A 72089-nucleotide genomic window follows, 5' to 3' on the forward strand; every position below is an offset into this window, starting at 1 on the left:
TTCTTAATATGCTGTCTAGGTTGGTCATAACTTTTCTTCCAAAGAGCAAGCGTCTTTTAATTTCATGGCTGCAGTCATCATCTGCAGTGATTCTGGAGACCAAGAAAATAAAGTCTGCCACTGTTTCCATTGTTTCCCCATCTATTTGCCATGAAGTGATGGGACTGGATGCCATGATCTTAATTTTCTGAATGCTGAGTTTTAAGACAACTTTTTCACTCTCCTCTTTCACTTTCATCAAGAGGCTCTTTAGTTCCTCTTCGCTTTCTGCCATAACGGTGGTGTCATCTGCATATCTGAGGTTATTGATATTTCTCCTGGCAATCTTGATTCCAGCTTGTGCTTCATCCATCCCGGCATTTCATATGATGTACTCTGCATATATATTAAATAAGCAGATGAACAATATACATCCTTGACCTACTCCTTTCCCTATTTGGAATCAGTCTGTTGTGCCATGTCTAGTTCTGACTGTTGCTCCTTGACCTGCATACAGATTTCTCAGGAGGCAGGTCAGGTGGTCTGGTATTCCCATCTCTTTTAGAATTTTCAAGTTTGTTGTGATCCACATAGTCAAAGGCTTTGGCATAGTCAATAAAGCAAAAGTAGATGTTTTCCTGGAATTCCCTTATTTTTTTTAGTAATCCAACAGATGTTGCCAATTTAATCTCTGGTTCCTCTTCCTTTTCTAAATCCAGCTTGAACATCTGGAAGTTCACTGTTCATGTACTGTTGATGCCTGGCTTGGAGAATTTTGAGCATTATTTTGCTAGTGTGTGAGATGAGTGCAATTGTGTGGTAGTTTGAACATTCTTTGGCATTGCCTTTCTTTGGGATTGGAATGAAATTTGACCTTTTCCAGTCCTGTGGCCACTGCTGGGTTTTCCAGATTTGCTGGCATATTGAGTGCAGCACTTTCACAGCATCATCTTTCAGGATTTGAAATAGCTCAACTGGAATTCCATCACCTCTACTAGCTTTGCGGTGATGCTTCCTAAGGTCCACTTGACTTCACATTCCAGGATGTCTTCTCTAGGTGAGTGATCACACCATCATGGTTATCTGGGTCATGAAGATCTTTTTTCTATAGTTCTTATGTGTATTCTTGCCACCTCTTCTTAATATCTTCTGCTTCCGTTAGGTGCATACCATTTCTGTCCTTTATTGTGCTCCTCTTTGCATGAAATGTTCCCTTGGTATCTAATTTTCTTGAAGAGATCTCTAGTCTTTCCCATTCTATTGTTTTCCTCTAATTCTTTGCATTGGTCACTGAGGAAGGCTTTCTTAACTCGCCTTGCTATTTGGAAGTCTGCATTCAAATGGATATCTTTCCTTTTCTCCTTTGCCTTTAGTGTCTCTTCTTTTTCTAAGCTATGTAAGGCCTCCTCAGACAACCATTTTGCCTTTTTGCATTTCTTTTTCTTGGGGATGATCTTAATCGCTGCCTTCTGTAAAATGTCATGAACCTCCACTCATAGTTCTTCAGGCACTCTGTCTAGCAGATCTAATCCCTTGAATCTATTTGTCACTTCCACTGTATAATAGTAAGGGGTTTGATTTAGGTGGTACTTGAATGGTTTAGCAGGTCAGGAAGCAACAGTTAGAACTGGACATGGAACAACAGACTGGTTCCAAATAGGAAAAGGAGTACGTCAAAGGTGTATTTTGTCACCCTGCTTATTTAACTTCTATGCAGAGTACATCATGAGAAATGCTGGGCTGGAAGAAGCACAAGCTGGAATCAAGATTGCCGGGAGAAATATCAATCACCTCAGATATGCAGATGACACCACCCTTATGGCAAAAAGTGAAGAGGAACTAAAAAGCCTCTTGATGAAAGTGAAAGTGGAGAGTGAAAAAGTTGGCTTAAAGCTCAACATTCAGAAAATGAAGATCATGGCATCTGGTTCCATCACTTCATGGGAAATAGATGGGGAAACAGTGGAAACAGTGTCAGACTTTATTTTTCTCAGCTCCAAAGTCACTGCAGATGGTGACTGCAGCCATGAAATTAAAAGACGCTTACTCCTTGGAAGAAAATTATGACCAACCTAGATAGCATATTGAAAAGCAGAGACATTACTTTGCCAACAAAGGTTCATCTAGTCAAGGCTATGGTTTTTCCTGTGGTCATGTATGGATGTGAGAGTTGGACTATGAAGAAGGCTGAGCACCGAAGAATTGATGCTTTTGAACTGTGGTGTTGGAGAAGACTCTTGAGAGTCCCTGGGACTGCAAGGAGATCCAACCAGTCCATTCTAAAGAATATCAGTCCTGGGTGTTCTTTGGAAGGAATGATGCTAAAGCTGAAACTCCAGTACTTTGGCTACCTCATGCGAAGAGCTGACTCATTGGAAAAGACTCTGATGCTGGGAGGGATTGGGGGCAGGAGGAGAAGGGGACGACAGAGGATGAGATGGCTGGATGGCATCAGTGACCCGATGGACATGAGTCTGAGTGAACTCCGGGAGTTTGTGATGGACAGGGAGGCCTGGCGTGCTGCGAATCATGGGGTCACACAGAGTCAGACACGACTGAGCGACTGAACTGGAACTGAACTGAACTGAATGGTTTAGTGGTTTTCTCTACTTTCCTCAATTTAAGTCTGAATTTGGCAATAAGGAGTTCATGGTTTGTGCCGTCATCAGCTCCTGGTTTTGTTTTTGCTGACTGTGTAGAGTTTCTCCATCTTTGGCTGCGAAGAATATAATCAATCTGATTTTGGTATTGACCATCTGGTGATGTCCATGTGTAGAGTCTTCTCTTGTGTTGTTGGAAGAGGGTGTTTGCTATGACCAGTGTGTTCTCTTGGCAAAACTCTGTTAGCCTTTGACCTTCTTCATTTTGTACTCCAAGGCCAAATTTTCCTGTTATTCCAGGTAGCTCTTAACTTTCTACTTTTGCATTCCAGTCCCCTATAATGAAAAGGACATCTTTTTCGGGTATTATTTCTAGAAGATCTTGTAGGTCTTCATAGAATGGTTCACCTTCAGCTTCTTCAGCATTACTGGTTGGGGTATAGACTTGGATTACTGTGATATTGAATTGTAGCTCCTAGGTAAATTATTAACTCAAACTTTTTAATGAATTAAGTTATTTTCAAGAAAATCTTGAGTTATTGCTGAGTTGGAATGAAAAGTATGATTTTTGCAACAGACACATTTTTAATGCTCAAGAAATTTCGTAATCTCCATATTTGATCATACCTCAAATACAGTTTAATGGTAAAATGAGATTCTCTTTCATCCATATATCCTCATACCGTGCTCCCCATAATCTACAGAGACTTGAGAATCTATGAGGTGTCTTTTGAATTAAATCTCAGGGTTCACTGACTGTGATTGTAATAACCTATGCAGGGAGTTAATTGTTCTATTTTATTTTAATTATACTATATAACATTTATCAGTGCATACCGAAGCATATCCTTCCTATCATTTGCTTACATTCTTTTTGTTTTGATGAGAATGTTTTATGACCTACTCAGCAACTTTCAGATATGCAATACTTTGTTGTTAACTATAGTCAATATGCTGTACACACCAATGCTAGAACTTGCTAATCTTATAGCTGGTAGTTTGTAGCTTTTGACCCCCTTCATCCATGTCTTCTCTTCCCAGTTCCCACCTCTGGCAGCTTCTGATCTGTTCTCTGTTTCTGAGTTCAGGTTTTCAGGTTTTATCCGTAAGTGAGATCATGTGTTACTTGTCTTTCTGTCTGACATTTCCTTTAGCATAATGCCCTCGAGGTCCTCTACCATCCCAGGTGCGGGATTTCCTTCTTTCTTAACATTGAATAACATTTCTTTGTTATACAGGGCACCATTTCTTTCTTTGTGTTTTTAATTATTTTTGGTAAGATTTTTTTGATGCAGACCATTTTTTTGGTCTTTATTGAATTGGTGTTTTGGCTACAAGGCATGTGAGACCATAGCTCCCTAAGGAAGGATCGAGCCTGCACTTCTTGCCTTTGGAAGGTGAAGTGTTAACCACCTGAAAACCAGGGACATCCCTATGCCACATTTTCTTTAACCATTCTTCCAGCAGTGGACACTTCGTTTATTTCCATGTCTTGGCTATTGTAAGGAATACTCTAATGAACACAGGGATGCAGCCATCTTTTTGAGATAGTAATTTCATGTTATTTTTTTTTTATATATGCCAAAATTAGAATTTGCTAGATCAAATGGTAGTTCTATTTTTAATTTCTTAAGGAACCTCCATACTGTTTTCCATAGTGACTATGCCAATTCATATTCCCATTAACAGTGCATAAGGTTTCCTTTGCACCACACCCTTGGCAACACTTGTCATCTCTTGCTTTTTGATGACAGTCAGCCTACAGACATTAGGTGATGTCTCATTGCGATTCTGATGTGTATTTCCCTGATGATTCATGATTGGAGCGCATTTCATGTACCTGTTGTCAATTTGTTTGCCTTCTTTGGAAAGATGTCTATGTAGAGCCTCTGCCCATTTTAAATTGGATCCTTTAGATTTTTTTTTTTTTTTTGCCACTGAGTTGTAAGAGTTGTTCAAATATTTTGGATAGTAACATCTTAACGGATAGATGGTTTGCAAATGCTTTCTCACATTCAGTAGGTTGCTATTTCATTTTGTTGACTGTTTCCTTTGCTGTGCAGAAGCTATTTCATTTGGTGTAGACCCACTTGTTGATTTTTTTTTTCTTTTGCTGCCTTTGCTTTTGTAAAATTAAAAAAAAAAAAAAAACCACAATGTCAAGACAATTACTCTCTATGTTCCTGATCTTAGAGGAAAAGCTTTCAGTTTCTTTACATTGAATATGATGCTGCTGCTGCTGCTAAGTTGCTTCAGTCATGTCTGACTCTCAGCGACCGCATAGACGGCAGCCCACCAGCCTCCCCGATCCCTGGGATTCTCCAGGCAAGAACACTGGAGTGAGTTGCCATTTCCTTTTCCAATGCATGAAAGTGAAAACTGAAAGTGAAGTCGCTCAGTCGTGTCTGACTCCTAGCGACCCCATGGACTGCAGCCTACCAGGCTCCTCCATCCATGGGATTTTCCAGGCAAGAGTACTGGAGTAGGGTGCCATTGCCTTCTCCGAAATATGATGCTACCTGTTGAATAAGAAATAATTCTGTAATTTACTAAAAAAGTTTTGGCTGTTTTGTGTTAAAAAAGTTAAAAATGTATACTGCTTTCCTGTATCAGTAGGCATCATGATTCTCAAAGAGAAACAAATATTCTTCCAGAGAATTTCTAAGATTAATAATTTTGTAAGAAATTTTGGAGAATGTAGTTCTTTGTGACTTTGCTAAGTGAAAAGAATCTTTTTTACCTTCTAAAGAGCACAATTTTTGTATAACTATTGTCTGATTTTTTGCCACTTATAATTTTGATACTTATCCTATCTGCTGTCATTTTTTATATCTAGTGATGCAAAAATTTGGGTTCTCTCCAGAAATGGCAGATATTCCATATCCACAATCCTAATATTGACATAGATGATAGAGCAAAGTGATTTTTAACATTAACTCCAGGCAAATTTGTTTTCACTGTAAATTCAATTGTGTACAACCATAATAATGTATTGACTTTTTATTGAATTAAAGATGCTATTAGAGCATGGTTAAGTGAAAAGAAAGGAAATAAGGCTCTTAGCCTTCAGTAGATCAGAGAAGGAATAAACAATTGTGTCGCAGTAAACATTTTACCCTCATCTATAAACACAAGAATAAAGAATTCTGGCATCAGTGTATAATCAGATGTTCACCTCTATAAATTAAAGACCTAAATAATTGTCATATATTTAGTCAAAGAGATAGAAGTATGAATTAGATCATTAGACTACAGGGAAAATTATATATATATCTTCTCAGTGGATATGATTATGCAGATATAATGCATTCAGAAACAGCATATCATTATTACCTTTTAAGTGCCAGGCTCTATACCACATACTTTAAGATGCATTATCTCATTCTATCTGTAATGTTGATAGAAACTAGAGCAAAAACAAAAGCATTTATGTTATTTACCATTAGAACTAAGTCCAGGACTAGTCTGCTGGGGAGTGTTAAACTTAATACAGTTTTCCAAAGTTTTAATAACTTCTAATATGAGTCTTTTTTCTAGTGCTATTTTATATCTTGAAATTGAATCCAACTAGTTTTATGAAGTCCGACTGTCAGTTCACTCATTTATTCACAAAAGTAAACTGAATTTTTAAACTGAATTTTCAAAAGGAGCCAAAGATTATTGACACCTCCCTGTCAATAGAAGTTTTGTTCCATTTGGCTGCAATCTGACCATTTACATCAGCAAAACCTCACTTTGAAAACCTAATCTACTAATCGCTGTGAAGTCTGTAAAGATTTTATTTATTTTCTTATTTGGTATCATAGGCTTTAATTTCAGTGGCTGGAAGATCCTTTTAAAACCACCAGACTAAGGGATTGTTGATTTAATTTTTAAAATTGTGACCATGGTCTGGGAAACACTAAGTGTTTGAATATTTTCCCTCATTCTACAGCATATCTTGTAAAATTATGCACAGAGAGTGACAAAGTAGACTGTTCTGATTTATTGCCTGTTTTTTTTTTTTTTTTTCAAAAGAAGGATTAGGATATATAGATGTAAAACTTGTTTAGTTCAAAATATCAGGAAAGGAGCAGCCTTTTCAATTACTCTTGCCAGTCTTCAATAGTAACTTTGTTTTGATTCCATCAGAAACTGCCTTCCTTGTCTTGATATTCTTTGTAGCTGCTTAAATAGATTTATTCACAGAGTAATCCTTATTTTCATCACTGTCAAATGTGTTCTCCACTTTGGTGGATGCATTTAGATGGCAGAAGAATGTTTCCTTGATTACAGTTTTCACAAAAGGCATCTCTGATGTGTGTCCTCTTACTTGATTATATTCCAGCTTCTCAATCGTCTTCTCCTTCATTTTCTACCCAATATTTTTCAAAACTCAATTTGGATAAGAAATCTCACTCAAAAAATTGTTGGTGCTTTTCAGTTTGTACACATGACTATTACCTAAGAAACAGAAAGTGCCCACATGGTTTTTGTCAGTAATGAGCACTGACACAAATAGCCTGGCTTTAGAAGCAGTCATAAAACCTTTGATTTCTTTCTTCAGTCAATCATGAGACTTTTGGATTTTCCTGCTTTCTTAAAAGTAAAATATGTATTTGCCATTTCACTGTTTGACAGAAAATCCAAACCTCCCATAGTAGAAGTTTTAGCAAACGAAATGGTCTGAGTTCAAATGATAATGATAATTATTAAAACCAATATTGTAAAGTAATTAGCCTCTAATTAAAAGAAATACATTTAAATAAAACAAACAAACAAACAAACACACATATAGCACTTTCTCTGCCAGACATTCTTCAAAGAGTGTCCTTAAATCACACATGAATCATTACTGCTCTCCCAAATCGTACAATGTATGAGCTTTATCTCTGTCCATTTTACAGATGAGGAAAGACAGCGAGGCTCAGATCTGTAAATACAATGGTGATTAAGGAATTTTTTCAAAGTCACATATCTACTAAGTATTGAAGATAAATTTAAACCTTGGCAGTCTGAGTCCAGAGCCTATATAGTCTTACTGACTACATTGTAATAAAGTGTCCAACACAATGTCTAGGATATACAGCTCAGAATCAAATACAAGTGTTTGTTCTCTTATTTTCTTCCACCTTTAAGACTGTATGTGATCTGTTCTTATAAAGGTGCTTTTAGTTATCACCCCTAATTATCATATCCTTTAAAAGTTATGCTGCAGATGACCACATTCTCCAAGTCTGAACAAAATCTGCCCTGTACCACCCATAATTTTGCTTCAAAAAAATGGAAAACCAGCAAACCAGAACTTCTATTTGCAAATTCTCCAGGCTCTCTGATACCTCAAAATCTTGAACAGGTAGCCTATGGGAAAAATTGGGCAGGATTCTCCTGTGAGGGCAAAGAAAATGGTTACTGAAAGAAAACAGTTTGAATCTTTGGTGAGATAGGAGAAATGTGCAAAGCTTGGACACCTTTTCTCAAATGCATCTTTTGTGATAAGGAGCTGCTGCTGCTGTCACTTCAGTCGTGTCCGACTCTGTGTGACCCCATAGACGGCAGCCCACCAGGCTCCCCCATCCCTGGGATTCTCCAGGCAAGAACACCCAATTAACATTTCAATCTGGTATAGTCTTTCGCAGGAAAGGATTATGAGGATATGGGATTGGGGAGAACTTGAATTTAGCTGTATAAAATTTAACACATATTTAACTGCCTCTCATATTCATTATTTCCATTCGTCCATTAAGCAAGTGATTCTTCAGTGCTACCAGGCATTGGAGTAGGTATTGAGATAGAATAACAACTAATGTAGGACTACTGATTAGGGTATAGGATATTGGGGAAGACATACAAATAAATGTAAATAGATAATATGATTATAATGAGATAAAGACCATAGCAGGTGCTGTGCTTGTGAGAGAATGGGCATCCCACTTGTTACCTTTATGATAAAGGGAAGGCAGCAAGCAGAGGTGAGAAGTAAATGTTTCAAGGAGAAAGAACACCTTAGGCAAAGGCCCTGAGTCTAGAAATTTTCTAAAATGTATGACTTGTCAAACCTTTAACTTCTGACTGATGCGCTTCAATTTCTTTTTCCAATGGTTTAAACAAAATGTCTCCAAGAAAACTTCTGTATTTAGAAAATGACTGTCAAATTACTCTCTCTGTTCAAGCTCACACTCTTACTTATGGCTGTCTTTCCATATCAAGACGCTATCCTCAGGATGGCTGTACTTGTTAGCACTCAGTATTTCAACACGTGCTACCATATTTCCCCTTCCCGTCTATAATTTGGCATGAGGTTTAAAGCCATTATTTATCATGTTAGTGTTATAATTAGCTGAAAATTATTGAAGCACATTTTTAAATGTCCTTAAAAAATAGACTGAAGCTTGCCAGGGTCACAATTGACTAAATATGTGGTGATAAAAGAGGCAGTTGGATTGTACTTGGCAAATACACTGTCTTTCATTTTCTAAGAAATGGTATGAGATGATACTCTGTTATTTCTGTAAAACTCAAATGCCATGTGTAATTTTTGCTAGTGATTAGAAATGTAGACAGTCTCTTTCCTGTCTTTTAAACCTGGTCATAGACTACCTTGGATTTAATATCAGAGTATGTATTGAGTCAGATGGAATTTTACTGCCTAGCATTTGGCCTCCAATACTTGAATCTGTGAACACTTGAATGTGAGCTTTCTTAATGGTAAAAAAAATATTTCTGAACTCTTTAAAATGTTCATAACTTATCTACCTAATACAGTTTTGTTATAATTGCCTATTAAACCATCAATTGATTTTTTTTAAAGAAAGTGTACTTTTCTATCCACATATCATTCTCTTATTCCTGAAGTTAACTGTTCCTAAAAGAGGTCTGAACTTTCTGAAAAGTAAATAGAATTAGAGAAATTAAGAAAGATCCCAGGCCATGCAGCTTATTATTTCTAGAGCTGGAATTCAAATTTTGACGTTGTCCATTCAAAATACTTGCTCTTCAGAGTTTAGTAAATAACCAGACAAATTAACAATATAGCACTTTCATCACATATATGACGAACAGACCAGACTTAATTCAACAGAGCTCCACAAATTAGAAAGGATAGGAAATTCTACTTTTTATTTCTCAACGAAGTGGCAGCTTCTACATCTCATCAGGCCCACTTATAAATCATAGCGTCCCCATATGAGCTGTAATAAAATTAGATGAAGAAGAATCTTGTTGAAGTGGAATAACAAGAACACCAGATGTGAAGCAACTGGAGAGATGAATGAATGAACACCTTATTAGTCACACAACTCTAGATTTGTCAAGAAAGTATTTTTTTTTAAATCAAGCAGATTCTCCAACATCTTGGTCTTGTACTTAAACAAAAGTGCTGATACTTGCAAAACCCCAAAACCAGGTCCTGTTTTTGTTAGTGTTTGGTGGGGAAAAAGGCAAGGCAGTAAGATATGCTGAAGTATAGCTAAAAATATCAGCATTTATTAAACTTTCCCATGAGTGAGGACACATTCAAAAATTGATACAGACACAGTTCCATGTTAATGGTCATCACATTAGTTCTGTTGCTGTTTCCTTCCATTTTTTTTTGAAAGTGGTTTGTATTTAATTTGCCTTTGATGCTGCAAAAGTAGAAGGGTATTTAATGTCTTCACATTGTTGGACTCTGAGATCTTAATAGTGTTCCCTGTAAGAGAGTTATTAATAAAACCTAACAGACAAGGTCTTGGAAGAAGTCACCTCTGGATTTTAACCCCAGCTCTAGAAGTAGTAGAGATACAAGGACCAACAGGTAAAATAAGAATTAACTCTAGGAGTAAGTTAAAGGTCCAAGTTGCTTTGTTAAGTTCACAGTAGGCTTCAAACCCCACAAAATCCAGTAATGCCAGATGCAGCCCACAAAGCTTTGGATTTAAAAAAAAAGACGGAGGCGAGAGCCTTCTTGTGATAGACTTATCTCCGAGTGCCTGAGAAGTGGTAACACAAAGAGACCATATTTTAAAATGATTCATGGTTCTAACAGAGAAGGGAGACTAGCTGTCAAACAAGACAACCACCCTGACCTATCCCCTTCTTTGCAGAAATACCTTCATAATAGCTTAGGGAAACCTACCTTATTTAAACAAAGGGAAAAAGAATCGTCATTGAACTCTAAACTAAGTCATTGGACTAAAAAGATGAAAATAAAATGAACAATATCTCAATAGCTAAATAAAACACTCCAGAAAAAAGTTGTTTCTGAGGAAGGTGATAAATTTAACCTAATATTTTAAAATTATCTGTATGAATTTCAGAAGTCATAAATATGAAAGCTCAGAAATAATTTGGGTAGATGTAGAAGAATACAAATCAAGAAATAGGGGACTTAAGGGAAAAATAATTAATGAAATAGAACAAACTTTAAAAACTAACACTAAATGGTAACATAAAGCAAATATTCATCAAATAAATCATAGGGGAGGAGATAAAATACAGTTAAGGATGGTTTTGGGAAAAAAGTAACACATATAAAAAATATGCAAAGAGACACAATGTATGCCTAGTGGAGTTTCTGAAAAGGTAATACAAAGCAATAAAATGTAATAAATAGTTAAAACTATAATTCCAGAAACTCTCTTAAAAGAAGAAAATTTGAATTGCATGTTACTGAGGTACACTCTCTACCTTGGAAATTTTATTCAGAGTATTCAAAACTGAGACCATTCCTTAAATAACTATTGCACTTTAAATATTAGAAAAAGTAATTATTTAGGAACTTGGAAGAAGCATCACTTAAAAGGGAAAATAAAAACAGCATCGGACTTAATTATAATCCTTTATTACCCTAAAATGTGAACTTAAGACCATAGGAAAATATTTTTAAATTATACAAGGAAAGAAAATTATGAGTCAAGTATTTTATACACTGACAAACTGTTTTTCAAGAATGAAGAAAATATTTATGAAATTTTAAAAACTGGAGACGTGTTGTTCAAATGATTCTCTCCTGAGAAATCTAGTAGAGAACAAATTTCTGGTAACCTTAATAAAATTTGAGATAAGCATTGGGTATATTTATGCTGTGTGCTGTGCCATAATAAATCGCTTCAATCATGTCCAACTCTTTGCGACCCTATGGACCAAGCCTGCCAGCCTCTGTCCATAGGGTTCCAGACAAGAATACTGGAGTGGGTTGCCAGGTCTTCTTCCAGGGGATCTTCCCGACCCAGGGATCAAGCCCTCATCTCTTACATCTCCTGCATTGGAAGGCAGGTTCTTTTTACCACTAGGATGGTGGGCTGCCGTCTATGGGGTCGCACAGAGTCGGACACAACGGAAGCAAATTAGTAGCAGCAGCAGCAGCAGCTACCTGAGAAGCCCGTATTTATGAACTAAAACTAAACTATAAGAATGATAAATAGAAAGTAGAATGTGTTATCTTTTCTTTAAAAATAGACTAAAATAACTGAGATATTTCTGGTGAATAAAATTGGAGAGTGGAAGAGAAGAGGGAGGTAGGGGGTAGGGAGAAGAAATGCTACTTACAGTAAGATTGTAATATATACCATCTAAAGAAGGGTTGATGGACTTCCCTGGTGGCACAGTGGATAAGAATCCAGCTGCCAGTGCAGGGGACATGGGTTCAATCCCCGGTCCAGGAGGATTCCACATGCCATGGAGCAGCTAAGCCTGTGTGCCACAACTACTGAGCTCACGCGCTGCAACTACTGAAGCCCGTGTGCCTGGAGCCTGTGCTCCACAAGAGAGGCCAGCACGGTGAGAAGCCCGGGCACCGTAACCAGAGAGTGGCCCCAGCTCTCCACAACCAGAGAAAGCTCACATGCAGCATCGAAGACGCTGTGCAACCAAGAAGCTTAACTATTTAACTATTAACTCTTTTTTTAAAAAAGAAGAGTTGATTGAGGAGTTTGTATGAGGCTATTAGTATCAAAATACAACTTGGAAAAATGCAAACTACTCATCAGATCAGATCAGATCAGTCGCTCAGTCGTGTCCGACTCTTTGCGACCCCATGAATCGCAGCACGCCAGGCCTCCCTGTCCATCACCAACTCCCGGAGTTCACTCAGACTCACGTCCATAGAGTCAGTGATGCCATCCAGCCATCTCATCCTCTGTCGTCCCCTTCTCCTCCTGCCCCCAATTCCTCCCAGCATCAGAGTCTTTTCCAATGAGTCAGCTCTTCGCATGAGGTGGCCAAAGTACTGGAGTTTCAGCTTTAGCATCATTCCTTCCAAAGAAATTTCAGGACTAATCTCCTTTAGAATGGACTGGCTGGATCTCCTTGCAGTCCCAGGGACTCTCAAGAGTCTTCTCCAACACCACAGTTCAAAAGCATCAATTCTTCGGTGCTCAGCCTTCACAGTCCAACTCTCACATCCATACATGACCACAGGAAAAACCATAGCCTTGACTAGACGAACCTTTGTTGGCAACGTAATGTCTCTGCTTTTCAATATGCTATCTAGGTTGGTCATATTTTCTTGAAAAAAACAAAACAAAATTAAAAAGTAAAGAAAAAAAAATCAACTACATTTGACCCTTGAAGAGCTCAGGTTAGAACTGCTTGGGTTCACTTATACGTTAATTTTTTTCATTAAACATATCAGCACTATTTGCAGTTGGTTGAATCTGTGAATGCAGAACTGTGGATATGAAGGATTGACTGTGAAATTATACTGAGATTGTCCACTGCAAGGGGTGGGCCTCCCTAAACTCTGCTTTGTTTAAGGGTCAGTAGTAACTTGAAAGTAGGTTAGGTACTAGATAATTTGAAGGCACATTTTAAATTTTGTTGTGTGATAAAGATATTGGGTTATTTAAGAAAAATCTATGTTTTTGAGATGCATTACAGAATTATTTATGGCTGAGTTGACATGGTACAGACATTTTGCTTTGAAATACTCCAGTAAAAGAATTTTGAAAATATTTAAAAAATATGAATGGAGGATAAAATATGGGAAAATACACCTTTCATCTAGCTTAAAAAACTATCATTTTGCCAAACATGCTTTAGTTTCTACCCACTCCTACTTTTATAAAATGATACTATGAAAGATTTACAACATACCAAAAAAGTTACAACTAAGACTCAAATCTAATGCTTTATTGTATATTTAGATATTTTCCTAATACTATTAAATGCTTTATTGGAATTTAAAAATAATCTAGATAATCAGAGTCATTTTGAAGTGTTTATTTATAGATTATTTGTTAAATATACCAGCAGGGCAGTTTTAGGAACATTTTCTTTCAGGAATGCTTACTAGGCTGAGGAAACCAAGGAAGGTCCCTTTATCATCTTTCCCTGAATCATTTAAAATGAGACCATCTGTATTGGTGTTTTTCTTTCTGGCTTACTTCATTTGAAATAAAATGTGAAGAAATCACCATGGGCAAAGTGGTGTATTCTGAAAAGGGTATTATCTAGCACTAAACTTCCATGATTTTATTATGCTTGTTGAAGCTTAGAAAATTGTCCTTTGTTCTCACATCACTACATTGAAATGCCAGAAGGTTTGCTTCTCAGCATGCAGACTCATGGAAACAGTCTACAACTTCTGAAAACGAACACCTTGCTGAGGCACCAAATGATCAGAGTGGTTCATTAACCACGTTTGAGTTTTGTGACTTAGAAAACACTCTCTTTCCTTTATTTTCCTTATCAAATCTGTATTTTGGGGGATTGTTAATGCCTTAAGTATGTACAATTTCATAATTTAAGTTTAAAGGCAATGAAATGATGTTATTGATTGCCTTGGGGCATTTTTAGTTTGTAATATGATTGTTTAACATTTTGACATCATTTGGGCTTCCCTGGTGGCTCAGAAGGTAATGAATCTGCCTGTAATGTGGTAGACGTGGGTTTGGTCCCTGGGTTGGGAATATCCCCTGGAGAAGGACATGGCAACCCGCTCCAGTATTCTTGCCTGGAGAATCCAATGGACAGAGGAACCTGGCGGGCTACAGTCCACAGGGTCTCAGAGAGTTGGACATGACTGAGCGACTTTCACTTCAGGCGACATATCTGGAGGGCTATTTTGTTCATATATTCATTACACCATCAGGCTGTTTCCACTTTTGAATCATATGGTGATATTCTGGATTGTTTTAAGAAAAACTCACTGATGCCTTACTGTACTTTTCATCCTTTACAAGAATAATACTTTTGGGAGATGAGTTTTAGTAGTGGTAGAATGTAATAGCTGACATATATTTAGGTTTTATTATTAGTCCCACCCTGTAGTAAGAAATTTACATACGAGATCTCATGTAATAGTCACAGAAGTCCTATAAACTAAGTACTATTATTACTCTTTCCACTTCATGTAGCATCTCGAATATTATTGTTAGTTTGTGAATAAATGAATGAATACATTGATGTGTGGGGGGAACTCACATTTAGAAAGTTTCTGGAAAATAGTTTATCTTTTCTAAATAGCTTCTTTTATCAATTGACTACATTAAAAGCTTACATTCCTAGGATGAGAATACAATAATACATGTCCTTGTTGGGCTTCCCAGGTGGGGCTAGTGATAAAGAACCTGCCTGCCAAAGCAGGAGACCAGGAGATGTGAGAGAGAGATGTAAATTCGATCCCTGGGTTAGGAAGATCCTGTGAAGGGGGACCAGTCAACCCACTCCAGTATTCTTGTCTGGAGATTCCCCATGGACAGAGGAACCTGGCAGGCTACAGTCCAGGAGTCGCAAAGAGTCAGACAAGACTGAAGCGACTTAGCACACACGCATGCCCATGTCCCTGGTGTTCATTTTATGCTTTTAAATATAAAATCACAACTGAGTTGAGTAACAGATGACCTTCCCTAGTTTGATAACTTGTGAAAAGTTGTATGGTAAAATAAACAACTGTGGCTTTGTTTTTATAACTTTATTCTTAATATTGTGATATTCTGATTGCGTAGGGTGATGATAGGATGACCTGTTCTCCTTTATTTGTTTACATATTCTCTTTTCCTTTCTTTGTGGAGTTTTGGATTCAAATCCCTAATTATTCTGCAGTTGATAAGCAGAAATCTTTGGGTAGAAGCATTATAACTCTGATCTGAAATTGAATCTCCCTTGGAATTTTGTGATAAAATTGATCCAGCCTACTTAAGTTAGGTGGATAACGCCTCTCTGCCTTGGAGGCCTCTTACTCGGGTTTATCATTTCTGTCAATGTTATTCCAGTTTGTGGAACTGATTCACTGTGTGGCAGATAATAGGTTTAAATTCCTTTCCAAGTACTACTGAACAATATTAGTGTTTATGTCATATTACTTTCTTTTTCTAGTTACAGAAGTATCTACTTACTTTGAAAAATTAGAGTTACAAAATGTCACATTACTAAAATTAAAACCACTAGTACATCTATGCACGTGCTTCCTGTCTTCTTTCTTTGTGTGGGCATGCGTGTGTTTATGTATGTGTGAGATTGCATTTATATGTACACTGTCTGTGTTTTTAAGTTTTTCCTTTTAACATCATGAACATTTTCTGTTGTCTTTAGTATTATTCTCCAGCATGATATTTAATGCTTGTGCTGTATTATGGGATTAAACTGCTTAGAATGTATAATCCGGTCTTACATTGTTGAATACTTACAGTTTTTTCACCATTTTACTAATTTAACACTCTGATGAACATCCTTACATATAAATTTCCATGCCTAATGTATTTCTTTATTAGAAATAATTTTCTGGGTCAAAATATGAGAATGGCATTTAAGCTTTTGTAAAACCGTCTTTAAATGTACAACTTTTCCAATGGAGAATAATTAATATTATACTTCTTTACAAACATTTTATATGCATTTCAGACGTTTGGACTCATGTTCATATTGGTTCTTTGAATTTCACCTTTTCTAAGAGAAATGGTTTGTCCTTTGTTTTGCACTTTTAACTCCATTATTTATAGAGTAATTCTCTCTGGAGATAACTACCTCCATTTCCCAGGTTATCTTGTAACTTGATGAAAATTGCCATTCTTCCATCTCTGCTGTCTTACTCCATTTATCTACCAGAACTTTTCTGTTGCTAGACAGGATGTCTAACACTATTCCAAGCAAATAACTCTTATTCAGCTATTTTTTGTATTAAACTGAAAACAAGACCTGCAGTTACTAATATAAGCATCTCATTGTATTATGTATTTCTTGCTTTGTAGTCAAAGTTATTTTTTTTTGTTTTACACTTTTTAAGGAAAAAACATTATGACATAACTAGAATCTCTGTTTCTATAATCTTCATATTGAATAATACTTTCAACAAAGCTGTTGCAGTATGACTCCCCAGGCTAGGACTTTATACACACAATCACAGCAGCCTGTTTACTTGCTAAATCTTATGCTTTGAATGCCACTGATGTATATTAACTAATTTATATACACTAACTTGCTTGGTATAATTAACTTTTTGATCAACGTGCTCTAGGCTAAGTTACCCCAGCAACAAATTTCACAAGTTGATACACTATGATTAAACAGATTTCGCCAGTGTTTTGCAGAGGTCTTATTATGGTTTGGGTACTAAATCAATAAATAATAACATTCTGTAAGAGAAAGCCCCAGGTCAGATGGGTTCACTGGTAAATTCTACTATAATCTCTTTCAGAAGATAGAAGCAAAGGGAATACTTCCTGATGCATTCATAAGGCCAGTTCAGTTCAGTTCAGTTGCTCAGTCATGTCCTATTCTTTGCGACCCCATGAATCGCAGCACGCCAGGCCTCCCTGTCCATCACCAACTCCCAGAGTTCACTCAGACTCACGTCCATCGAGTCAGTGATGCCATCCAGCCATCTCATCCTCTGTCGTCCCCTTCTCCTCCTGCCCTCAATCCCTCCCAGCATCAGAGTCTTTTCCAATGAGTCAACTCTTCGCATGAGGTGGCCAAAGTACTGGAGTTTCAGCTTTAGCATCATTCCTTCCAAAGAACACCCAGGACTGATATTCTTTAGAATGGACTGGTTGGATCTCCTTGCAGCCCAAGGGGCTCTCAAGAGTCTTCTCCAACACCACAGTTCAAAAGCATCAATTCTTCGGTGCTCAGCCTTCTTCACAGTCCAACTCTTACATCCATACATGACTACTGGAAAAACCATAGCCTTGACTAGATGGACCTTTGTTGGCAAAGTAATGTCTCTGCTTTTGAATATGCTATCTAGGTTGGTCATAACTTTCCTTCCAAGGAGTAAGCATCTTTTAATTTTATGGCTGAAGTCACCATCTGCAGTGACTTCGGAGCCGAGAAAAATAAAGTCTGACACTGTTTCCACTGTTTCCCCATCTATTTCCCATGAAGTGATGGGACCAGATGCCAAGATCTTCGTTTTCTGAATGTTGAGCTTTAAGACAACTTTTTCACTCTCCTCTTTCACTTTCATCAAGAGGCTTTTTAGTTCCTCTTCACTTTCTGCCATAAGGGTGGTGTCATCTGCATATCTGAGGTGATTGATAATTCTCCCAGCAATCTTGATTCCAGCTTGTGCTTCCCACAGCCCAGTGTTTCTCATGATGTTCTCTGCATATAAGTTAAATAAGCAGGGTGACAATATACAGCCTTGATGTACTCCTTTTCCTATTTGGAACCAGTCTGTTGTTCCATATCCAGTTCTAACTGTTGCTTTCTGACCTGCATATAGGTTTCTCAAGAGGCAGGTCAGGTAGTCTGATATTCCCATCTCTTTCAGAATTTTCCACAGTTTATTGTGATCCACACAGTCAAAGGCTTTGGCATAGTCAATAAAGCAGAACTATATGTTTTTCTGGAACTCTCTTGCTTTTTCCATGATCCAGCAGATGTTGGCAATTTGATCTCTGGTTCCTCTGCCTTTTCTAAAACCAGCTTGAACCTTAATACTGAAACCAGACAAAGACATTATAGGAAATGAAAACTTCAGACATATCTCTCATGAATATATTCAATAACCCTCAAAAATATAAGCAAATGGAATCTAAATATTTAGATATAATTATATACAATGGAAAGTAGGATTTATCCCAGATATTCAAGAATTGTTCAATAATTAAAAATTAATTGATCATAATCCATTGCATCAACAAGCCAAGAAAGAAAAACCACATAATCAGAGCAGTAGATACAGAAAAGGATTTGACAAAATACAACAACCATCCATGATAAAAACTCTCAGCAAACTAAGAATAGATGGGAACTTCCTCAACTTGATAACAAACATCTACAAAAAGCCTACATTGATGTTATACTTAATTAATGTATGTTAACTATTAATAGAAGCTTTCCCACTAAGATCAGGATTAAAGGAAGGATATCTCTCTTATAGATTTTCACACAGCATTCTGGAAGTCCTAGCTAATGCAAAAAGACATCATAAGACATTATTATAAAGTCTCCCACATCAAGACAGTGTCAGTTCAGTCACTCAGTCATGTCCAACTCTTTGAGACCCAATGGACTGCAGCACACCAGGCTTCCCTGTCCATCACCAACTCCCGGAGCTTGCTCAAACTCACGTCCATTGAGTCGATGATGCCATCCAACCATCTCATCCTCTGTCGCCCCCTTCTCCTCCCGTCTTCAATCTTTCCCAGAATCAGGGTATATTCCATTGAGTCAGTTCTTTTCCAATGAGTCAAGACAGTGTAGTAATGGCAAAGAATAGACAGATCAGTAAAATAGAATAAAAAGTCCAGAAACAGACCAATATAAATATAGGGAACTGATTTTGACATTGGAGCAAAGGCAACACAATGGATAAAAAATGGCCTTTTCAACAATGATGCTAGAACAGTACTGGACATTCGTGTGTACACATGCACACCCACACACAAATGAATCTGGGTACAAGACATTGGTGCTCTTCACTAATGTTAGCTCAAGTAGTTCATAGTGGTAAATGGAAAGCACACAACTCTAAAACCACTAGAAGATGATTTAGGAGAAAATCTAGATGCCATTGGACACAGTAATGGCTTTTATTTCTTTTTCAACTCTTCTTAATAGTTTTCTTTTCCACTATAGTTCATACCACCATTGGTCTTGGAGAAACTATAAACAACAGTGTTGTCATGAAACTGGCCCTCATCTTGAGAAAATAGATTTGCATACACTGTCAGAAAAAAAACTGAAAGTGAAAATACTCTTTTGTGTACTTTGGCACTGATCCATTGATCTTGTTTCAAGTTTGAACTAAAGGAATTCTGGATTGGAAAATATCTAAAACTATATCTATATCTTCATGTATTACACATAACTATATAATTAACAGTGAAATGTGCTATATGGTAAAGATCCCTATTACTCTGAGACCCATAAGAGAGAAACATAACATATGCTATAGACTGAAGAAGTAAATCAAAGTCTTTCCTGAAGAAGTTCTGGTTGATAGGGGCTGATAGGAATTAACTGAGAAAATGTTAATGTGGTCTGCTCCCCATGCCAACTTAATCAGGCCACTTTGTTCCTCCACTTTACCAAGAAATGGGGTACATTTTCTCTAATACCAAAGTAGAGAGAATGAGCTATTACACTAAATACATGCATAATGGGGCTTTCCTGGTGGCTCACTGGTAAAGAATCCACCTGCAATAAAGAAGCCACAGGAGATACAGGTTCAATCCCTGGATTGGGAAGATCCCCTAGAGGAGAGCATGGCCACCCACTCCAGTATTTTTGCCTGGAGAATCCCATGGACAGAAGAGCCTGACAGGCCACAGTCTATAGGGTTACACAGAGTTGGACAGACTGTAGCATCTTAGAATGCAGGCACAGGCATAGTAAGCCTACACAATTGGAAACCTCCAGATCCATCCTCTGGGTGTCTACCACAATGCTTACAGCCAGATTTCTATGTCCCAATAGGAAAAATGGAAGATTTCCACCTGGAGAAACATTTTAGCTTCTAGATACCAGTATTTACTGGGTACCTGAATGAGATAATCTGGTGCTCACTTCATGTCCTATGATGAAGCCCAGCATGTATGAAAATGAGGAAGTTGTTTAACCTTTACAAATGATTGGCTATTACAATGAGGCTTCCCAGGTGGCAGGGGATTGGTTAAAAGTGATTATCTTATACCACTTTTATGAAGACGATTCAAAGTTTCCTTTATGATTATCATAAGCTATCATGAGAAAAGAGTTCAGTTTTCCTTATGTTTATGAAATAAGCTTATGGGGCTTAAATGGTTTTATCTGCTCAGAGAATTTTTAAGTATTTAATTTTAACAGCGCTTTAGTATTAAATATGAATGGACACCAAGGACCATCAGACATTTGAGGAAATCCTCTAATATAAAATGGGGATTTAACCTCCTTCATAGGAAAAAAATATATATACCTCAGGGAAAACAGGTAATACTAGAAAGAGAAAAAATATCAATAAATCTGTAATTAATATTTTCAGAGAGATAAACATTGATTTTATGTATATGTAAGAACTATACATTAAAGGAATAATTAGAAAACATTTTTAAAGCTCTTGGAATTAAAAACAACATAGAAATTTAAAATGGTACATTGCTGAGTTGAAGAAGTGGAATAAAAGGCAAATAAATGGAGAATACGTTTAAAAGTATAAGACAATTAGAGGATCTGTCAGGTCCAAATGATACTAATGAGTTCTACAATAAATGTAAAACTTGTTGCTGTTCAGTCGCACAGTCATGTTCAATTCTTTGCGACCCTATGGACTGCAGCATGGGCTTCCCATGTGGTACTAGTGGTAAAGAACCCACCTGGCCATGCAGGAGACTTAAGAGACATGGGTTTGATCCCTGTATCAGAAATTCCCTGGGGGAGGATTGGCAGCTCACTCCAGTAGTCTTGCCTGGAGAATCCTCATGGACAGAGAAGCCTGGCAGACTACAGTCACAGGGTCCCAAAGAGTTAGCCACAACTGAAGCAACCAAGCATGGCGGGGAATGCAGCATGCCAGGCTTCCCCGACCCTCACTGTCTCCCAAAGTTTGCTCAAATTCATGTCCATTGACTTGGTGATGCCATCCAATCATCTCATCCTTTGTTGTCCCCTTCTCCTCCTGCCCTCAGTCTTGCCCAGCATCAGGGTCATTTCCAGTGAGTCAGCTCTTCGCATCAGGTGGCCAAAATATTGGAGCTTCAGCATCAACATCCATCCTTCCAGTGAATATTTAGAGTTGATTTCTTTTAGGATTGACTGGTTTGATCTCCTTGCAGTCCAAGGAACTCTCAAGAGTCTTCTCTAGCACCACAATTTGAAAACATCGGTTCTTCCCTGTTCAGCTTTCTTTATTATCCAACAAAGAAATTATAAAAGAAAATGCCTAGAAATCAATCGTATCAATTCTTAGATTAAAAAGAGTGACTCATTGCAATGAAGAAAGCTCATTTTGAAATCTCAGAGCACTGGAAATGTTGGAAAATTGGTGGATCTCAGTTTTTCCAGAGTAGATAAGTTATTTATAAGAAGATCAAGTCACAGGCCACAGTCATGCTTCTATAATTACAGGAACAGCTAAGTCACTTCAGTCGTGTCCGACTCTGTGCAACCCCATAGACGGCAGGCACCAGGCTCCCCATCCCTGGGATTCTCCAGGCAAGAACACTGGAGTGGGTTGCCATTTCCTTCTCCAATGCATGAAAGTGAAAAGTGAAAGTGAAGCCGCTCAGTCATGTCTGACTCTTAGAGACCCCATGGACTGCAGCCTACCAGGCTCCTCCATCCATGGGATTTTCCAGGCAAGAGTACTGGAGTGGGGTGCCATCGCCTTCTCCAAATTATAGGAAAGCTGGAAGCTAAAAGGTTATGGAGCAATGCTAACAGAATTCTGGTAAAAAATAATTTCAATCCATCTCTGAAAGTGAAAGTGAAGTCGTTCAGTCGTGTCCGACTCTTTGCAACCCCAGGGACTGTAGCCCACCAGGCTCCCCAGTCCATGGGATTCTCTAGGCAAGAACATTGGAGTGGGGTGCCATTTCCTTCTCCAGGGGATCTTCCCCACCCAGGGGTTGAAACCGGGTCTCCTGCATTGTAGGCAGATGCTTTACTGTCTGAGCCACCAGGGAAGTCCATCTCTACACCTAGCCAAATTTTTACTCAAGAGTAAACAAAGAATAAAGATATTTGAAAGCATACATTAATTTAAAACATTAAAACTTCCTATATGTGCTTTCTTAGAAAGCTGATGAGAAAATGTTCCATCCTTATTAAGGTGTAAACCGGGCATGAGGAAGACAGGTATCCACAAAACAGGGAATTCAGCAGAAGGGAGATTTCAACAGGAGAGAGGTAAACAGAATTCCAAGGAGGATAGTGAAGGGAATTCCGAGTAGAACAGCTGTGTAGCTAACTGAGAGGATGATTATTTTCAGATGTTTTCAAAAGGATGTTTTCCCCAGAGCATGTGCATTATGACGATTTGAAGAAATGAGAGTTTTTATTTTGAATTATTGGTATAGTCTTTAAGTTTTTGATAATTATACAATAGCTTGCATTGTTTAACACTTATATCATGCTTACTAAACACCTAGCACTGTTTCAAGCATTTTACATATATTTATTCACTTAAATAATTCATTAAATTAAATAAGTAAATTCATTTATTAATCCTCTGACATAGTTTTTTTTTTTTTTTTTTTTTTTTTTAATCTTGAGAACTTGGGACTGCCGCTTAGTGGCAGAGCTAGCATCCAAACTCAGGGAGTCTGCCTCCTCATCTTCTGCTCTCAATCATACCCTATCTGCTTCTCATCCAATTTCTAGTTATACTGAACATTTCCCTCTTATGAGAACACAATCAAAAGTTTTTTCTTCCTCATTTTGTACTGCCTAGTAGATTTGAGGGTTGAGATTGTGACATTTTCTGCCTTATCTTTTTTTTTAAAGTAAAAATTGAGTCCTATTGTTGAGTTTTAGCAGAAATGATATATATTTTTTGCCATTAGTGTTTAAAAGAGAAGGAAATTAGTAAATGAAACCAATCTCCAAGAGTGGTTTTATAAGATAGCAGAACATTTTACTGCTTTCTATCTAACACTGCATTTCAATTTTAAGCATTTAACAGTTTCTATTATAGACAAGTGGTTAGAACAAAGACATTCCATTCTTTGCTGTTAGAATTCAGGGTAGCTTTTCCTTATATTGGAGTCTACAGAAGGTAGTGTTACAATGGAGTTCTTTTCTTTTTTTGCAGTACAGTTGGTTTATAATATTATATTAGTTTCAGGTGTACAACATGTAAGTCAGCATTTTTTACATTATACTCCTTTAAAGTTGTTACAAAATAATGGCATTTCCTACAATGGAGTTCTGGGATAATAAATGTCTTTATCTCTAGTTCAAATTACTTGAAAGAACAATTTTTGTCTACTAATATAAAGCCTAATTAAGAACTTGTACCTGCTACTAAATAGCTCTGTCAACTTATAAGCCTGTATCACGCCTCTGATTTGCATTCCATGATTAACCAACACTTCTGTGCACCTATGGGGTATAAATGGGGGTAATAATAAGTGGGGTACCTAGTCAAGGGTAGCTTTATGGCTTTGATAAGGCTCAACACACATTGATGGATTTTGAGGTATTTAACAAAACATCCAACCAGTCTATCCTAAAGGAGATCAGTCCTGAATGTTCATTGGAAGGACTGATGCTGAAGCTGAAACTCCAATACTTTGGCCACGTCATGCAAAGAGCTGACTCATTGGAAAAGACCCTGATGCTGGGAGGGATTGGGGGTGGAAGGAGAAGGGGACGACAGAGGATGAGATGGCTGGATGGCATCACCGACTCGATGGACATGAGTTTGAGTAAACTCCGGGAGTTGGTGATGGACAGGGAGACCTGGCGTGCTGCGATTCATGGGGTTGCAAAGAGTCGGACATGCCTAAGTGACACACATGAGTAAATACATACACACTATTTTGCTTTTCTGGGTCAAAAAGGCTCAGAAATGCTATAGCAGACAGAAAACTAACAAGGATTATTCTTTCCCTGGAGAAATTCACACTGATGAGGAAGACAAACAAAACCCACTTGCAAAACACAGTAAAAATTGCTAAAATAAGGGTAAGTGCAAACTTCTATGAAGCACAGAGACAAGAATCCCGATGTCCCTAGTCTACTGACATTCCCACTCTCTTAGACAGCCATCACCACCTTCTCTCCTCAGGTTCCTGACACCTGCTAACCCACCTTCTCTGTCAGCTGCTCAGCTTGCTCTTTCATGACCCTGAAACAAAGGCAATGCCCGAGGCCACCATCAGCACATCAGGTCACCTGCCAGTGTCTGCTTCCACATGCTGTGCCATGCTGTCTGCTTTCATAAATGAGCGTGATCATGTGCACAGCCTGTCCTCTATGGGGCACTGGATCACATCACTTCTCAGATCAAAGAGGGCATTATTCTAGTTGCTGCTGCTAAGTCACTCAGTTGTGTCCAACTCTGTGCGACCCCAGAGACGGCAGCCCACCAGGCTCCGCCGTCCCTAGGATTCTCCAGGCAAGAACACTGAAGTGGGTTGCCATTTCCTTCTCCAATGCATGAAAGTGAAAAGTGAAAGGGAAGTCGCTCAGTCATGTCCAACTCTTAGTGACCCCATGGACTGCAGCCCACCAGACTTCTCCATCCATGGGATTTTCCAGGCAAGAGTACTGGAGTGGGGTGCCATTGTCTTCTCCGATATTCTGGTCGCTACCCTCTCTTTTCCCACATTACCATTTCCTCCTGTTTACTGAGTCATTCTTGGAAGCATAGAAACATGCGGATGTTTCTCTACTCCTCCTTTTAGAAACAAAACCTTTTCTTGAAGCACTCTACCAGCCAGGTGTGGCCTGATTTCTTCCCTTTGCAGCAACGGTCCTTGAAAGAATTGCCTGCCTTTACTCTCACTCACTCTGATTCCTCTCCCCCAGTTGTCTCTTCAACAAATTCCAAGCAGATTCTAGTCTCAACCACTTCACTGAATATGCACTGGACACTTCTGCTGTGCTAAATCTGATGGCCAAGTATCAGTTTCCCTCTTGCTTTGTTAACAGCCTTTGACACACATATCCTTCTCCCTAAAGAACCTGCTCTACTTGACAGGTCATTTTCCACACATATTTTCCCCTCACTTCTTTTGGCCCATTTCTCCTCTTCTTCGTCTTACATCTTGATTTTGGAGTCCTCTCCCCTCCCCCTGGGCTCAGTTCTTGCTCCTCGTCACTTCTCTACCCAGATTCACATCGGCACTTTTATTATATTGTCTCAATTCATGGTTATGCAGATGCTTTGTATGTTACAACCCCCACATCTATGTCTCCACTCAGGATCTTCCACTTGACCTCTAGAACTAGAGGCAAGGTATATTAAAGCAAATGGAGATTTTTTTCTTTTTAAGATTTTTTTTTGGTGTGGATCATTTTTAAAGTCTTCATTGAATTTGTTACAATATGGCTTCCATTTAATGTTTTGGTTTTTTGGCCACAAGGCATGTGGTATCTGACCTCTGAGACCAGGGATCGAACGCACACTCCCTGCACTGGAAGGCAAAGTCCTAACTACGGGACTGCTAGGGAAAGCAAATGGAGTTTAAGTTTCGGGCTGTCACTTGTATGACTCCCTTCCAGAGCTCTGGGATATGGCCCAGCAATATGATGTATATGAGAGTTGTTAAATCACAGGTTTAGGCACAAATGAATCAATAAAGCAAAGGCCATGTAAGGTAAAGTGAATGGAATTGCTTAGGTTAAAATGAAGAGTTGAGAAGAGAGAGCACTGGAAGATTGTACTAACTGTTCATATAGGGTAAGATTATACAGGGTCTTGAAAGAGAGGTTACAATAAATTTTAATTTTTTCTTGAAAAAATAAACCTTCCTTAGTGTTACATGAAAAGATACAACACTTTTTCATTAAAAAGGTTTTCAAAAGTTAGATAACCAGACAAATTATCTACCTAAAATTTTTCCTACTTCTGGGAGCAGTTTTCTTTAAATACCAGAAGTGTTAAGAATATTAGGATACTTGTTTAAGGATGTTGATGTATGGCAAAACCAATACAATATTGTAAAGTAATTAGCCTCCAATTAAAATAAATAAATTTAAATTAAAAAAATAAAAATGGTAATTAAAAACCACAGGCCATGAAAAGAGTGTTTTTCCTTTATTTTCTGTAAGAAAACACACACACACAAAAACGTATAAGAATGTTCCCAAGATAATAAATCTTCTGTTTGGAAAGGGGATGGGGCTTTTCTAGGTTCTTTCTTTGAAAAAATTTGAAGTGCAGAAATTGAGTTGTTATCAACTATTTTTCACTAAAATTTGACTGTTGCTTATCCTTCTATCCTAGCCCTGGGTTCAGAATTAATGATCAAATGTAATTCTCAGATTCTCTACTAATAGAGATTAGAAATCACTCAAATAAAAATTCAAATACTGACACTCTATTTGTGTTTTATAGAAGATTATTTTGTCAAAGAGAGTCAAGTTGACACCAGGAGCAAGGATAGTAATAGAGTTTTTACATAATTCATGGGAAAAATAATAAAAATGTAAGATATATAGATGGTTGCTAGAATAAAAAAAATTAACATTTGTTAAAACCACAATATATCCAGGGATATCCTGAGTTGAGTTGAGTTCAGTCACTCAGTTGTGTCCTACTCTTTATGACCCCGTGGTCTACAGCACACCAGGCCTCTCTGTCCATCACCAACTCACAGAGCTTACTCAAACTTATTACCATTGAGTCGGTGATGCCATCCAACCATCTCATCCTCTGTCATCCCCTTTTCCTACTGCTTTCAATCTTTCCCAGCATCAGGGTCTTTTCCAACGAGTCAGTTCTTTGCATCAGGTGGCCAAAGTATTGGAGTTTCAGCTTCAGCATCAGTCCTTCCAATGAATATTCAGGACTGATTTCCTTTAGGATGGACTGGTTGGATCTCCTTGCTGTTCAAGGGACTCTCAAGAGTCTTCTCCAACATCACAGTTCAAAAGCATCAATTTTTTGGTGCTCAGCTTTCTTTATAGTCCAGCTCTCACATCCATACATGACTACTGGAAAAACCATAGGATATCCTGAGTGAATTATAAATATTTTAGCCAAAGTTTCAGCAGAACTGAAATTTGAACCTCAACTGTTTGCTTCCAGAGCATGTACTATTAACTATTGAACTGTCTCTAAACATAAAATTAATTGAAAGGTTTATTCTTTTTTAATGGAGGTATTGTAAAAGAAAGATAAACTGAATTTTATGATTACACATTTGAACTGAAAAAGCTTAGTGAAGTGGCAAAATTATTTCCTTAAGAGCCTAAGAGACATTTATCTGAATTCTACTCTACTATTGATATCTCAGCAGCCTTATCCAAACTATTAATTTTTTAATTTTCTCTAATTCTGTTATATCATCTTAAAAATCTGAAAGAAAATACCTGTTTTGTAGAGATTAAATATGTGTATGTATATGTACAATAATAGCCCATAGTATACACTTATATGGTAGATGATGCCATTGATTCACAATTCTAAGCCTGGGTAGCACAGTGAATTATGATATTGTAGAATATACAAAATCAGGAATGAAAATATATTTGAGAAGAAGCTACTGAGACTTTCATAGATATAATAAATTATTATTTAATTGTGAGAAAACACCTATGTATAAGAAAGAGGAAAGAAAATAAATTTTTACAAAGAGAAATAAGCGTAGAATCCAAATAATCATTGAAAAGTACATTATACTCCCTCATTTATGCTTAAGAAATGAGCACCTGAGAGTGTTTTGCCTATGTTCTCCTCTAGGAGTTTTATAGTTTCTGGTCTTACGTTTAGATCTTTAATCCATTTTGAGTTTATTTTTGTGTATGGTGTTAGAAAGTGTTCTAGTTTCATTCTTTTACAAGTGGTTGACCAGATTTCCCAGCACCACTTGTTAAAGAGATTGTCTTTAATCCATTGTATATTCTTGCCTCCTTTGTCAAAGATAAGGTGTCCATATGTGTGTGGATTTATCTATGGGAATGCAAACCAGTACAGCCACTATGGAGAACAGTGTGGAGATTCCTTAAAAAACTGGAAACAGAACTGCCTTATGATCCAGCAATCCCACTGCTGGGCATACACACTGAGGAAACCAGAAGGGAAAGAGACACGTATACCCCAGTGTTCATCTCAGCACTGTTTATAATAGCCAGGACATGGAAGCAACCTAGATGTCCATCAGCAGATGAATGGATAAGCAAGCTGTGGTACATATACACAATGGAGTATTACTCAGCCATTAAAAAGAATACATTTGAATCAGTTCTAATGAGGTGGATGAAACTGGAGCCTATTATACAGAGTGAAGTAAGCCAGAAAGAAAAACACCAATACAGTATACTAACGTATATATATGGAATTTATAAAGATGCTAACAATAACCCTGTTAACGAGACAGCAAAAGAGACACTGATGTATAGAACAGTCTTATGGACTCTGTTGGAGAGGGAGAGGAGGGGAAGATTTGGTAGAAGGGCATTGAAACATGCATAATATCGTGTATGAAACGAGTTGCCAGTCCAGGTTTGATGCACGATACTGGATGCTTGGGTCTAGTGCACTGGGACGACCCAGAGGGAGGGTATGGGGAGGGAGGAGGGAGGAGGGTTCAGGATGGGGAACACATGTATACCTGTGGCAGATTCATTTTGATATTTGGCAAAACTAATACAATTTGTAAAGTTTAAAAATAAAATAAAATTAAAAAAAAAGAAAGTAAATAATAATAATAAAAAAAAGAAATGAGTACTTGGTAGGGATGGGAAGTATTATAAAACAGAGAAACTTCACTGATGTTGTTGTTCTGTCACTCACTCATGTCTGACTGTTGGCAACACCATGGACTGCAGCACGCCAGGCTTCCCTGTCCTTCACCATCTCCCAAAACTTGCTCAAACTCATGTCCATTGAGTCCGTGGTGCCATCCAACCGTCTCATCCTCTGTCTTCCCCTTCTCCTCCTGCCTTCGATCTTGCCCAGCATCAGGGTCTTTTCAAATGAGTCAGCTCTTCGCATAAGGTGGCCAAAGTATTGGAGCTTCAACATCAGTCCTTCCAATGAATATTCAAGACTTATTTCCTTTAGAATGGACTGGTTTGATCTCCTTGCAGTCCAAGGGACTCTCAAGAGTCTTCTCCAATACCACAGTTCAGAAGCATCAATTCTTTGTCACTTAGCCTGCTTTATGGTCCAACTCTCACATCCATACATGACTACTGGAAAAACCATAGCTTTGACCATGTGGACCTTTGTTGGCAAAGTCATTGACATTGGGAGAGGTAAAAAGAATAAATCTTATAAAGTGAAAAATAAGAAAACAGCATTCCCTGTGAGTAGATGACATCTAGTTTCTCCATTCTTAAGGAAGGGTGAACTGTGTTGAGGCCAGCATATATCCCATTCTAGAGATCATCTGTTAGGCTGAATGATACGTCAAACCATGTAACTGGTTTTCATGCATTTGCACTTACTATACTGATAGGTGTTAATGTTCTGTAGATGACTTAAAAAGAAGGAGGGGGATAAAAGGAGTCATCAGTGGTCATTCTAATAGTAAATATATATATATGTGTGTATGTATATATATATATATAGAGAGAGAGAGAGAGAGAGAGACAGAGAGAGAGAGAGATAAGAGGAAGAATAAGGAATACAATCCTGGAGCAATTACCTTGAAAAAGTGTCAATGGTTATTTCTTTTTTTTTAATTGAGAAGAAAGATCATGCTGTGAGATAGGAAAGCAGAAAAGAAATGTCATCTTGTCAGGCCAGTAACATAAATGAGATTCTTTCTTGGAGAAGGAAAATTCCAGAGTGGAAGGGAGAGGAATTGAATATAGGCATCCTCAAACATATCTTATTTTTAAAATTTGACTCTGAAAATATGAAAATGTTTCAATAGTTAGGAAACAACATCAAAGCAAAATGAGACAAAGATATCAACACCTAAAAAATTATAGGCAAAACAAAGCACTAACTCTGTAGGATATTAGTGGCTTAAATTTAAATAGAAATTTAAAATGAGGAATTGACTTGTACATCCGTCATGAGATTTATACCCTAAGATCAAACAAACTGCAAAAATAAACCCTTAAACTGACTTTGTAATCGTGTTGTTATTAATAATGTAACACTGGCATGTTGATTCTGAAAATGTGCACATCCACACAAACACACACACAGGTATGAAATCATCTTAATGTCCTTAGTTTCGTATTGCTGTTGCAACAAATCACCACAAACTTAGAGGCTTTAAACCACACAAATTTATTACCTTATAGTTCTGGAGGTCAGAAGTCTACAGCAGGCCCACAAAGCTGCTTCCTTCTCGAGGTTTTAGGGAAGGATCTCTTTTCTTGCCTTTTCTACCTCTATAAGCCACCAACAGTCTTGGGCTCATGGTCACATTGTCTATATTCAAAGCCAACAGCACATCAATTTCCAAAGTTTCTTCCTCTTTTTATTCCTCTGCTTCCAGCATCACATTGTCTTCTCTTTATGTGAGACTCTCTTGCCTCTTTCTTACAAGGATCCTTGTGATTATAAAGTGCTTGCCTGGATAATTTTTCCATCTCAGAAATCCTTAACTTAGTCATGTATGTAAGGTCCTTTCTGCTATATATGATAATGTGCTCACAGATTCTAGAGAGTAGGATATCAATATTGTTGGGGGTGGATATTATTCAGTCTAGCACAATTAGGAACTAAGACTTTTAGTATCATATATTTAAATGAATATATATATATATTTAAATGAATAAAGATAGGTTTATTGAACTTGCTACATGAAATGAAATGCACTTCAGAGGTATAAAAATAGAATGGGAAAAGTTACAGAAAGATACATAAAAGTTTGGGCAGCCTAAGGAATTGTTGATAATTGGTAAACTAAGTAGGTTGCTGGCATATTCTGATTATGGGAAGTTACTGTGGGATCAATTTAGGTATGATCTTAGTCACAGAACTAAGACTGAATGAGTTAAGACTACAACTATTTGAGTTTAGCTAATCTGTTATGTATCAATACTTCATGGTTGAGTTTTTTAAATATTTCTCTTATTAGACGTAGTACTGTCCACTTTGCTCATGTGGTTTCTGTTTTAAATATCAGCACTGTTCCTCAGGTTATTCTTTAGCCTAAGAAATGAATAAATCATTATCATCTGAGGATGTGATCAATTCAGATTTATACCACTGTTTGATGGATCGAGATCATTTGCTGAATTTTTAATGCAAGGTAAAAGATGGTGGAGGAACATCTTTAAAACACTTGAAGAAATGTCAACTTAGAATTCTAAACATAATGAAAATACCATTCAGAAATGAAGGCAAAATAAAGACAGTTAAAGGCCCAGATGGTTCTTGTGGTAAGGAACTCACCTAACAATGCAGGAGACATAAGAGATGTGAATTTGATCCCTGGGTGGGGAAGATCCCCTGGAGGAAGACGTGGCAACCCACTCCAGTATCCTTGCCTGGAGAATCCCATGGACAGAGGAGCCTGGTGGGTTACAGTCCATGGTGTTGTAAGAGTCAGATATGAATGAAGCGACTGATCCTGCATGCACAAAGGCATATAAAAGATAAAAGAATTGATCACACCAAACCAGAACTACAAGAAATATAAAAGGAAATATTTCAGAAAAAAGAAAAATGACAACAGATAGAAATTTGAATCTATGCAGAGAAATATTATAAATATATAAAGTATATAAGTAGGACTAAAGTCTAGTCAAGGCTATGGTTTTTCCAGTGGTCATGTATGGATGTGAGAGTTGAACTATAAAGAAAGCTGAGCACCGAAGAATTGATGCTTTTGAACTGTGGTGTTGGAGAAGACTCTTGAAAGTCCCTTGGACCGCAAGATCCAACCAGTCCATCCTAAAGGAGATATATCCTGGGTTTTCATTGGTAGGGCTGATGTTGAAGCTGAAACTCCAATACTTTGGCCACCTGATGTGAAGAGCTGACTCATTGGAAAAGACCCTGATGCTGGGAAAGGGTGAGGGCAGGAGGAGAAGAGGACGACAGAGGATGAGATGGTTGGATGGCATCACTGACTCAATGGAAATGGGTTTGGGTGAACTCCAGGAGTTGGTGATGGACAGGGAGGCCTGGCATGCTGCAGTTCATGGGGTTGCAGAGTCGGACACGACTGAGAAACTGAGCTGAACTGAAAGTAACTCCTCCTTATTTTATAAATAAGATTTAAGATTTTAAAAGATGACTGTCACTTCTGATTTCTGGTCATTCAATAAACATAGACGTTGCTACTCCATCCTAACAAGTTGAACAAACTAAAAAATCAAGAATTTTAGATCCATCAGGGAAGTGAGGTAATAGGACAAACCTCTGTGCCAAAGCCTGACAGGCAGATACAGAGGATCACAACTTCTTTTTTTTTTTTTTTTTTAAATTTTATTTTATTTTTAAACTTTACATAATTGTATTAGTTTTGCCAAATATCAAAATGAATCCACCACAGGTATACATGTGTTCCCCATCCTGACCCCTCCTCCCTCCTCCCTCCCCATACCCTCCCTCTGGGTCGTCCCAGTGCACTAGCCCCAAGCATCCAGTATCGTGCATCGAACCTGGACTGGCAACTCGTTTCTTACATGATATTTTACATGTTACAATGTCATTCTCCCAAATCTTCCCACCCTCTCCCTCTCCCACAGAGTCCATAAGACTGTTCTATACATCAGTGTCTCTTTTGCTGTCTCGTACACAGGGTTATTGTTACCATCTTTCTAAATTCCATATATATGCGTTAGAATACTGTATTTATGTTTTTCCTTCTGGCTTACTTCACTCTGTATAATAGGCTCCAGTTTCATCCACCTCATTAGAACTGATTCAAATGTATTCTTTTTAATGGCTGAGTAATACTCCATTGTGTATATGTACCACAGCTTTCTTATCCATTCATCTGCTGATGGACATCTAGGTTGCTTCCATGTCTTGGCTATTATAAACAGTGCTGCGATGAACATTGGGGTACACGTGTCTCTTTCCCTTCTGGTTTCCTCAGTGTGTATGCCCAGCAGTGGGATTGCTGGGTCATAAGGCAGTTCTATTCCCAGTTTTTTAAGGAATCTCCACACTGTTCTCCATAGTGGCTGTACTAGTTTGCATTCCCACCAACAGTGTAAGAGGGTTCCCTTTTCTCCACACCCTCTCCAGCATTTATTATTTGTAGACTTTTGGATCGCAGCCATTCTGACTGGTGTGAAATGGTACCTCATAGTGGTTTTGATTTGCATTTCTCTGATAATGAGTGATGTTGAGCATCTTTTCATGTGTTTGTTAGCCATCTGTATGTCTTTTTTGGAGAAATGTCTATTTAGTTCTTTGGCCCATTTTTTGATTGGGTCGTTTATTTTTCTGGAGTTGAGCTGTAGGAGTTGCTTGTATATTTTTGAGATTAGTTGTTTGTCGGTTGCTTCATTTGCTATTATTTTCTCCCATTCTGAAGGCTGTCTTTTCACCTTGCTAATAGTTTCCTTTGATGTGCAGAAGCTTTTAAGGTTAATTAGGTCCCATTTGTTTATTTTTGCTTTTATTTCCAATATTCTGGGAGGTGGGTCATAGAGGATCCTGCTGTGATGTATGTCGGAGAGTGTTTTGCCTATGTTCTCCTCTAGGAGTTTTATAGTTTCTGGTCTTACGTTTAGATCTTTAATCCATTTTGAGTTTATTTTTGTGTATGGTGTTAGAAAGTGGTCCAGTTTCATTCTTTTACAAGTGGCTGACCAGATTTCCCAGCACCACTTGTTAAAGAGATTGTCTTTAATCCATTGTATATTCTTGCCTCCTTTGTCGAAGATAAGGTGTCCATATGTGCGTGGATTTATCTCTGGGCTTTCTATTTTATTCCATTGATCAATATTTCTGTCTTTGTGCCAGTACCATACTGTCTTGATAACTGTGGCTTTGTAGTAGAGCCTGAAGTCAGGTAGGTTGATTCCTCCAGTTCCATTCTTCTTTCTCAAGATCGCTTTGGCTATTCGAGGTTTTTTGTATTTCCATACAAATTGTGAAATTATTTGTTCTAGCTCTGTGAAGAATACTGTTGGTAGCTTGATAGGGATTGCGTTGAATCTATAAATTGCTTTGGGTAGTATACTCATTTTCACTATATTGATTCTTCCAATCCATGAACATGGTATATTTCTCCATCTATTAGTGTCCTCTTTGATTTCTTTCACCAGTGTTTTATAGTTTTCTATATATAGGTCTTTAGTTTCTTTAGGTAGATATATTCCTAAGTATTTTATTCTTTCTGTTGCAATGGTGAATGGAATTGTTTCCTTAATTTCTCTTTCTGTTTTCTCATTATTAGTGTATAGGAATGCAAGGGATTTCTGTGTGTTGATTTTATATCCTGCAACTTTACTGTAGTCATTGATTATTTCTAGTAATTTTCTGGTGGACTCTTTAGGGTTTTCTATGTAGAGGATCATGTCATCTGCAAATAGTGAGAGTTTTACTTCTTCTTTTCCAATTTGGATTCCTTTTATTTCTTTTTCTGCTCTGATTGCTGTGGCCAAAACTTCCAAAACTATGTTGAATAGTAATGGTGAAAGTGGGCACCCTTGTCTTGTTCCTGACTTTAGAGGAAATGCTTTCAATTTTTCACCATTGAGGATAATGTTTGCAGTGGGTTTGTCATATATAGCTTTTATTATGTTGAGGTATGTTCCTTCTATTCCTGCTTTCTGGAGAGTTTTTATCATAAATGGATGTTGAATTTTGTCAAAGGCTTTCTCTGCATCTATTGAGATAATCATATGGTTTTTATTTTTCAATTTGTTAATGTGGTGTATTACATTGATTGATTCGCGGATATTGAAGAATCCTTGCATCCCTGGGATAAAGCCCACTTGATCATGGTGTATGATCTTTTTAATGTGTTGTTGGATTCTGATTGCTAGAATTTTGTTAAGGATTTTTGCATCTATGTTCATCAGTGATATTGGCCTGTAGTTTTCTTTTTTTGTGGGATCTTTGTCAGGTTTTGGTATTAGGGTGATGGTGGCCTCATAGAATGAGTTTGGAAGTTTACCTTCCTCTGCAATTTTCTGGAAGAGTTTGAGCAGGATAGGTGTTAGCTCTTCTCTAAATTTTTGGTAGAATTCAGCTGTGAAGCCGTCTGGACCGGGGCTTTTGTTTGCTGGAAGATTTTTGATTACAGTTTCAATTTCCATGCTTGTGATGGGTCTGTTAAGATTTTCTATTTCTTCCTGGTCCAGTTTTGGAAAGTTGTACTTTTCTAAGAATTTGTCCATTTCTTCCACGTTGTCCATTTTATTGGCATATAATTGTTGATAGTAGTCTCTTATGATCCTTTGTATTTCTGTGTTGTCTGTTGTGATCTCTCCATTTTCGTTTCTAATTTTGTTGATTTGATTTTTCTCCCTTTGTTTCTTGATGAGTCTGGCTAATGGTTTGTCAATTTTATTTATCCTTTCAAAGAACCAGCTTTTGGTTTTGTTGATTTTTGCTATGGTCTCTTTTGTTTCTTTTGCATTTATTTCTGCTCTAATTTTAAAGATTTCTTTCCTTCTACTAACCCTGGGGTTCTTCATTTCTTCCTTTTCTAGTTGCTTTAGGTGTAGAGTTAGGTTATTTATTTGACTTTTTTCTTGTTTCTTGAGGTGTGCCTGTATTGCTATGAACTTTCCCCTTAGGACTGCTTTTACCGTGTCCCACAGGTTTTGGGTTGTTGTGTTTTCATTTTCATTCGTTTCTATGCAAATTTTGATTTCTTTTTTGATTTCTTCTGTGATTTGTTGGTTATTCAGCAGCGTGTTGTTCAGCCTCCATATGTTGGAATTTTTAATAGTTTTTCTCCTGTAATTGAGATCTAATCTTACTGCATTGTGGTCAGAAAAAATGCTTGGAATGATTTCTATCTTTTTGAATTTACCAAGGCTAGCTTTATGGCCCAGGATGTGATCTATCCTGGAGAAGGTTCCATGTGCGCTTGAGAAAAAGGTGAAATTCATTGTTTTGGGATGAAATGACCTATAGATATCAATTAGGTCTAACTGGTCTATTGTATCGTTTAAAGTTTGTGTTTCCTTGTTAATTTTCTGTTTAGTTGATCTATCCATAGGTGTGAGTGGGGTATTAAAGTCTCCCACTATTATTGTGTTATTGTTAATTTCTCCTTTCATACTTGTTAGCATTTGTCTTACATACTGTGGTGCTCCCGTGTTGGGTGCATATATATTTATAATTGTTATATCTTCTTCTTGGATTGATCCTTTGATCATTATGTAGTGACCTTCTTTGTCTCTTTTCACAGCCTTTGTTTTAAAGTCTATTTTATCTGATATGAGTATTGCTACTCCTGCTTTCTTTTGGTCCCTATTTGCATGGAAAATCTTTTTCCAGCCCTTCACTTTCAGTCTGTATGTGTCTCCTGTTTTGAGGTGGGTCTCTTGTAGACAACATATGTAGGGGTCTTGTTTTTGTATCCATTCAGCCAGTCTTTGTCTTTTGGTTGGGGCATTCAACCCATTTACGTTTAAGGTAATTACTGATAAGTATGTTCCCGTTGCCATTTACTTTATTGTTTTGGGTTCGAGTTTATACACCGTTTTTGTGTTTCCTGTCTAGAGAATATCTTTTAGTATTTGTTGGAGAGCTGGTTTGGTGGTGCAGAATTCTCTCAGCTTTTGCTTGTCTGAAAAGCTTTTGATTTCTCCTTCATACTTGAATGAGATCCTTGCTGGGTACAATAATCTGGTCTGTAGGTTATTTTCTTTCATCATTTTAAGTATGTCTTGCCATTCCCTCCTGGCTTGAAGAGTTTCTATTGAAAGATCAGCTGTTATCCTTATGGGAATTCCCTTGTGTGTTATTTGTTGTTTTTCCCTTGCTGCTTTTAATATTTGTTCTTTGTGTTTGATCTTTGTTAATTTGATTAATATGTGTCTTGGGGTGTTTCTCCTTGGGTTTATCCTGTTTGGGATTCTCTGGGTTTCTTGGACTTGGGTGATTATTTCCTTCCCCATTTTAGGGAAGTTTTCCACTATTATCTCCTCAAGTATTTTCTCATGGTCTTTCTTTTTGTCTTCTTCTTCTGGAACCCCTATGATTCGAATGTTGTAGCGTTTAATATTGTCCTGGAGGTCTCTGAGATTGTCCTCATTTCTTTTAATTCGTTTTTCTTTTATCCTCTCTGATTCATTTATTTCTACCATTCTATCTTCTAATTCACTAATCCTGTCTTCTGCCTCTGTTATTCTACTATTTGTTGCCTCCAGAGTGTTTTTAATTTCACTTATTGCATTATTCATTATATATTGACTCTTTTTTATTTCTTCTAGGTCCTTGTTAAACCTTTCTTGCATCTTCTCAATCCTTGTCTCCAGGCTATTTATCTGTGATTCCATTTTAGTTTCAAGATTTTGGATCAATTTCACTATCATTATTCGGAATTCTTTATCAGGTAGATTCCCTATCTCTTCCTCTTTTGTTTGGTTTGGTGGGCATTTATCCTGTTCCTTTATCTGCTGAGTATTCCTCTGTCTCTTCATCTTGTTTAAATTGCTGAGTTTGGGGTGTCCTTTCTGTATTCTGGCAGTTTGTGGAGTTCTCTTTATTGTGGTGTTTCCTCGCTGTGTGTGGGTTTGTACAGGTGGCTTGTCAAGGTTTCCTGGTTAGGGAAGCTTGTGTCGGTGTTCTGGTGGGTGGAGCTGTATTTCTTCTCTCTGGAGTGCAATGAAATGTCCAGTAATGAGTTATGAGATGTCTATAGTTTTGGGGTGACTTTGGGCAGCCTGTATCTTGAAGCTCAGGGCTGTGTTCCTTTGTTGCTGGAGAATTTGCTTGGTATGTCTTGCCCTGGAACTTATTGGCCCTTGTGTGGTGCTTGGTTTCAGTGTCAGTATGGAGGCATTTGATGAGCTCCTGTGAATGAATGTTCCTGGAGTCAGGAGTTCCCTGGAGTCAGGGTTTGGACTTAAGTCTCCTGCTTCCGATTATCGGTCTTATTTTTACAGTAGTTTCAAAACTTCTCCTTCTATACAGCACCATTGATAAAACATCTACATTAAAGATGATAAGTTTCTCTACAGTGAGGGTCACTCAGAGAGGTTCACAGGGTTACATGGAGAAGAGAAGAGGGAGGAGGGAGTTAGAGGTGACCCAAATGAGATGAGGTGAATCAATAGTGGAGAGAGTGGGCTAGCCAGTAGTCACTTCCTTATGTGCACTCCACAACTGGACCACTCAGAGATGTTCACGGGGTTATACAGAGAAGAGAAGAAGGAGGAAGGTATCAGAGGTGGCCAGAAGGATAAAAGGGGGGAATGAAAAGGAGGGAGACAGATCCAGCCAGTAATCAGTTCCCTAAGTGTTCTCCACCGTCTGGAACACACAGAAATTCACAGAGTTGGGTAGAGTAGAGAGGGGTTAGGGAGGAGACACAGGCGACCTGGTGGAGAAAAAGGAGGGTCCAAAGGGAGAGAGAGCAGTCAAGCCAGTAATCTCACTCCCTAGTGAAAAATGGGTCCTGAAGATTGGGTCCTTAAAGGTACAAAATTGGTAACAAATACATAAAAGCAAAAATTAAAAATCTAGAGTAGAGTTTGGAATTTCAAAAATACGATGTTAAAGAAAAGAAGAAGGAAAAGAAAGAGAGAAAGAACGAACAAACAAAAACAAACAAGGTCGTGAAAATTATAAAGAAAGTACAGGTACAAAATTGATAACTAATACCAGAAAGCGAAAATCAAAAATCTAGAGTAGAGTTTGGAATTTCAAAAATACGATGTTAAAGAAAAGAAGAAGGAAAAGAAAGAGAGAAAAAACGAACAAACAAAAACAAACAAGGTCGCGAAAATTATAAAGAAAGTACAGGTACAAAGTTGATAACTAATACCAGAAAGCAAAAATTAAAAATCTAGAGTAGAGTTTGGAATTTCAAAAATACAATGTTAAAAAAAAAAAAAAAGAAGAAGAAAAATAAAGAGAGAAAACAAACAAACAAATACGAACAATGTCACAAAAATTATAAAGAAAATACAGGTACAAAATGGATATCAAATACCAAAAAGCATAAATTAAAAATCTAGAGTAAAGTTTGGAATTTCAGATATACAATGTTATATAAAAGAAGAAGAGAAAGAAACAGAGAAGAAGAAGAAAAAAAAAAGTCACAGAAATTATATAAAAAAAAAAAAACTATAGGTACAAAATTGATAACATATACCAAAAAGCAAAAATTAAAAATCTAGAGTAGAGTTTGGAATTTCAAAAATACAATGTTAAAGAAAAGAAGAAAAAAACAAAAACAAACAAACAAAAAAAACAAGGTCAAAAAATTATAAAATATATATATATGAAGTTTGCTGAAGAAGAAAAAAATAGGGTCTTTTTTTTTTTTGGCAAAGTAATAGGTTATAAAAGTGAAAATTAAAGGAACAATAGAGGACTTAAAATTTTTTTTTTTTAATTAAAAAAAAAAAAAAGAAAGAATGATTGTAAAAATAATAAAAATATATCTAGGACTTTTTTTTTTTTTTTTTGTGGGTGAGTGGGTTCAGTTCATTTTTGGCTAGTTCCTTGGTCAGATTTATATTTCTCAAGATCTATAGGCCCCTTCCTATGTAGTCCGTAGTAACCACAGGGTTTTGATCTATTACCTATAGCTTCCAAGGCGTTTCCCTCTGTTATATCTTCTTCTGTTTGCTAGTCTCTTCAGTATCTGGTTTCCGCCCTGACTCAAAGGGCACGGTGGAGGACACTTTTTTTTTTTTTTTTTTTTTTTAGGCTTACTTGTTCAGTCGCGCTGTGGGGAGGGAGGGAGGGATGCTGCAAACAAATAACACTGGCGTGGGCTCGCAGTGCCTCAGCCACCCTGGGTCTGCCCCTGCTCACGGCGCGTGTAGCCTCCCTGTCCACACTGCTCGGACTCTAGGTTGTTCCGCCGGGAACAATCCGAGGCTGGCCCTGGGCTGCATGCACCTCCCAGGTCCAAGCCGCTCAGGTTCAGGCACTCGGGTAGTCCTCAGAGGCGCAGACTCAGTTGGGCCTGCGTTTTGTGCTCTTCCCAGGTCCGAGCGCCAATTTGCTCTTCCCAGGCGAGCGCCAATGCTGCGACTTATCGCCTCCCCGCCACTCGGTTATCTGGATGTAAAACCGGCGCACCTTCTCAGGCAGATGTTGACCGTCCAGACCCCCAAGAAGTTTTAGTTAGCAAAGAAGCCTGCTTACAATTTTATAGATAATGTCTCTCTGGGGCTGCGATTGCCCCCTTCCGGCTCTGGCTGCCTGTCACCGGAGGGGGAAGGTCTGCAGCCGGCTATCTCTGTTCAGTCCTTTGTTCCGTGCGCGGGCCTGGCGGTCTTAGGTTAGGGCTGGCTTTTCGCGTGGTAGGTATCCCACAGTCTGGTTTGCTAGCCCAAATTATTTCGCTCAGATAGCGCTCAGGGTATTCAGGCCAGATTCTTACTCTCAGCGATGCAGCCCACGCCGCGCCTCCCTGCCCAGCCCCGGTTTGCTAATGGCGGATGCAGGCGTCTGCGCTGCTTCTCCGCTGGGGGAGTTACCGTAGGGCTCGCAATCTGCGAGTTTTAAATTGTTTATTTATTTTTTCTCCCTGTTATGTTGCCCTCTGTGCTTCCAAAGCTCGGCACAGATTCGGCAGTGAGAAGGTTTCCTGATGTTTGGAAACTTCTCTCTTTTTAAGATTCCCTTCCCGGGACGGAACTCCGTCCCTCCCTCTTTTGTCTCTTTTTTTTTGTTTGTTTTTAATATTTTTTCCTACCTCCTTTTGAAGAGTTGGGTTGCTTTTCTGGGTACCTGATGTCCTCTGCCGGCATTCAGAAGTTGTTTTGTGGAATTTACTCGACGTTTAAATGCTCTTTTGATGAATTTGTGGGGGAGAAAGTGTTCTCCCCGTCCTACTCCTCCGCCATCTTCAGGATCACAACTTCTTGGGGCAGAAACCCACCTCTGTAGGAACCACTACTGGGCTGAGAAGACCTGAACTATAATCAGTGAATCCCTGGAATCTCAGTGTAGGCAAGCCTGAGAGAGAAAATCTCTAAGAGAGTCCCGGTCTTTGGGGATGTCACTACACTTTTGTGAGTTTAACCTCCACTTTAGATCCCATGGACATTAAAAGGATAAAAAGGGAATACTCCATGCTGCTGCTGCTGCTAAGTTGCTTCAGTCGTGTCCGACTCTGTGCGACCCCATAGACGGAAGCCCAGGCAAGAACACAGATATTAATAATCTAGATCAGGGGTCCCCAGCCTCTGGGATCTAATGCCTGATGATCTGAGGTAGAGCTGATGTAAATATTAGAAATAAAGTACACAAAGTATAATACACTTGCATCATCCTAAATTCTTCCCACCCCCCACAAGTCAGTGGAAAAATTGTCTTCCAAGAAACTATAAACTACAGAAGAAAAATCACATGATAATATCAATAGATTGGTAGAATAAATATGTAATAGAAATAGGTAAACAGAAAGATACAATACACAGATACAAACCTACAGAGAACAGTGACATTTCATACTATATTTTGTGGAATGCTTACCCAAAAGGATGTTTGAATTCTTTTGATTGTAGGACACTTACCAATTTTTTTGGTGATTTTCTTATAAAATTTCACTCTTTGATTCTTTCTGTCATTCCTTAAATGATTTAGTTTCCAGATATTGTATCTTTCTGTTTACCTATTTTATTACATATTTACTTGACAGAACACCCATCTATGATAGAAATTATCAGTAAACTTGGAACAGAAGGGAGATTCCTCAATTTAATAATGAACATCAGTTAAAAAAAAAAAAAAAAAAGGAATGAAAATCTACACCTACCATAATGAATTGAAACCCTGCCTGTTCTTCTGTTAAGATGGGAACAAGGCAAGGATGTCCCTTCTCACCACTGCCTTTTATTATCATACTGGAAATCCTAGCTATTGCCATAAGACACCAAAAGGGGGAAAAAAAGATATACAGATTGTGATATAAGTAAACTGTATTTGTTAGAAGAAGCCATGATCTTCTATAAGAAAGTCTGAAAGAGACACACACAACTGTTGTGAACTAGTTAGTATTTATAACAAAGTTGCAGGAAGCAAGGTTAATATGTGTCAATCATTTACTTCTCTACTAGTAAACAAGTGGAATTTGAAATTAAAAACACAGTATCATTTACATTAGCAACCCAAAACATGAAATACTTAGTTATAACAAAGTATGTACAAAATCTATGAAGAAAACTACAAAATTTATAAATAAAGAGTAAGGAATTATTTCACCTGTTCAGTATAAATATACCTCAGGAGAGTCAAAAGCTGATAAGAATTCTTTTTGTATGTAAAAATTTCATTTTAACAAGGAAGGAATAACAAAATGAAATGTGACTATTATACCACTTTCAATGAGAAAATGATAAAATGAGCATAATTCTCCCTCTTTCCCTCTTGAGCAAGTTTGAATTGGGTTTCTGTTACTTGCTATGTGTTAGGCAGTGTAGTGGGCGATACACTAATACATTTTTAGGATTCACAATGGATGCCCGGTAACATTTCTTTTATAATGAAAGCCTCTGTAATAGAACTCAGTCGGCTATACAGCAACCTGACTTAAGCTCAGAAAGACATTTCTGATGCATTGTCATTGCTCCATTCAATACACTGTTAAGAACACTGTGAAAATGATAAATAAACGTTAATTTTTGTCCTTGATTGTTGTAACATACAGAAAACAGAAAAAAAAATTAGACTGGAACAGAGTATAACCTACACAGAACAGTAACATTTCATACTATATTTTGTGGAATGGTTACCAAAAAAGATGTTTGAATTCTTTTGACCATAGGACACTTACCAATTTTGGGGGTGATTTTCTTATAAAATTTCACTCTTTGATTCTTTCCATCATTTCTTAAATGATTTGGTTCCCAGACATTGTATATTTCTGTTTACCTATTTCTATTATGTATTTAGTATAGTTCTCAGAATAGAAAAATAAGATTCCAAGTATAATCTCATCAGTGATTCTTCTGGGACTACTGCTTTCACTGACACCAGTGAGCAAATATTTCACTTCCATTTGTGTTTTTGAGCTTCCTACAGAGAGTTTTCCAGGCTTGGTATCTGGTCAGGATATTCAGGATCTGGGTAGACAGGGGAAACAAGATAATGCAGTACTATTAAACCAGAAATGTAGAGCCACTAAATTTGATTAAAAAAAAGGAAAACAGATTTGAATATGGATAATCTAAGCAAACAAGATTTGTTCAAGACTGGAAGAATTGGACAAGTGGTGCAACTTGAAATTTCCTCTTCAGTCAGCACTGTTTTTATTGGATGACATTCCAAGAAAGTCACATTTAACCATGGTATGTTTCACATGCTGTCTAGCTTCAGACTTTGAAAGTTAATTTATTCAAATTATCAATTAAAGGTCTGAGTTATTTTTTCTCTTAGTAACTGTGTTTACGTTAGATTTGTTCTCCTTTAGACATATGAATTTAATTCTATAAATCTGTACCTGGAGCTTTATATGAACCATTAGGACCTCATAATTCGGCAGTGGGGTTGCAAAGAGTCGGACACAACTGAGGGACCTAACTGAACTGAACTGAATTTGGCAATAGAAATACTTTCCGTTGGTACCCAACTAATATGCTGTGTATCAGTCCAGGTTTTATGTTATTCATTGCACTGATAAACATATAGTCCATGTTTTATATACAATAATAATTAACGCTAGGAACAAGAACTGTTCTGTGCGAAAACCCAGGACTTCTGCCTTGGTGTTCTTTTTCCCTGTTTCTGCTAGATATGCATATCTTACCTGGCTTATTCAACCATGCTGTGGGTCCATTCTGCTTTCCAGCAACTATATGCCTGACATCTGGCTCTAAATACAAAAGAACATGTCCACTGTCGGTGCTTGGCCCTATGCATCATCACTACTAATATTCCCCTATAAATAGTCATGGTATAAGTTGAACTTATTTAGTCAGTTGTGTCCAACTCACGGAGACCCCATGGACAGAGGCATGCCAGGCTTCCCTGTCCTTCACCATCTCCCGGAGCTTGCTCAAACTCATGTCCATCGAGTCGGTGATGCCATCCAACCATCTCGTCCTCTGCTGTCCCCTTCTCCTCCTGCCTTCAATCTTTCCCAGTATCAGTCTAACCTGAATTTGCCAAATTACACTGGGTATAGTAAATTGAAATACTATCATCCAGTCTCTTCCATTCTCTGAAAACTAACTTTTTCCTAATCCCCGTTTTAGACATTTTTCCCTTTCTTGTTAGGTCACTACTGAACCACTGAGTATCTTATAGTGAATCCATGTCACATGTGAGTAGATTTGAGGATTCACAGAAAAAATATATAATATATAAGAAAATAATAAAATATTAAAAACAAATGATTAATCTCACTGAATATTTACTACACGTTGGGTATTTTTTAAATGTTTTGCATGTATTAATTCATTTAATTCTCACAACAACAACATGAACTATCCTTATTTTTCGAATGATGAAATTGATACATGGAGTAAATTTCTCCTTTTAAAACTAGGCTTCTCTCGGATTTGTTGAAACTTCTCCATTTTAAGAGAGCCAAGTGTTTCCAAAATCACCTTAGTATGTGAGTATCCTTTCTGCTTATTCTAATCAATCATGGGTTACACTGCACTTTTCATTTTTCTTAGCATTTTTTAACATCTTACTTAATTTGTAGCCATTTCTGATATTCTTCAGTTCAGTCGTTCAGTCGTGTCCGACTCTTTATGACCCCATCAATCGCAGCACCCCAGGCCTCCCTGTCCATCACCATCTCCTGGAGTTCACTCAAACTCATGTCCATCCAGTCAGTGATGCCATCCAGCCATCTCATCCTGTCATCCCCCTTTCTTCCTGCCCCCAATCCCTCCCAGATCTTGTAATAGTCCTTGCATTTGCTTTTTTTCTAATTGTGTTATTTCTCTTTTTGTATGACTTATTTTCCTTTATAACTCAAGCATATTTGTATAATTATTGGGCATGCACATTGGTTTTTTAAATTTTATTTTCCTTCTCTCTTCACAGTGAATTATATAATAAAAAATTCAGTGCTTTCTACCACAGTGAGCCATGTTTCCTTTATAGTGACAGTTGTTATGGGATTATTTCTATACTTTGAAATCTAATTTGAGATAAACATTTGCCAATATCCAGAACTATGTCTTATATTTCATTCTGGAAGATTTTAAAGTCTTCCCTGTATCTCAGGTATATCAAGATGTGATTTGCTGTGGGTTATATTTTGTTCATTGTACAGAGCTTTCAGTGAGTCTATTCAATCAGGAACTTCTTTCTTTCAGGCGAGGAAAAATTTCCTTTCTCACCAATGCTGTCATCACCCCAATATCTTTTGCTCTCCCTTTTTGAAATTCCTATTAGTCAAACGTTGTTATGCTGAGTAAATGACCTTCTGTTATTTCTTTCTCTCGCCTTTAGTATATGTCCTGGGATGTGGGAAACTATGGTTTATGTTTTTTTTTTGTTTGAGATATACACTGGAGGAGAGGTCATTTGGGGCTTCCCAGGTAGCTCAAATGGTAAAGAATCTGCCTGCAATGCAGGAGATCAGGGTTCAGTCCCTGGGTCGGGAAGATCACCTGGAAAAGGGCATGGAAACTCACTCCAGCATTCTTGCCTGGAGAATTCCATGGTCAGAGGAACCTGGCAGGCTACAGTCCATGGGGCCGCAATAAGTCAGACATGACTGAGCAAGAAACACACACACACACACACACACACACACACACACACACACACCACTTGACTGCTTAGTGTCTTGGAGGTTACCTGGGGGTTTCTCACACAGGTATACCTACATGAGTCCCATTTTTACTCTACTTTACCTCAAATTCATAGATTCCTGTATGTTTGGGTAGTTTCTCCAGGGTAAACTGTCTGACAGCTCATTTGATTCTTCCTCTACGGAAACTGAGGTTTGACTTCCCTTTTATTTCTGATGAGTCCATCACAATAACTTAATCGTTTTCCTCATCATACCATGATTTGGATTTACAAATATTTCCCCATTTTATGGAAGTTAGTGATTTTGTTTCTTATTTTCCTTGAAATTTCTGAGTGATCTTGAAATCAAGATCGTCAGGATTCTTAGAGATGCCCCACTCTCAGTTGACCGTTTTTATTTCCTTCTTGTCTCCAGGGCTTGGCACCTGCTGTTCTTTCTTCAAAGAAAGACTCACCTTATAGCATCCTTTACTTCCCTATCATAGCAATAATCACACTTGGTAATTATTTCATAAATGCTTGTCTTAACACAAACTTTGGGACCCCAGGAGAATAAAGTCATGCTGGGTTTGTTCTTGTCTTCTCTTTCTAAGTGCCTCTCAGTAAATATATGTTGAAAGGATAAATGTTTCTTTTTGTGACTCAATTCTCCATCCCCATGTGGACCAGTGGAAGTGGAGGGGAGTGAGGTTGATGATTCTGGGCAGGCTTTCTGTCATGTCTTGGATTCACACTCCAGAAAGACAGCCTAAGAGCCAATTAGCCATGCCATCTCTGCATATGGCTGTCACCATATGCCTCAGCAGAAAGTCAGCAGACACAAATACACCATCATTTCTTCCCGGAATGTTAACAGTGTGCATACATCTGCTATTGCTCATGGATTTTATTATTGTTTATTGCTGTTTTGTAGAGTGCCCTGATTTTCTCTAGGAGAAAATCTTCATATGTGTGTCTTGGAAATGCTGCCTACTCTTTTTTATTTATCTACTCTTCCAATATCCTCTTTGATCTGTCAACTTCTCAATGACATTTTTGACTCTTCCTCCCCTCCTTAGACACTCTTTCTCCTCACCCATCTTCTTGGAGTATATTTCTTCCTTCTGGTTTAAGAATTTTTGGTCTTCTTTAATAAATCAGAGGATAGGGATGTTTTATAAATGCTTTCCCTTTTTTTCCTAGTCAAGAGATCAGCCTCCATCTATAATATTTGGAATAGGAAATAGCCTTAAACAGGAGGAGGTTTGATTAAATACAGTACATCCTACAGTTTTCAGAAACAGTTCCACCTGTGCCCATGTGGGTCTTGCTAGTCCTGGGGCCATGTGACAGCTATCAAGAAAGATGTTTTTAAGCCTTCCAGTCATTAATTCCCTATCTCCTTAATGTATTTATGGATGGATGCCTACGTACCAAGCCTTGCTTTCTTTCAAATATACAGTAGCATATATAACCTTGTAGATCTATACCAGAAAATTTGAAAAATTCTTCCCTTCACCTCTAACAGTCATATTTGCTTGTGCCTACTCACCAGAGGATTCTTGCAAGTCACCTTTTCTTTCATAAGAGAAGGCTCTAAGAATCGTAAAAGCACTCATCTTGCCATTTCTCTCATTTGAACTCAAAGAGCTTTAAATTATCTAATAATTTTCACCCTTTGAAAGCTGACTCTGAAAAATAGAAGGATTTACAATGACCGTCTGTTGCTATTTCTTTGTCCTGTACCATTAAAAATGAGGCTGTAACTCACAGGGACGCATGGATGTCCCATTTGGCACATTCATCCCCTGCAAGTCATCACTGAAGGTAGGACAGGTGCTTTCCTCAACAATTTTCAACCTGCTGTTAGTGGGCTCACAAGTTGACTTCCAAATACACCCAGAGATGAATAAAGATTTACCCTTGGTAGCATTTTCCTCATTTCTCTCAACTGAACTTAGAGATTAGTCCACAGAAAGAGAAACCTGGGTTAGTAAAATATTATGTTGTGTGCACATATCATTCTTTGCCCCCAGTGGCAATCCATTTATTTTTTAGAAAATGCAGAAAATGTATTTATCTATTCTCACATATTCCATAAAAGAGAGAGCCCCAACTAGCAAGAAGAATAAAGTCTTTGTGTTTTGCATGGTACCTTCAGATTAAGGAAGCTGGCATTTGTCCTTCCCCTTTGGGCCCTCTCCTTTCAAGGCCCTTAGCCAAACTGATGCTGATGTATTGAAATAAAGCAAAGATGCTCCAATTGCTGTTGCCTTTGCTCTGAGCCAGTTTGTCAAACACTATAGGGCTGTGAAGGGAATATATATCTTCCTGATCCTTACAGTGTTGAGCTTATTTTCTGAAACGTGAGATTTGATTACTCATTTCTCCAAGTAGAATCACTAATACCATTTGTCAGAAAAGGAGTTGAGCTCTTTTCTGTTTAAAGAGCCAGGCAAGATTTTTTAAAACTATGAATTCTGCAAGGTAATAATTTTCTGGGTGGCATAGAATTTTTTTTGCTTGCTGTTGCATATATGTTGCAATCTACACTACTGGTCCATATAATCTTGCTTTTCTCAGCACTGTCTTGGGGGCTAGATTAGAAAGTGTTGGCACAAGAAAGGAGAAGCAGTATTTTGGACAACACTTTTTCTACTTCTTGTCCTATTAACAGCTATATTTTATTGGGGGTAGAGGAGACAGGTCTTAAGGTGGAATTGTTCCTTCCTTTGCAATGCATGGTTTAACATGAGAGGTATGTATATAAATGTTCTAGGCTCACTGGAATATGGTTGGTGCTTAGTGTGTGCTAGGGCCTCCAACTGACATTGTAATTATTGTCAAATAACTGTCCTTAACTGAGTGATCTGGAAATGCATATTGGGGTTGTAGCAAAGCCTCAACAGATTGGTAAACTCTTTCACCAAGAAAAATTTTTATAAACCTTTCAGTAAATTATCTCACAACCTCGCCATCCAGGTTTCATCTAGTTTCTCCCTGAATTCCTCCTAAGAGAGGAAGCTTACTACTTTCTTGAGGCAACCAATGATGCTGTTGACACATTATCAATTATTATTAGCTTCTTTCATCCATTAAGCCAAATCTGCTTCATTTTCACTTCTACTCCTGCCTCTAACCCTATGAAAATCATAAATAATGAGCTTCTCCCTCTTGCACAGTATGTTGTTTTGTGTTAAGAACAGGATTAATTATTTCTCATGTATTTGCATAGCATGTACAACCTAGATAATGCATTAGCTTAAATGATCTCATTTGACCTGCACAATGACTTTATAAAGAAGATGATATCATTATGCCAGTTTTATAGCTGAGGAAACTGAGCATTAAAGTGGTAAAATTACTTGCCCCAAACTACTCAACTCTCACATAAAACAATAGGAGTTCAAACCTCATCTTTCTGACCACTCTTTCAGCTCTATTCTCTTCATAACAATGAAGAGTTTCTGGAACCTTCATTCATGATGACAAATGGTGACAAACTATCCCCGTTTCCTAGGTGATATCCACCATGCTTATTTCCTAATGGCAAGGCTTACAAGATCAAACACTGAGGCACAGCCTGTCCAGTGCAGGATTTAGTGGGGTGATCCTCTACCCTGCCCAAACTGAGAGTGACATCATTTAGTCACTTCAAGGCCACAGTCCCTTCCTGAGCCTCCCTTCACACTGTTGACCCATGCTGAACTTATAATTAACTTAGAGTTTGCTCTCCTGAGATTACAAACAATTCATGACTTCTTTTTGCTATTGTACAATTAATTTTGAAATATTAATTTCCACCAAATACTTCATTAATTCTACCAATATGTGCAGATTTTTTAAAATTTGGTTCCATGTCCTAAGTTTATGGCACCACTGAAATGACAGACTTTTTATCTGACATCTAACAGAGCATTTTCCAGTGGATTGCAGTTGTCGCTCATATTTATTATATATTCTCAGGAAGGGCTCAGTGAACAAGAACAAATGATGTATTTTATTTATCAAGAACTTTCAGTACCTTATGCTGAATAGAAACTTGGGAAATTTAAGGCAATATAAGTAGCCAGTGACAGAGATGGATTTTGTTCAGATCAGTCACTCAGTCGTGTCTAACTCTTTGCAACCCCATGGACTGCAGCATGCCAGGCTTCCCTGTCCATCACCAACTCCTGGAGCTTGCCCAAATTCATGCCCATCCAGTAGGTTATGCCATTCACCATCTCATCCTCTGTTGTCCCCTTCTCCTCCTGCCTTTGGTCTTGCCCAGCATCAGGGTCTTTTCAAATGAGTCAGCTCTTTGCATCAGGTGGCCAAAGTATTGGAGCTTCAGCTTCAGCATCAGTCCTTCCAATGAATATTCAGGACTGATTTCCTTTAACATGGACCAGTTGGATCTCCTTGCTGTCCAAGGGACTCTCAGAGTCTTCTCCAACACCACAGTTCAAAAGCATTAATTCTTCGGCACTCAGCTTTCTTTATGGTCTAACTCTCACATCCATACATGACTACTGGAAAAACAATACATTTGACTAGACAGACCTTTGTTGGCAAAGTAATGTCCTGCTTTTTAATATGCTGTTTAGGTTGGTCATAGCTTTTCTTCCAAGAAAAAAGAGTCTTCTAATTTCAGGGCTGCAGTCACCATCTACAGTGATTTTGGAGCCCCCCAAAATAAAATCTCTCACTGTTTCCATTGTTCCCCATTTATTTGCCAAGAAGTAATGGAACTAGACACCAAGATCTTAGTTTTCTGAAGGTTGAATTTAAGCCAATTTTTTACTCTCCTCTTTCACTTTCATCAAAAGCCTTCTCAGTTTCTCTTTGCTTTCTGCCATAAGGGTAGAGTCATCTGCGTATCTGAGGTTATTGATATTTCTCCCGGCAGTCTTGATTCTAGCTTGTGCTTCATCCAGTCCAGCGTTTTGCATGATGTACTCTGCATATAAGTTAAATAAGCAGAGTGACAATATAGAGCCTTGACATACTCCTTTCCCAATTCGGAACCAATCTGTTGTTCCATGTCTGGTTTTAACTGTTGCTTCTTGACCTGCATACAGATTTCTCAGGAGTCAGGTAAGGTGGTCTGGTATTCCCATCCATTTAAGAATTTTCCACAGTTTGCTGTGATCCACACAGTAAAAGGCTTTAGCATAGTCAATAAAGCAGAAGTAGATGTTTTTCTGGAACTCTCTTGCCTTTTTGGTGATCCAAAGGATGTTGGCAATTTGATTTCTGGTTCCTCTGCCTTTTCTAAGTCCAGCTTGAAGTTCTCAGTTCACTTTGAAGCCTTTGTTCACTTTGAAGCTACTGTTGAAGCCTTGCTTGGAGGATTTTCAGCATTACTTTTCTAGTTTGTGAGATGAGTGCAGTTGTGGTTTGAACATTCCTTGGCATTGCCTTTCTGTGGGATTGGAATGATATGCAGCACTCTTTAACCATATTTCTCAGGTATAGTTATTCTGCCTATCATTAGAATCACTCTTTAGATGAAAATATATAACGTTTTCAAAAAAAAATTATAAATTATAACCAAGGCTGGGATAAGTAATAGTATATAAAAATAAATACCTTTTACTCAAAAGAACTCATTATTGGGTTCACATTGGAGTGTCAATTTGAATTGTGGGAGGGAACTCTGTACCTGATTTCAAAGCTAGTAAATGGTATGAAATAACTATACTATAAAGAGCAACATGTTTTAGCTGGGATGCTTTTATTACCTTTATTTCATAAATTTTGTTTTCTCTGCTTTCTTATTGAAGTCATTTTAGAAAAATGCTGCCTATTTCATCATTGAGAAGAGAAATTGGGCCTGGGGGATGAGTACCCATCTAGCATCTGGCTTACGACAGGCTCTGGGAAAGGGAGTGAGAAGGTCAGAAGGGAACTAAAGGTCATGGGAACGTCAAGACCATTTAAATAATAGCCTATCTCCTCCTGGATGATTTCTTCTTGAAAGATTTCTCTGAAACCCAGGAAGCCACAGGTTCAGCTTTGCAAAGGGAGGATGTTTTCCATGTGAAATTAAATCACAGAGATAATCTTTTCAGAAATTAGCATCACTCACGAATCATAGCCAGAATTTAGAATCGAGTCTGTGCTCATTTTTGACCCTTTTATAGTTCCTTGATTTAACTGTTTAAGGTTGGCTGTGGTGAGCACCTAACAATAATGGATACAAACCCAATCTTTCCCCCCAGCAGTGACCACCACCCGTTACCTTGGTGCAATGCCAGGGGTCTCCTGTGTGGGTGAGTCTTCTCCAATTAGATGGGTAAAGTCTACAGAGTCTTCTCTTTTTAACCTCTTTTAAAGAGCTAAATAGATGGGAAGCCTACAAGAAAAGCAAAGTATCTTGTGTAGGCTGTGAATACTAAATAGTAGGGATTTAACCTTGACAAATGTTGATGGGATTGAGCACAAATTCTGGAAACACCCAAGGGTTTGTTCAGACAGGACTGAGCGACTTCCCTTTCACTTTTCACTTTCATGCATTGGAGAAGGAAATGGCAACCCACTCCACTGTTCTTGCCTGGAGAGTCCCAGGGACGGGGGAGCCTGGTGGGCTGCCATCTCTGGGGTCACACAGAGTCAGACACAACTGAAGTGACTTAACAGTAGCAAGGGTTTGTTGGTCAATAAAACTCTTTAATGGTTTCACTGATTTTCAGGACATAAGGCTTTCCAGAACAGCAGGGGAGTACTAACTGCATGTGGAGTACAAGAGGGTGTTTCAAATCAGCAGTTGTCTAAAATTCGGAAGACTTTGCCCAATAGATGGTTTGGACACATGCCAATCCTTTCACATAGCCACACCAGAGTAGCCAGCAGACTCTAGCCCACCTCCAGATGTACCAGTGATGGCTCCATTATATTTCTTGCAGCAACTAACATCTCACAGGAAAACTTGACATGTTAACCATGAGATGAATCATCCTAAACCTGAAATGTCATATCTCTCCAGAAAAGCTAAATACCATGTAATTCTCTACTGGATCATTCATCAATTCTTGGCCACTGTCATTGACAAATTAGATTCAAAGAACAGAAGATGTGATACCATTTTAAAACATAAAGTAACTTCTGTATCAGGAAAACTATTGCTATAGATGAGGTCATTCAGCTAGAACATTTAGGGTTTTTTTCAAAGTTTTAGCATAAATCTCATGAAAATGTGTCATACTTAGGTGGACTGTAGTAACTTTCTCTACAACTCAGCATCTCTTTCATTTAATGATATATTTTGTCAAATTTTCAGTGTCAACAATAGCTATTGTTTGCATCCAGTTAGTATATACACATTTTTAAACTGAAGATATCACGGTTGGAATAAATTATGATTGCAAAAATGAGCTGGTAAATTTCAGACTAATGAACCATTAGATCAAGCATAGATTTTAAATAGCATTACCTCTAGCACTGTCATTTTCTCAGTAAGTAATTCGCCACAAACTGGAAATGATTATTTAGAATTATAGCATTCATTAATAGCAAAACGAGAACTTAACCAAAGTTCTCTTAATTACACATGTATAGACTTAAAACCCCAAGAGGATATGTCAGATCCCCTGGTGACATTTATATGGTAAATTAGTTTAAGATCATGAGCTTTGGAACAAGGCAGTCTAGCTTTTAAACACTGATTGTGCTGATTTCTAGGGCCTTCATATGGTAAATTACTTAAATTCTCAGAGGCCTAGTTTCCTCACATCTATATATTCTATAGACACAGAAATAATAGTATCACCCCTATAATGATGTTTCCTGAAGTATAGGAGAATGATTCAATAACCTAGTTTTAGATTTCTCCTTTCTCCTTACTTTTCTTTTCCTGATTTAATGAACAAACACCATTCACATTTCAAGTTAACAATCTTTCTCAGAGATAAGTTTAATATGTATTTACTCATTCATTCAACAGTTATTTAATGTTCATAAAGATTATAATATGAGATGGGAAAAACGGCTTCTACAAAGATAACCAGCTCTTGAATAAAGAAAGGTCCAAATGGGGTCCAAATTTCCGCCCTGTCAACAGGCAGTATGAGATCAGAGTTAAGAGTCTTAGTTTTTGGATCACACTGAGTGTGAAGCATGGTTTAGCCACTCACCATCTATAGTATCTTCAGTAATTACTCAGCTGCTCTGGATTTTAGATGTTTTGATTGCAGACTGTAAATAATGCCTACCTCATAAGGCTGTGGGAGCTTGATTATTATTACATGCAAGTCAATTGTAATAAGTGCATATTTATTCTACATTACAAGTAGAATTCAGTTCAGTCACTCAGTCGTGTCCAATGCTTGGCAACCCCATGGACTGCAGCATGCCAGGCCTCCCTGTCCATCACCAACTCCCAGAGCTTGCTCAGACTCATGTCCATTGAGTCAGTGATGCCATACAACCATCTCATCCTCTGTCGTCCCCTTTTCTTCCTGCCTTCAATTTTTCCCAGCATCAGGGTCTTTTCAAATGAGTCAGTTCTTTGTGTCAGGTGGCCAAAGTATTGGAGTTTCAGCCTCAGCATCAGTCCTTCCAATGAATATTCAGGACTGATGTCCTTTAGGATGGACTGGTTGGATTTCCTTGCAGTCGAAGGGACTCTCAAGGGTCTTCTCCAACACTACAGTTCAAAAGCATGAGTTCTTTGGCGCTCAGCTTTTTTACAGTCCAACTCTCACATCCATACATGACTACTGGAAAAACCATAGCTTTGACTAGATGGACCTTTGTCAGTAAAGTGATGTCTCTGCTTTTTAATATGCTGTCTAGGTTGGTCATAGGATGACTCAAGTGCATTAAATTTATTGTGCACATTAATGGCGCTGCTGATCTGACAGGAGGTATCAGTCTGTGGCCTGGAGGTCGAGGACCCTTGCTTTATGGGATTATAATGGGACCATCTTGTGTGGACAATCACCTAGTTGCAGAGTACACTAGTCTCTATTACATGCCCTTTAAAGAATTCAGAGAGACAACATCTTTGTCTTCAAGGTGGGAGGCAGACTAGATGAATACACAGATTGCCCTATAAACCTGTCCCCCTCAAAAGTTCAAGATGTATTCATGGAATTAGGATTGAGCCTGTCACTATGAAGAAAAAGATTAAAACTCAAAGATCCTTGAAAGAGAACTTAAGAATCTTGTTAGGTAAAACTCCAAAAGCCTCTTTTAAAGCATTAAGCTGCAGAAGAGTATTCTGATAAGTGAGAAATTGGGACAACCAGAAGCACATAAGAGATTAAAATGCCAGTTACAGGAACAAATGACTTCAAAAAGGATTAAATTAAATATAAAGAGCAGAGGGATTTGTGCAGCTCAGATTGTGGGTGAAAGTTATGAAAGTTTTCTTCACCAATTTGTCAGCCTGAATGTCATTTAGACTGTTATGGTAAATTGGATACTAATAATCACTGTTTGAGCTTTTAGCTCAGATGTTCAGTTACTTCTGCATCAGTAAATACCAAGGAAGCTCTCACATTCCATTCCTTTGTTGGTCTGGAAAGAGGTTGGCAATGGGATAAACTTTCTTTAGTTGCTATTTTGTATGCTTAGTATTTACACAAAGATTGGTCAAAGATAGTACCACAAAAGCCCAAATCAAATTGAATTTTGGGAGCTACAGAGTAATAAAAAATAGTCACTCTTTGATGTAATTAATATTTATAGAGTACTTATTCTATGCTAATAGTAATTACTGGGTGACAATGGTCCATGCCTTCATTGATCTAACAGTCTAGTTTTATGGAAGCAACAACAAAGATAAATATCAGACTAAAACAATTGCAAGGACAATGATGATGAATTAAGCACATTTGAAATTGGCTTCCTCATGTGCTGAGAAGGCTTCCCTAGGGACACAATTTTCATTCTTGAATCTTCTGAAAGATGTTGTTGTTTAATCACTAAGTTCTGTCTGACTCTGCGACCCCAAGGACTATAGTCTACCGGGCTCCTCTGTCCATGAGATTTCCCAGGCAAGGATACTGGAGTGGGTTGCCATTTCCTTTCCCAGGGATCGAAACTGCATCCCCTGCATTTCCTGCATTGGAAGGTGGATTCTTTACCATTGAGCCACCTGGGAAGTCCTCTGAAAGATGAGTAGGTTTTAACTAGGAAAAAAAAAATGGGAAGAATTCCCCTAACAGAGGCATAATATTTGCAAAGTTTTCTTGAGTCAACTGGAAGCAAAATGAATGTGTGAAACTTAAAGGACTGAGTCAGAGAGACCAAGAGGTAGGGAGCTTGGTATAAGAAAAGGTTAGAGAATAGGTAGAGACTAGACAATGCAGGGGCCATCTTTTGAGCTCCACATGGATACTACTGGCTGATGTGGTTGTTTAAATTTGGATTTAAAGTAATTAAAACTAAGGAGAATTAAGATTTGCATTCCTCAATTGAACTTGCTACATTTCAGGTGCTTAGTTGCCCGTTTGCAGATAGTAGACACCATATTGGAGAGTTCAGGGAACATTTCCATTATTGCAGAAAGTTCTACAGGATAGCACTGTGTTAGATTTAGCTTTACCTTAAGAGCAATGGGAAGTCACAGACAGATTTTCTTTAAAATTGAAGAGTGGAGTGATGTGACCAGAAGGCATATTTTGAAAAGAACTTGATAGCTATAGAATGCAGGCAAGTTTGGCTGGGGAAAAGCAAATTGTATTTAAGTAGACAATTTAAAGGGCTTCCCTGGTGGCCCAGAGGTAAAGAATCCACCTGCAACGAAGGGGCTGCAGGAGATGCAGGTTTGATCCCTGGGTCAGGAAGATCCCCTGGAGAAGAAAGTATAAATATAGTAAAGGACCGTCCTCTGCCAAGATTTGTTGCTTCAAAGAATGAAGAGGAATCTTGTCATGCAACCTCATATTCTTCAGATTCTGAAAATCAAGGGTCTTACAGAGGATGAGATGGCTGGATGGCATCACCAACTTGATGGACATGAGTTTGAGTGAACTCCGGGAGTTTGTGATGGACAGGGAGGCCTGGTGTGCTGTGATTCATGGGGTTGCAAAGAATGGGACATGACTGAGCGACTGAACTGAACTGAACTGAACTATGGTGTAACCCACCCCCCCACCACCTGGCAGGGGACAAGTGAAAAAGGGGTCCACAAGCCATGATACTGCCCAGCCTCACGCATCTATAGATCAGCAGGAACCTGCTTCCCAGTAGTCTCACCACAGCAGTCTCCACCAACTTCTCCACACACATGGAGGAATCAAAACTGTCATCCCAGTGGAGGAAAGAGTGAGAGGCCTCTTGCAGAGCCTGGGCCATTCTGGGCTCCCTTTGGTGAAGCACAATCAGGTTCTTCTGCTGGTGACGCAGTGTGGTTAGGACATTCTCCACCTCCACCTCAAGAAAACTGGGTCAGTTTTGCAGATATTCCACTAACCAGTACTCTTTTAACCATGCATCCTGCTTCTGTCTAGGACCAGACAACAATACGAACTGTAGCCTCAGCTACAACTGCCAATGAAATTCGTAGGCAATTTCATTGCAGTAGTAGTTATGACGATCCTTGGGAAATAGCAGATGAACAAAGACAGTCTATGTAAATCAATTTAAAACCGTTCAGCCTGATCTAAACAGATTGATTCCTGTTTAGCTGCAGGATCTACAGCTAAAGAGTTTTTTACAAAATTGAAATTTCCTATTCAACTTTCTCATATTTGGGAACTCTCAGATTTTGATAAAGATAGAGCCTTGACACTGGTTGAGTTTTGTGCTGCATTTCATCTGGTAGTTGCTAGGAACAATGGCTATGACTTACGAGAAAAACTCCCTGAAAGCTTAATGCCCAAACTGATTGGTTTGGAAGATTCAGCAGACGTTGGGGATCAGCCAGGTGAGGTAGGTTATTCAGGCTCTTCTGCAGAGGCTCCTCCAAGCAAATCTCTGTAAATGCTGTCCCTAAACCAGACTTGGTCCCAGCTGAATCAGAGCAGCGAGCAGTGGGAGACATTTAGTGAATGCTCTTCAAGCTCACAAACTCTGACCCAATTTGATTCTAACATTGCACCAGCTGATCCTGATACTGCTATTGTTCATCCAGTTCCCATTCGTATGCTTCTAAGTCGCTTCAGTTGTGTCCGACTCTGTGTGATCCCATAGACAGCAGCCCACCAGGCTTCGCTGTCCCTGGGATTCTCCAGGCAAGAATACTGGAGTCGGTTGCCATTTCCTCCTCCAATGCATGAAAGTGAAAAGTGAAAGTGAAGTCGCTCAGTCGTGTCCGACTCTTCGCAAACCCATGGACTGCAGCCTACCAGGCTCCTCTGTCCATGGGATTTTCCAGGCAAGAGTACTGGAGTGGGGTGCCATTGTCTTCTCCATTCCATTTGTATGACTCCAAGCAAAATCCACATGCAGGAAATGGAACTTAGAAGAACTGGCAATGATCGTACTAATCCCACTAAGCCCATTGCTTGTGAAAACACCTGACCTTTCAAAAGAAAATAAGATAAATTCATCAGTGAAATTTGCTTCTGGAAATACTGTAGCAGATGGTTACAGTACTTCAGACTCTCTTACTTCAGATCCAGAACAGATTGGAAACAATGTAACTCATCCAAGGTCTCATTCAGGAACCTCTCCTAAAAACACTGCACCACCACCTCCACCTCCAAGGCCTCAGCCCTCTCATTCTAGATCATCATCTTTAGGTATAAATCAGATCTTTTCCATCACAACAGAAAGCCACAGGCTGGAACTGCTGCCCAATCTCTTGCAGTGCCTCCAAGACCACAGCCCTCACAGGCTCCTTGTCCTGTTGTGCATTGCCCAGTGGATGCCAATGGCCTAATAACTCACATTGCTACCTCACCTCAGCAGATACCAGAACAACCAAATTTTGCAGATTTCAGCCAATTGGAAGTGTTTGCTGCAAATGAAGAACAGATGATGAAGCCGAGAAACATCCAGAGGTCTTGCTGTTTGAAAAAGCTTCTGATCCCGCAAGTTCTCTTTGATTTGCCAAAACAGATAGTAAAATTGAAGAAAAGACAGCTGCTAGTGCTCCTGCCAATGTCAACAAAGGCACAACACCTGTTGCTCCACCACCTAAACCTGTTTGAAGGAGATTAAAATCAGAAGATGAATTAAGGCCAGAAGTTGATGATCATGCACAGAAGACAGGTGTCCTAGCTGCTGTTCCTGCATCACAACCTTCTATTCCTTGGTCTGTTGGGAAAGATAAGAAAGCTATTCAGGTTTCATTTAAACGCAATAAGGAAACCAACACAGTTTCAGCCAGACTGAACCATGAATTGCAGCAACAGTTAAAGGATGTTCTTGAGAAGAGAATTTCCCTGAAGTTCAACTGGAACAGCTTCGACCATTCTTTCACTTATAAGCCAGTTGCTGTTAAGAGCAAGCATACCCATTTTTAAGTGGTTTTGGGTTCAAAGCCAATTTGGTGATCCAGACATTCAGCTCACTGCTTAATTCAGCATTAAATTTTATGATTCTGTTTTGTCCTATATATTCACCATTGTATTTAAGTATCTTTTATTTTTTTTAATTTCAACAATAAAAGGGTCAGGACGGTATTCTTCACAGAGCTAGAACAAATAATTTCCCAATTTGTATGGAAATACAAAAAACCTCTAATAACCAAAGCTATCTTGAGAAAGAAGAATGGAACTAGAGGAATCAACCTACCTGACTTCAGGCTCTACTACAAAGTCACAGTTATCAAGACAGTACAGTACTGGCACAAAGACAGAAATATAGATCAATGGAACAAAATAGAAAGCCCAGAGATAAATCCACGCACATATGAACACTTTATCTTTGACAAAGGAGGCAAGAATATACAATGGATTAAAGACAATCTCTTTAACAAGTGGTGCTGGGAAATCTGGTCAACCATATAGAACAGTCTTATGGACTCTGTGGGAGAGGGAGAGGGTGGGAAGATTTGGGAGAGTGACATTGAAACATGTAGAATATCATGTAAGAAACGAGTTGCCAGTCCAGGTTCGATGCGCGATACTGGATGCTTGGGGCTGGTGCACTGGGACGACCCAGAGGGATGGTATGGGGAGGGAGGAGGGAGGAGGGTTCAGGATGGGGAACACATGTATGCCTGTGGCGGATTCATTTTGATATTTGGCAAAACTAATACAATTATGTAAAGTTTAAAAATAAAATAAAATTTAAAAGAAAAAAAAAAAAAAAGAATGAAACTAGAACACTGTCTAACACCATACACAAAAATAAACTCAAGATGAATTAAATATCTAAACATAAGACCAGAAACTATAAAACTCTTAGAGGAGAACATAGGCAAAACACTCTCTGACATACATCACAGCAGGATCCTCTATGACCCACCTCCCAGAATATTGGAAATAAAAGCAAAAATAAACAAATGGCACCTAATTAAACTTAAAAGCTTCTGCACAACAAAGGAAACTATTAGCAAGGTGAAAAGGCAGCCTTCAGAATGGGAAAAAATAATAGCAAATGAAGCAACTGACAAACAACTAATCTCAAAAATATACAAGCAACTCCTACAGCTCAACTCCAGAAAAATAAATGACCCAATCAAAAAATGGGCCAAAGAACTAAATAGACATTTCTCCAAAGAAGACATACACATGGCTAACAAACACATGAAAAGATGCTCAACATCACTCATTATCAGAGAAATGCAAATCAAAACCACTATGAGGTACCATTTCACGCCAGTCAGAATGGCTGCGATCCAAAAGTCTACAAGCAATAAATGCTGGAGAGGGTGTGGAGAAAAGGGAACCCTCTTACACTGTTGGTGGGAATGCAAACTAGTACAGCCACTATGGAGAACAGTGTGGAGATTCCTTAAAAAACTGGAAATAGAACTGCCTTATGATCCAGCAATCCCACTGCTGGGCATACACACTGAGGAAACCAGAAGGGAAAGAGACACGTGTACCCCAATGTTCATCGCAGCACTGTTTATAATAGCCAGGACATGGAAGCAACCTAGATGTCCATCAGCAGATGAATGGATAAGCAAGCTGTGGTACATATACACAATGGAGTATTACTCAGCCATTAAAAAGAATACATTTGAATCAGTTCTAATGAGGTGGATGAAACTGGAGCCTATTATACAGAGTGAAGTAAGCCAGAAGGAAAAACACCAATACAGTATACTAACGCATATATATGGAATTTAGAAAGATGGTAACAATAACCCTGTGTACGAGACAGCAAAAGAGACACTGATGTATAGAACAGTCTTATGGACTCTGTTGCAGAGGGAGAGGGTGGGAAGGTTTGGGAGAATGGCATTGAAACATGTATAATATCATGTGTGAAATGAGTTGCCAGTCCAGGTTCGATGCACGATGCTGGATGCTTGGGGCTGGTGCACTGGGATGACCCAGAGGGATGGTATGGGGAGGGAGGAGGGAGGGGGGTTCAGGATGGGGAACACATGTATACCTGTGGCGGATTCATTTTGATATTTGGCAAAACTAATACAATTTGTAAAGTTAAAAAAAAAAAAGTGCTACCCACTCCAGTATTCTTGCCTGGAGAACCCCATGGACAGAAGAACCTGGTGGGCTACAATCCATAGGGTTGCAAAGAGTCAGACATGACTGAAGCGACTGAGCATGCATGCATATAGGCAATTTTAAAAAGCTATATAGGGACTTCCCTGGTGGCTAGGACTTCGAGCTCCCACTGTAGAGGGCTCATGTTAAATCCCTGGGAACTATATCCAACATGCCACAACTAAAGATTCCACATGCAGCATCGAAGATCAAAGATCCTGTGTGCCGCAACTAAGACACGGCTCAGCCAAATAAATATATATATATTTTAAGCTATCACCATCTTCTAAGAAAGAGGTTATAATAGATGGGAGATGCAAGAAGTGGACAGAACTGTATGATTTTAGCAGGTAAAACAGACTGGATTTAGTGATAGATTAAATTTGTGAAGCAAAGGAGAGATTTTGGTTTTCAAAGTTTCTGAATAATGGTGTTTGTTATTCATTGACAGAAGAACACTGGAAAAGGATCAAATCTATTAGAGATGGGAGTGCTTAATTTGAGGAACCTGGACAATTCAAGATGTCCGGAAGCAGCTTCCTATGAACCCTCCCTTCTTCCCTTCCATACTTCTCAGCCACCCCAAAATTTGCTCCTTTTAACAGACTGTTTAGCTCAAAGAACGGTTGTATGAGATTTGTGTAATATAGTCAAATTCTGGTCATATGTGAGAACTGGACATTTCACTGACTGGAAAGGAAGACTCATACTTTGAGTGCTCTATGAGACACCAGAGATGCTACAATACACTCCCATTATTTTCTGGATATAAAGACCAAATGCCGGAGAGTTTCATCATTTGTTGGTTAATGGCAGAGACAGTTTTGCTTTTGCATACTACTTTTTCTGCTTACACCATGTTTCTTCCCCAGAGTGAGAAAAGTGTTTTCTGGTCTAAAAACTTTGGCAGTATGCAATTGTATGGGAAATATCTATGGGATTGCCAAAGGCAGGCGGTATAGAACTCTGCTTGATAATGAAAGAGAGAAAGATGCTGGCTAGGTTTCTTGGCACAGCTTTGAAGGTATAATTCTTCAACATTTCTTGATACTATGGCAGTATATTTTGATGGGATCTGTGAGTTGCTCAGAGAATTTCAAAGCAGTTTTAAATTTCCTTAGCCACAAAGAACTTGTCAAAGACTGCTGAATGACATGAAAATGTGAAAACAAACACTCCTGATGAATACAAAAAGCTTACCACTTTGGAACAGGTTTCAAAAGACAAAATTCAACATTTCTTGTTGAGATAATACATTTTCTGTTGCTTCATTATGTTCACTCATTCTCTTGTTTTATTTATTATGTCCGTGTATTTAGATATACTCTAAATTTCCATTGGATTCCAGTATTTGTTAATGTGAGTGTAAAATACATTTTATTTACCTGAATAATTAATTCATTACAAATATAATTGAGGTGTATAAATCTTACATGACTTTTTTTTGCAAATATATTTTAAAGGGGAAAAATGTACACTCAATTTAAAGCAAACATTTTGCACTATAGAATATCTTGATTTTTATTTCATATTTTTATTGAAAACAGAATCTACATTGTATATCAAAATAAAACAAAATCTAAAGTAATTGTTTCTTTTCATTTATGTAAGTACCCAAGGCATTTAGCATTTGTTCTAAATAATTTGCTTAACAATCTGGTAACATACAAAAATGTTGCAATTTTTTAAACAATACTAAGATAAAATGTGGGCTTCCCTGGTGGCTCAGAGGTTAGAAGCATCTGCCTCCAATGTGGGAGACCCGGGCTCAATCCCTGGGTTGGGAAGATCTCCTGCAGAAGGAAATGGTAACCCACTCCAGTACTCTTGCCTGGAGAATCCCACGGATGGAGAAGCCTGGTAGGCTACGGTCCATGGGGTTGCAAAGAGTCAGACAGGACTGAGCCACTTCACCTTCACCTTCACCTTCAAGATAAAATGTGGGAAAAGTGAGTTTGTAATATCAGATAAGAAATTAGTTGATAGAAGTTAGGAGAAGAGTTAATGGTTCCTGTTGAATATTAACCAGTTATGCATAAATCTAAAAATATATATTATAGCATCAGTACTACAAATATATATATATATATAATTTCTGAATTAGTATTATTCTACAGCCATATATATTTTTAACAAGATTCTAGAGACACATGATCAGGCTCAACGTTAGTGTAATTGAAAGTGAACTCTATCCCTCATTTACTGATAAATTAGGAATCATCTCAAATGTTTTATGTATAACAAATGCCAAGGTTAGAATTTATATTTCTGATTTAACTACTACATTTAAAGGTGATTTGAAATTTTCAGAAATTAAACTTACAAAAGACTGAGGAATATCATTTTAACCTTATTAAAATGTGAATACAGAAGTGATTGTTATTTCTAATTTAAGTCCGTTATTATTCGTAGCATGGCAGTTATTATAGATGATGAAGAAAAAGAGTCCAGTTCTTGGGGTATAGGGTAATAAATACTATGTCCTGTTACTTTCATTATATATTTTCCAATTTTGATGTAAATAAGAAAAAAAAATGTAGTCATGGAAGTCACTTACTATTATATCAATTTTATACAGAGTTGACCTTGACCAAAAAAACAAGCTTTGAAAAGTAGAAATGTTCCCAGCTAAGTAATATACATTAATCATTAACATTAACTCAATTTTGAGATAAATAATAAATCTCTTCTGATTTTATAGCTAAGAGTTAATCCAGTAGAGTGGTTATCATCAACTCCAAGCCTTTTAGCGTTTTTAATTGTTCTATTCAAATGAAAAGCTTTATGCCAGCTTTTGTTACCACCCAATTAATTCTCAAAACCAATTAAGATAAAATCATACATAATAATCTCCTACTTATTACTAAGTGTATAAAATTTGCCTTCATCACTTATTTCTTTTGACCTACCATTGACAACTCCTGATTAATGGAGCTCCAATACTTTTCACTTCTCTCCTTATTAGCATTAATGGACATGTGGAAAAAGACACCCACTTCAACTTGCTAATTCAGATAGACATTGCACATTTCCTATAATTTGAATATCTCTATAATTGTTTGTCTTTGAATACCTGACTTCACATTATTTTTTTTTTAAACATCACTTCTGCTTAAGAACAACATGATACTTCACACTGTGTTGTAATTAACCTGTTGGTTGGTGATTATTCTAATTCATATAAATATTCTGAGAAAAAAACTAAATGTTAGAAATAACCTTTTTAAGTTCATAAATCAGATGTGTAAATTATATTTCTGATTAATTTTGATTTGGATGACTGTGATATTTCTCAAACTCTGGATGCTGTTCTATCAATATATAATTTTAAGCACTCATTCAAGTAATTTTAATATCAATTAGAAACAATTTATAAAGTATATTTAATTATTGTATTCTTTCCATAAATATAATTTAGTACTATGTAAATTTAAATTTATTGCAACAATATTGTGAAATTAAGTGTTAGCGTATTTTTGCCATCTGGATTTTAAAATTATTAGTCACATCTATGTTAGGAAGTTAACAGGAGTCAAATGCATTTTTATGCTTCATCTGTATAAACAGATTCAATTAAAATATTTTAAGAAAATATATATTTAAAATAAAGCCATGAAATTAAAAGACACTTACTCCTTGGAATTACGACCAACCTAGACAGCATATTAAAAAGCAGAAACATTACTTTGCCAACAAAGGCCCATCTAGTCAAGGCTACGGTTTTTCCAGTAGTCATGAATGGATATGAGAGTTTGATTATAAAGAAAGCTGAGCACTAAAGAATTGATGCTTTCTAACTGTGGTGTTGGAGAAGACACTTGACAGTCTCTCGGACTGCAAGGAGATCCAACCAGTCCACCCTAAAGGAGATCAGTCCTAAGTGTTCACTGGAAGGACTGATGTTGAAGCTGAAACTCCAACACTTTGGCCACCTGATGCGAAGAGCTGACTTGTTGGAAAAGACCCTGATGCTGGGAAAGATTGAGGGCAGGAGAAGAAGGGAACGACAGAGGATGAGATGGTTGGATGGCATCATTGACTCAATGGACATGAGTTTGGGTAAACTCTGGGAGTTGGCGGTGGACAGGGAGGCCTGGTGTGCTGCAGTCCATGGGGTCGCAAAGAGTCAGACACGATTGAGCGACTGAACTGAACTAAAAAATATATTGATGACTATGTGTTCATGCAAAACTCTGGGATAAACCATACATATTATTAGCTATGTGGAATTAATTTGTCTTCATAAATATCTAAAATGACAATAAATTAGTGCATTTTATATCTATCTTAATAATGCTTTATTAATTGGATATTTCTGAATTTTCATTACATGTGCGTATAAGATATCCCATATATCTAGTACACGTGCCCAACAATAGTGAGAACAGTCAACTAAAGCAATGATTTCCCATTATGATTTGAACAGGGAATTTGGACATTTTTGTGAAAGAAGTAGTTTTAAGATATACTATGGGAAGATAATGAAATAAAACAAAGTTATGTCTTACCTTCAAAATATCTTCTTTGATACTATGATATTATTTGTTTCATATGGTATAGATGTTACCATAATTTTAATATTACAGTTAGCAACACAATATTTTTGATTGAATATCAGTTTAAAAAAACTGGAATTCTTGTTCCAGCCCTCCAATTTACATGCCAGAGGTAAAGCTTGATTAGATACTAGTCTCTCAGGTCACCAATCATACAAGGATCAAAGGCCCTGGCAGCAAAATTTGTCTAAGAAATTAATCAAGGGTTGGGGGCAGGGTAAAGTCATCCAGTCTTGAGAATTAACAAGATATGCAGTTAAAGACAGAGAAGGCAATGGCACCCCACTCCAGTACTCTTGCCTGGAAAATCCCATGGACAAGAGGAGCCTGGTAGGCTGCAGTCCATTGGGTCATGAAGAGTTGGACACTTACTGAGCAACTTCACTTTCAATTTTCACTTTCATGCATTGGAGAAGGAAATGGCAACCCACTCCAGTGTTCTTGCCTGGAGAATCCCAGGGACGGGGGAGCCTGGTGGGCTGCCGTCTATGGGATCGCACAGAGTCGGACACGACTGAAGTGACTTAGCAGCAGCAGCAGCAGTTAAAGAACAAGTTGAAACAGTAGAACCTAGTAATAAAAAGTAACTTCTATTTTCTTAAAGAATTAGAAAAGAAAGGCATTTGCTTAGAAATGAATTTGGTATCGTTGAAGGAGATGAAATGAGGATGGTAGGGGAGATGTTTAAAATATAATTGTCTTTTTTGGACAATCTTATTCTCAGGTGATAAACTACTTTCTTTATGCAAATGCAAATATACATTTTTTTAAAATGTGCATTCTGTTAGACTGGTGATTTCATTTCAATTGGACAAATGAGAAGAAATAAGTCAGTTAGACTGTACTGCTTTTCACTGAAACTGCCAGCTGCCCTCAAAGTCTTGAATTGAAAAGTAGGAAGTTAAACAGCACACAAAAATTCAGGTTATTGTTTTTTTTAACACAAAATGAAGATAAAATATAAAACAGAATGTCAATGATATCAACAGATACAACAGTCATAAACCAACTTGAAACAGCTGGGAATACATTCTGAAAAAGAAATCTGGAGCCCTAAGTTGCTAGGGAACACAATCATAACAGTGACTTTTATCTACATGTGATTTAACTTTGATCAACTTAGAAGAGGTATCTTTTTAAAGTTAACTGTATTTGTATTTGCAGCCAATTTTTCACTTGGAAACACTTTACCTTCAAAGACATGAATATTATTCCTGAATAATATTTTTGATAAGGAAATGTCCCTTGAGGATTTGTTTCATTCAAAAAGTAAAACACACTCACATGCCTTCATTGACAGTTGTCATTTTTCAGCGAGGTAAATGACGGAATATCCTTCATGTGGCTGCTTTCATAACTGTGATACTTTACTATTGGCTCCAGGTTACCTTCAGGAGCCTGAGAGGTCAGAACTTGAGAGATGCTGAAAAAAATCCCTCTGCTAATGTTATTTTATCCATATTACAAAATTCTGGACAGGAAAATTAAATATATTAAATGAATTTCTGACTGTATGTGAATTTTAGGTTCAAAAACTTCCATTCCCACTCATACTCAATTGGCAGACAACAGTGCCTGAGAAATGGTTGAATGTTTTTGGAAAAAGTGAACAGTGATGAGTTCAACTCCACACTTTGGGGGAGATAGCTACAGAATCCTTCATTCATTCAGTAAACCTACACTGATCTGGAAAGATCTAGATCTGCTAATCTGTGAGCTGCATGAATGAAGATACTTGGCTAATTCACTTCTGTATTCCCCAAATTTAAACAGACCTGGTGATAAGATAAAAGGTAAGATAGAAGCAAGGATCTTACTTTAAAGGAATGGTTTGTGTGCTTAACTTAGAGACTATATTCTCTAGAAGCTAGAGAATATGGAAGGACTTTAAGTGAATATGCTGACACTCACTGTGTGAAAAATTGAATTCGAAGTGTCATTTCTAATGTAGCAATATCCATTAGGAGACACAGGCATTATTTTGGTAGAGGTAATAAGATTCTGAACAAGAGTAGCCAAAGTGAGAGTGGTGAAGAGAAGATGTATTTGAGATATATTTGGGGAAAAAAAAATGACGAGATTGGATAACCATCCTCCTTTACCCACCTCAGTCGTGTCTGACTTTTGCGACCCCATGGACTCTACAGTCCATGGAATTCTCCAGGCCAGAATACTGGAGTGGGCAGCCTATCCCTTCTCCAGGGGATCTTCCTGACCCAGGAATCGAACTGGGGTCTCCTGCATTGCAGGTGGATTCTTTACCACCTGAGATATCAGAGAAGCCCTTTGGAGAATTAGCATCCCTCTAATCTTCGTCCTTGTTTCCTCTTCTTTTTAAAATTTTATTCACACACTGATGACTCAAATTCTGTCTCTAACCTCAATCTCTCTTCTGTGCTCTAGGACTAGGACTATCTCATTCATTTACATGTTTCAAAGGCATCTCCAGGGAATCTCTATTATTCTTTTCCTGTGTCCCTTATCATAAAATGTAGCTCCATTTACCTGACTGGTTTTTGAAGCTGGAAACCAAAAGTAACTTTGAAATATCATTCTTGCTTTGTCATAGGAAATCCATTGTGTCTTCATGTTCTTCATCCCTCTTGGACTCTAGGACTCCATTGTCTTTCACCTGGATTATCACATAATATTCTTAATTCAGTTTTTTCATATCCACTCTTAGTCCACTCCCAATCCAGTCTCTATAATGTAGTTGCTATGATCTTTTCAAAATGCAATTCTGATTTGTTAGCACCTTTCAACTTGAAAGTTTTAGTGGCTCCATTATTTTACAATAAACACTGGCATCCTTAATCTTTAACATTTTATGTAATGTTAAATAATCTGGCCCTTTTCAGATTACTCTCTTGCCTCTTCTAATGTCACTGTACCTTTTCTTTGTATTCCTCTGCTAAACGGGGTATATTTCTATTTCTTCAAATTATATGCCCTCTCCCTTCAGGACATTTACATATGCTATTTCCTCCGCCTAAAATGCTCTTCTCACCTGCAACTACTTCAAACATTAATGCATTAGGTAGGTCTTCCAACAGCTTACTCCCACCCCTCTATCGAGATAGTACGTATCTCCTATAAGGACTCATAGTTACCAATATATTTTGATTCATAAAAGTTATCACAGTTAGAATTTATATATTGGTGTAATTTCCCTATTGATGTCCAGTTTTCTAACTGGGCTGAGGGCAAGATACTACGTCTGTTTTGCTTAGCAAAATATCTTTAGATTCTGGTACAATGTTTAGTGTTTAATATATTCTTTTAGTTAATGTTTGACAATTGAATGAACGGGTGAATTAATGACCAGTTAGAGGGAATAAGGTAAGCAAAAGATTTCAATATATGCCAAAATTTCCTGAAAATAGATTTTTTTCAGGCTCACCCAAACAGATGGTCTCAAGTCAAATATATATGATTAAAATTAAAAGTACTTTTAAATAAATAACTGTAAAATGAAGAATAGGCTATACTGAAATGTCAAGGACTTTTTACCCTGTCATTATTTGAGTTACGCTTTAGAAAACAATGCTAATCAAAGAATATTTTGGATTTCATCATGAAGAAAAAAAATAATACAGAACTCTGTGAGATTATATCAAAATTCAATAAATGGTTTTAAGTAATAGCTCTAAAAAGTTTTTGAAAGGTTACCACATAGAGACCAAAGAACTGATGAAATATAATACCATATAGTACACAATAAAATTGTCGGTTTTGTTGACCTTCTTAAATCCATTACTTATGGTGTACTCAGCAAATCTTGTTAAATTCTTGCTACTGAGACCTTTGTGAACAAAACTTTCTTTTGTAAATTCATTTACTAACAGCCTGCCCTGGTAGGTTAACAACGATAAAAATATTTCCTGGGAATCCAGCTTAGACTAGACTAAATTGAAAAGACTGTGACCAGAGTTCTGCTCTCTGATCAGTGACTGTAGCTGAGAAAATGAGAAGGGTCCAAAGACTAGAAAATGTGTATTGCAGCTCTTATGTTCCACACTTATGGTTGTTTCGACAGAAGCATGTTTTTCTCTTCCATATAAAGGTAGAGACGTGAAAGATCTTTGGATTGCAGACTCATAAATATCATCATATTTGGGGTGCTTGATAGCCTCATCATTCTTCCAGTGGGTTTAAATTCAACATATTCTGGGTATAAAACTATTTAGATGCAGACATAGAGACCAAACATGTGGACACAGGGGGAGGAAGGGCAGGGTGGAAAGAACTGGGAGATTAGGATTGACATATTTACACTGCTGCTGCTAAGTCGCTTCAGTCGTGTCCGACTCTGTGTGACCCCATAGATGGCAGCCCACCAGCCTCCCCCGTCCCTGGGATTCTCCAGGCAAGAACACTGGAGTGGGTTGCCATTTCCTTCTCCAAATGCATGCAAGTGAAAAGTGAAAGTGAAGTCAGTCGCTCAGTCGTGTCCGATTCTTAGCAACCCCATGGACTGCAACCTACCAGGCTCCTCCATCCATGGGATTTTCCAGGCAAGAGTACTGGAGTGGGGTGTCATTGCCTTCTCCGCAAAAATACACTACCATGTGTGAAATAGGTAGCTAGTGGGAACCGGCTGTATAGCACTGGGGTTCGGCTTGGTGATCTGTGATGACCTAGAGGGGTGAGAAGGGGGACAGGGAGGTCCAAGAAAGAGGGGATATATGTGTACATATAGATGGCAGTTCATTGTACAGCAGAGACTAACACAACATTGTAAAGCAACTGTCTTCAATAAAAACATTAAATATTTACATATAAAATAATTTTTTGGACATAATATTAGAGGTTAGGTCAAATAAAGCTCAACCACTTACTGGCTATTACTTGGCTTTCACATCCACAACAAATTTATAATGATGGTACTAACCCCAAGGATTTGTGGTGAGAATCCCATGTGCTGATATATATAGAACACGTGGAAAAATACCTGGGTGTAGTCAGAGCTTAATACACTTAAATCATGATCATTACCATCATAGAATTAACCAAAAAAATATGTGCCCTCTAAAACCTCACAATATATTAAGATATATTTTTAAAACACAAGGAAAATGATAATTCCTGTTGTTATTGTTCATTCAGTCGCTCTGTTGTGTCCGACTCATTGTGAACACATGGACTGCAGCTTAGCTTCACCATCTCCTGGAGTTTGCTCAAACTGATGCCCATTGAATCAGACATCACGTCAGACTGCGTCAGATACCATCCAACCATCTCATCCTCTCTCATCCCCTTCTCCTGCCTTCAATCTTTCCCAGCATCAGGGTCTTTTCTAATGAGTCAGTTCTTTGTATCAAGTGGCCAAAGTGTTGGAGCTTCAGCATCAGTCCTTCCAATGAATATTCAGGGTTGATTTTCTTTAGGATTGATTGGTTTGATCTCCTTACTGTCCACGGGACTCTCAAGAGTCTTCTTCAGCACCACGGTTCACAGGCATAAATTTTTCCAGGCTCAACCATTTTTATTGTCCAGTTCTCACATCCATACATGACTAGTGGAAAAACCATAGCTTGACTAGACTAACCTTTGTGGGCAAAGTAATGTCTCTGCTTTTTAATATGCTGTCTAGGTTAGTCATAGCTTTTCTTCCAAGGAGTGTCTTTTAATTTCATGGCTGCAGTCA

The 72089-nt window shown here is 37.9% G+C and overlaps 1 pseudogene; it reads left to right on the forward strand.

The window, feature by feature from the left end:
• Nucleotides 1–22741: 22741 nt before the first annotated feature.
• On the forward strand, nucleotides 22742–59692 carry LOC113898900 (annotated as a pseudogene).
• The last annotated feature ends 12397 nt before the right edge of the window (nucleotides 59693–72089 follow it).

This window comes from Bos indicus x Bos taurus, chromosome 9 (genome assembly GCF_003369695.1).
Source record: "Bos indicus x Bos taurus breed Angus x Brahman F1 hybrid chromosome 9, Bos_hybrid_MaternalHap_v2.0, whole genome shotgun sequence".
Taxonomy (NCBI): domain Eukaryota; kingdom Metazoa; phylum Chordata; class Mammalia; order Artiodactyla; family Bovidae; genus Bos; species Bos indicus x Bos taurus.